This window comes from Micromys minutus (genome assembly GCF_963924665.1).
Source record: "Micromys minutus genome assembly, chromosome: 18".
NCBI classification, from domain to species: Eukaryota; Metazoa; Chordata; class Mammalia; order Rodentia; family Muridae; genus Micromys; species Micromys minutus.
In genome coordinates, this window is record NC_137953.1 from 26,292,412 (window position 1) to 26,364,500 (window position 72,089).

General features: G+C 43.6%; 1 protein-coding gene across 1 annotated transcript; it reads right to left on the minus strand.

Annotated features, from left to right (window-relative positions):
• Positions 1-6,387: 6,387 nt before the first annotated feature.
• GARS1 (glycyl-tRNA synthetase 1) lies at positions 6,388-45,736 on the minus strand. Its single transcript, XM_080932047.1, has 17 exons — positions 45,480-45,736; positions 37,230-37,331; positions 35,723-35,825; positions 33,356-33,497; positions 31,465-31,553; positions 30,957-31,033; positions 29,275-29,420; positions 24,147-24,296; positions 22,112-22,274; positions 19,449-19,613; positions 16,804-16,912; positions 15,503-15,647; positions 12,074-12,159; positions 10,007-10,116; positions 8,545-8,638; positions 7,828-8,018; positions 6,388-6,649 (listed from the first exon to the last, which is right to left on the minus strand). Exons 1-17 carry the CDS (start codon positions 45,669-45,671, stop codon positions 6,524-6,526), a joined length of 2,190 nt encoding a protein of 729 aa, XP_080788173.1. The 5' UTR covers positions 45,672-45,736; the 3' UTR covers positions 6,388-6,523.
• Between the last annotated feature and the right edge of the window lie 26,353 nt (positions 45,737-72,089).

Sequence of the window (72,089 nt, forward strand, 5' to 3'; positions counted from 1 at the left end):
TGAGGCTCTTGGGGGTATTTCTGTCACATCCTATAGAGTCTTCAGCGGAGGACTCAGGGTGCAGTTCTTTGGTAGAATGTTTTGTCCAATACCAAAGGCTTGACCCTCAGCACCACTAAATAAATGGTGTAAACCCCTTCCTGAGGACGCAGTGGCTGGCAACAGCAATCTCAGCATTCGGGAGGAAGAGGTGGGCAGATAAGTTTTTGAGGCCAGCTTAGCTACATCTAAGTTCAAAGCCACGGTTATCTGGTACGATCCAGTCTGTATCATAGCTGTCCTCTCATTGGAGGACTCCAAAGCTCGAATGGATGCAATCTGCATTCAACAGCTCCTAGGGGATGCAGCCGGACAGATTCACACCTGTGCCCTGGCCCTCTCACGAGTGTCCTGGTTTGAACAATAAATTACACATTCTCCCTACTCAACACCAAATTGCCTCACTCTACAAGAAAGGTCCACGGATGCAGCTGAAATAAGTGAGAGGTGACCCCTAATGTTAGCTCCTGCAGTTTGGGAAGAGGGCTGAGGTATAAGGGACTTCCCAGAGTCCTGAGTCCCAGGAAGGTGGCAAAATAAGAAACTGCTCTTCACTAGCTTTTCAGGGCTCTAAGTAAGGCTTCCTCTGGTTCTCCAAGGCCCAGCCTCCCATCAGCACCTAGGCATCATTGACTACATCCAAGAGGGAAGAACAATTCAGACTCATCACTGTTGCCCAGTAACCTCAAGTTGCAACCTCTGAGTTTTCTGGGGAAGGCCAAATGGGGGGAGGCATGAGCATCCCAGCAGTGACCTTTCCATATGTGTCCTGACCACCCAAGTACCTTGTACTTAGAAAAAATTCACATTGCCACTTGTCCCTCTGGAATGTTCCTTATGGAGACCATGCTGTGTGTCTAAGCAAATGGACACCCAGCCCTGGTGTCTTCAAATACATCTCACTTGAAGATAGATTTGCTTGAGACAGACTCTAAGAAACCCTCAAGCTCCCTTTAGACTTCCATGTCAAGGTCTTTATATCTGAGTGCAACAAGAAAGATTCACACAAGGGAGACATGTCTGGTGAGAGGCTCTCCTGGGACTGGCAAAGTGCAGATCTCTAAACTTCCTTTGGGCTGTGAACACTAGGGAAACGTGACACCCTTTGCAACAGAAAAGTTGAGATAAAATTACAATGCCCTCTCTCACTGAGGAAGACTTAGGCCAGTGATGATCAGGCCTGATTAGTGGGAGCAGCAGAACTTTAGTAGCAGGTAGAACCGTGGGAGTTCTGAGTTCCCCTCAGACTGAAGTCCACTCAGGACATGTGAACTGCATATGAGCATGCAGTGGAATACATTTCAAAGCCCTTTTGCCTGTTTCCCATTTGCCTTCTCCCCGCTCCCCCACTGTAAGGCAGAGAGTGAAGACTGAGGTCCAAAGGGTTTACACAAAGGCTGTAAACTTATCACAGAGAAAAGACATATCCCCAGAGGGCCACTGAGACTTGCTGGAACCATTGATGCAGGCACAGGGACACTCCAGAGTCTGGAGGTGACCTGTGACTCAGAAACATATAACAGAGCACTGTAAGGAAGCCCAGACTATCCAAAAGACCACCAGTGCCTATGATGCTGAATGCCAAAGCCTCAAACCTGCCTGGCCAGTTAAGCTTCTCAACTTTCTCTGTCCTTCCCCTTTGGAAATGAATCTTTTTCTATCTCTGCTTTTACTACTGCTTACCAACTGCCTGTTTTAAATGCACGCTACATTTATTATTATTATTATTATTATTATTATTATTATTATTATTATTACTATTACTATTACTATTATTATTAAACCTCAAAACAAATGCTACAGTTTATTCTGACATCAAATATGTGACCACGGTGCAGGGACACAGATAATTGATGCTACTTCAACAGAAAAACAACAGAAAAGTAAATAAACAACAACAAAACATGTTCCAACATGGTAGCAGAGCAAAGGGAACTCGTCTATGAAGGTTTTAAAAAGAATACCTTGGTGGAAATACCAGGTAAGCAGATTACAGCAAATCAGGGAAGCCTCTTTTATAGGCCACAGATGCTGTCTGATGACACTCTCAGCTTTTGGTGGAGACTAGGGATTTATTTGTACATTCTACAAAGAATTTTACTCAGTAGTCACAAGGAAGGACGTTAGGCCAAACTCAGGGGTGGGCGGTAAATGGTTATGTAGGGAACTAGACAGTTCATGACAATTTGGTTCCACTTCTCCAAAATCCATCAAACAGCCCTGTGGACTCTTTAACACAGTGGCATTTTGGCTTGTGTGCATGTGTGTTGGGGGAGTGGTGGGTGGAGTTTGAATCAACAAGAACCTGAACATCTCTGCAGGCACCCTTGAAAGCCAAGTATCTACCAACATCAACGGCACCAGGTGGTCCTGCTTTTCCAGGTCAGAGATAGCATACATACCTCAAGAGCCACACTCATGTAGAACTGTAGCCATTTGCCCAACCTGGCAAGGGTTTGCAGGCAGGCTCTGAGAAGCCAGTTCAGCTCTGAGAAGCCAGTCCTATTAACAAATAATCCACTTCTTCTGGGATCCTCAGGCTCAGAGGCTTCTACTGTACACAGAACCTGTTCTCAGCACACACATTTCAGAGGTTCTTACATTTACTGCCTACGTTTTGTGGTAAATTTAAAAATAGCTTGCTAGTCCCACCATTTGCTTGATGTTAACTGAAAAGATGGTTTACAGTTCATAATATGAGCTGAAGTTTCTCTAGCTAGGGATTTGAGGGGTTGCGGTTTCATCCCCTCCCCCTGTCCCCAAAGCAGTCTCTGCTGAATTTGATCATCTGTCTAGTGGCTTCCGGCCTTCTGCTGGCTGGAGGTTTGAGTTCTAGCCAAGGTTGAGGTGTATGATGTGCAAGGGGTAGTCATTTTAAAGTAAGCCAACTTTAGCATCAAACTTATTGTACACTGCTTCTCCTTTTGAATGCTTGGCCCTTTGGGTGAGTTCAAGTGTAAAACCCCAGCAGCAGTGGTGACATAAAAGAGGAATGGGGTGCTACAGTGCCAGGGAAGGGCCCGTGGGGGAGTGGTCATGGGTTAGAGAGAGATGAATACAGTGTTCCCTTCCAGAGGGAAATGAAAAGTCACTGAGGACAGAGTCAGACCACTTAAGCTACTGTGTGTGGTAGACTGTAAGTGACAAGTTTAGACAAGTTTTTCCAATAAAGCAGGCGGTGATGATGGTGACAAGACACAGCAGTGGCTGAGAAGGCAGCAAGAAGGTGCCCGGTTTATATCTGGGGTACAGGTGCGTTAATGGTCTTGAGTCAAGAGAGTCAGTACTGCACCACAATGTTCATAGCAGCTCTATTTATAATAGCCAGAAGCTGGAAAGAACGCAGATGTCCTTCAGTAGATGAATGGATACAAAAATTGTGGTACATTTACACAATGGAGTACTACTCAGCCACCAGAAACAATGACTTAACCAAATTCTTAAGAAAATGGCTGCATCTAGAGAATATCATCCTGAGTGAGATAACCCAGTCACAAAAGAACAGACATAATATGCAGTCACTGATAATGGGATGCTAACCCCAGAGGCTCACACTGCCCCAGAAACAACTCACAGACAGTGTGAAGTCCAAGAAAAAAAGAAAACAAAACAAAAAATCTTTACACAAAAAAACTTTGACTATTTCCATGTTACATTTTGTTTTACATGTACTTTATGTTCATTGTAACTATTAAGTTTTCAATGCATACCATCAAACCTTTAAAAAAATCAAGTACTGACTAAAAAATATATTCATAGTTTTATGTAAAAATTATTTTAAAATCTGAAAAAAAGTACTGACAAAAATGTATTGTATAATTTTATGCAAAAAATGCTTAATATCTGTACATTTATCTTTGTTCTGTAAAATAAAGTTTAAAAAAAACATACTTACATTTAAAAAAAAGAGAGAGAGAATCAGTACTGAGGATGGATGGGTCAGTGGAGCACATAAATTTGCAAGCTTGGTCCAGAATTACAGTCCCTTAAATGTTAAGTTTAGGTTGGATTTTGTCAGTGGAATCCTCCCCACCCCAACACACACACAATTTCATTTTACTTAATCTGTCACTTAATGCACTTGGATGCAAAGCAGTGAGCTTTGATGAGCCCAAAACTGTTTTAATTAGCCTAAATTGTTGTAGTTAGCATAAGCGCTTTACAGCTCATTGTTGGTGATTGAGTTGTAAGCTCTGACAAATGCAGAGGGGGATCTATACTGGCTCCCTTGTGCTGAGTCCAGGGGCCGGGAGCTGGGCTCCTCTTCCTGCCGAGATGGAGGCTGCCTTGAGGGATGGGATGCTGAGAGAGAGAACTGGAAAGTAGATGCTTTGGGCACAGATCTCCCTCTTCCTCTGTGCTCTCTGCTCCTTTCCAACCCAGCAAAGGTGAAGCTCCAGAAAGGCTCTAAGGGAACCTGACCCCTGTGCTCATCCCATTCACTAGAGGAAAGGTCCCCATGAAGTTCAGTCTTAAAGACCCTTGTCAGGAGCTCCGACATCCCAAAGCAAGAAAGTTCCCTAGGGCAACAGTAATAAGTAGCAGCTCTCCTAAGAACTTCCTCAAACACTGACACTCAAAACCCACCCTAGGGAAACTTCCTAATGGGGAAAGGTGGGGCTCAGAACAGAGTATTCTTCAAGTTTGAGGTGTTTCAACACCCAGTCAGGTTGAAGAACCACAACTGGGGGCAATGGAGTTCAGAAAGATGCATTTAGTATGTCCACCTGGGGACAGGAGACAGGAGGCAGGTGAGGCTACAAGGTGCTCCTCTCAGACAAACCCTGCTACGGCTCAGAAACCAGCATCCTGATTTCCAGAGAAGGTATTAATTCCATCCGCATGGCTTAGCACAATTACTGCTCACAGGCAGCCTGATATCCAGGACGTATTGGATAGGCAACAGGAGGTGAATTTTGAGGCAGAACACAATTATTCATTTACTCACTGAATCTTCAATTTTATGTGCATGTTGGCCAAATGTCCCAAACACCTGCTTGAAACAGACTTCCGACAAGGGTGTAGTAATGGTTTTGAAACCTCCCCACCCATTATACCCATGACCATGAAAGCCTGGTCACAACAGGTTTATCCCTCCTGGGGCAGCTTACCAATCACTGAGATTATAGTGGCAATGCCACCCTAAGAAAAGGTATAGGATGAAGGCCTGGTGACCCTGCTCTCATCACCTAGAATTGGAAGCACCACCTCATGCCATCAGCAAGAATCTAATGACCAAGCTGTTTTTCCAACTTGTTAGCAAGTCCCTTTCTGGAATGCCTGTCTATACTTGGTGCTTTGCTACTATGGCTCTCAGGAAACGTTAAGGTGCCAGACATACATTGTACACATAACTCTGTTACACCAGGCCAAGTGTCCTAACCTAAGCCATAAAGAACCCTGCTACTGGGTTGTGATTCATGGAACTAATGAGTCTGAGTCACCTCGGAGGAATAACTTCTGGGCCAGGCTAATCTAACTGTTCAGCTTGCCTATTTGATGCACAGGTTTAAAACAAAAAATGCTTTTAACTCTAAAAAGCCTTAGAGAACATCAAGGTGGGCTTTAAACCAACGTGTATGAGCAGAAACAGTTGAATAGGGTGAAAAATCAATGGCCAGAGCTGTTGTCCATGGTTCTCTCTGGAGAAATCCATCTCGGAGAAGGCATGGTTCTCTGGGGAGGATTGCACACTTGTACCCAGAGGCAGAGCAGAGGAAGAGTGGCCTTGCAGATCACACACCAAATGTAGCTTGTCATGAACTGGTCAAACAGAAGAGAGCTTTAGCTTTGGCTGGATTTCCTTTATGGTGCAAGGTAGGTAAATCCCACAACAGGTTTAACTATCTTCCCTTCCTAGTGAGTTCATCAGTCTGAGCTGATTGTTTTGCTCTGGTGAAACATGCTGTATAGGGAAGTAGGTGGGGAGAAGGGAGGGAGGCTAGTGTATAATGTGAGGTGAGAGATCCCTGAACAATGAGTTCATCTAAAGTAGACTTCATTCTAATTTAGTGACAAATGCTCGCAGAAGTACCAGACACATCACTTGCTCACTACAGATAGCAGACCCGTGCCTGCTGGGAGCTGAGGTGACAACAGAAGCTTACAACCAAAGGGCAGAAGAATTCTTTGGGATGTAAGTGTTCTTAAGTTGGACTGTGGATGTGTAACTCTAAATACACTAAATTGTACACTTAAGATAATCTGTAACATAAAACGACACTCCAACAAAACTGAATTTTAAAAGATGTACCTTGTTAAACACAAGCACATTTAAACAAATGTCTGAGAGAAACATCTTTGCTAAAAAAAATAGAAACACAACAGATGGATTATAAATTTGTTCAGAATTCAATTTTAATTGTAGGGGTAAAATCAAGCAGCCACTGAGGAAAAAAAGGACCCTGGAAGCGGTCACAATGTTATGTGTAGTGGACATGGTGAGTTATTATTAGCACAGGTGCTCACACGTTGCCAACTGCTCTCATTCCTCTGCTGTCTCTTTCTTGCCAGTCTCTTGCCCTTCAAAGAGGGGGTACCTGGCTTCCACATCAGCCCAGGTGATGTTGCCATTGGCCAGATCACGGACCACACTGGGCAATTCAGAGACCTGAGAAAAGACGTCCAAGCATTAGCCAACTTCACATTTGTGAGAAGTACTTGCCCTGAATTCAGGAACCCTTATACACAGTACAGAGAGAAACACCAGCCATGATACACCATACACCATGTATATGATGGCATTCTTTACACTGTGTTTTCTTAATTATGCTCATCCCTCCCAGGCTGAGCCTTTGCTCTCATGTCCACTAAGCCTGCCAGCTCTCCGAAGCTCAGCACTGCCATAAAGCTCCTCATCCAATTCTGTATCAAGTTATTTCACGGCTGTTACATTTAACTCCTGTACTTAATTAAGTCTATGCGGTGTAGCAGAGCCAGCTGACAGTGGCCTCCAGCAGTGGTTTACATAGTCGTAGAAAGCCAGCCTACATAGAGCCTGCTACACCGATCTGCTACCCTTCCCTGCCCCCAGGCTAATGGACAGGAAGGCCTGGGGTAGATTTTGAAGCTCTAGCAAGTTCACAGCAAAGGCTGGTGTTGGCTGACCTGGGACTCACACTGAGATTGCAGCCAATGGGAATGTAGGTACAGAGTGGCCAGGACTGGTGTACAAAGACAGTCAGAAATCCATGATTTATGAAGTAAACTGTCAACCCTTTTAGATAAAAGAAATTTTAATTCTATTTTTCCTTTTATAATTGTACCAAGGTAAATACTAGTAAGTACTCTAAATAAATACCTATTAAAAGTTAACAGCCAGACTCTTCCAGTTCCCCTCCAGCCCCCCACCCCGAACCACGCAGCGACCCTTCTGTGCTTGTCCTGCCCCAGTGTTCTCCGATGGGCTGACACCAAGTTTACACACACATTTTTACGTTTCTATAGAAATATAATGATAAAGATGGCCAAGTCCCCAAAGCTTGCCAATAAAACTATGGCAACAGCCTCACGGGATGACATTTCTCTTGCCTAATAAACAACCAAGTGTAAAAACAAACTGCGGGAAAAGGAGCGAGAGCAATCCAAACAACTATATAATATTAGAGAAATGTTAATGGGTATTTTCAAATTAAACCAAACAGTTCTGGGAATCTGGGCTTTGTCTGATACAAACCGATCATTAATATTACAAAGAAAAAGAACACGAATAAAATATATCAAAGCTGAATTGAAGCCTGGAAGCTGTGAACATGTCTAAGACTAAATGTGTCAGAGAAGGCCAGTCACCTCTGCCCGGATCTGTCTCATAGAGTCTCGGTCCCTCAGAGTTGCAGTGTGGGGGGTCTTGTTCACTGTATCAAAGTCAATGGTGATGCCAAAAGCCACGCCAATCTCATCAGTTCTTGCATAGCGCCTTCCGATAGACCCCGAGGAATCATCTACTTTATGAGACACGCCATTCCTGGTCAGAGCTTCCGCTATTCAAAACAAAGAGAGAGAAGAGTGAAAAACTGCAGTGGCTCTCAGTGCCATCTGAAGGAGACTTCGAAGCTCATAAACACAGAGGACCCCTAGACAAGACAGCAGCGAGTCCTAGTTACACGGATGTTCACTATGTCTCCTGCAGGAGCGGCACAGCTGCACAGGAAGGAGCCCTTATGAGACGCTGATGTGCATCTCTGCCTGCACGGCCCTGAGGGGCTCCTGCAGGGGGCTAGCACTCCTAGGATCCCTCTCAGTGCTATAGATCCTAGGGTACTGCATTCCACTAGGGTTTTGGGAAGAGAATACCAAGGTCAAGAAGAGCAGCAAGGAATCCTTAAGTCTAGCTCCTGACTCACCAATGCTAAGACATCTGAGCAGGGCTGCTGTTATAAATATGAGCACAGGCTAAACCCATTTATTCACAGCCAATCTATGCAATAACTTAAATAAATGACACATTCCGTAAAACTGAGTCTGCACGACTATTTCCACAGAGATTACCCAACTGGATATGCTTACATAATTCCTTGACAAATGGCATAAACTCTTGGTTTTGGCTCAGTGGAAGGACCGAACATTTGAATGGAGCAACCACAGCAGGGAAACTGAAGAACTAGATGATTTTAAAAGAAAGAAATTCAAATGTTAGTTTATAAGCAATTGTTATTGTCCTGAAGCACAAAGTAGTTATCCTCAGTCGGTAACGTAGACCACTTTACTATCAAAATACCAGATCCTCTACCAGCATACAGGGAGTAAATGTTCCAACCTTCCCACGCTGTGCATGAACTCAAAATCAAAGACAGCAGATGTTCTGCAGCAGGCAAGCCAGCTTTCCGCGGGCCATTTTGGGGTGGAAATGAGAGCTGAAGGCAGTTCTTAAATAGTACTTGTACAAAGTTTCACTGGAAGGCAAGAACACACAGCTTGGAAGTGAGTGCATATGTTCCAACGAATCAAGATCGACAAAGTCGATCACAGCATGTTTGAGCAATGCAGAGGCCTACATCACAGGATGTTTGAAACCCAACTTCCTCCTTCAGCCTGTGATAATTCTATTTTACAAAATCAAGCAGAAACTTGCCTTTACAGATTGTTTTTAAAATTTCACTAGAAATGTTTTCATACCAAATTTGTAGGCAAATGGATTAAGTAAGTGGGTGCTAATAATTCAGAAACATTTTTGGCTTCCCACAGCCTAATCAAATTTCTCTTCATGGAGGGACTATGCAATTCATAATAGTGTGACTAATTTATTCTTGTTTAGCCTTTATGAAATGTCTATTAAAGCCCTAGTTATATCAATATTGTTCAATTCAAAGAAACAGCCAAAAGATTTTTTTCTCAAAAATTAAAAATCTTTCTATTAGAAAAGTAACAGGGAAACATGAAGCAAAACTGACTTCTAAGTAACCCCATTAGTTAGGCACACAGTCAGTTCTTGACATGGCTGTGTCTTCATGGTGTGCTGTCTAGGCCAGGTTGGCACTATTTGCCAAATGAAGGACAGCTACTCCCCTATGTCAGGATGAAGATGCAACTTCAGCACAGAGATTAAAAGGGCAATTGTATTAGCTACGTAGTATAATAGTGTGCCAAACTTTCTAGAAGTCGGGCACCAAAAATTCACCAGGTGATTCTTCAACGCTTGATGTTACAAAGAACCGTGGGTTGATATCCATCGTTACATCTGTGTTCAGCTTTGGACTACATGAGACTGTTTCTTTAACCAATAAGATACAGACAAAGCTCTCTTTTCTAGCTAGCCTTTTTGACTACCTTCCTGGAAATCTGCTAGCAGCTACAGGAGTGCTCCTTCCATAGGCAGAGTGAGCTGGCAAAGATAAGGCTCACAAGGTGGAGGAGAGAGTGGAAGTCACAGAGCCACGACACAGGATCATCAAACCTGAGGAAACTAGAGGGGTTTAAAAGCTTTGTATAAACTCCTATGCCTCAACACCTGAATGCCAGGAAAGCTCACCGTTCTCTGTTCATCTCCCTCTCGGACATGGAATGTATGCTCCAATATGGTATACATGATCCTGCCCAGGCCAAAGGAGGGCTCAATTACACTCGGAACAACTTCTTCCACTGCAAACAAGGAGACAATTTAGTAATGCTCTGTCAAGAACCCATGATACAAACTAGAGTCTTCAATTATTCTTGGCACTACAACTGCCCTAAAACTAGATGGGTTGTGATCTCTGTACAGCAGGAAGAATATACTCAGAAGAACTATGTGTTCATAAGAAACACGATACCTTCAAAGGGAAAGTCAAAGAATTTTTAACCTGACTGTTTACATATCATAAACATGAAGCTTGTGTCCTAGAGTGGTCCCCCTAATCAATACCCTACCGCCTGCTCTGCCTTTCTAGAAAGCTAATAGACCTGGAGCTTTCATTAAAGAATTTGTAAAATCAACCACTGGGGACTGGAGAGATAGCTCAGCAGTGAAGGGCAACAGCTGCTTTTTCAGAGGACCCAAGTTTGATTTCCAGCACCCACATGAGGGCTCACAACTGTTCACGACTCCAGTTCCAGGGAATCTGCAGCCCTCTTCTGGTCTCCAGGCACACATGCGGTACATAGACATACATGCAGGCAAACACCCAGACATAAAAACAAACCAAGAAAACAAACAAGCAAACTCAAGTACCTTAAGGCCCAGTGACTCAAGCTTATAATCAGGAGGCTGAGGCAGTTGCTAGAGCAACTTAAAGGTCAGCCCTGGACAACTCAGTAAGACCTAGTGACTACCACTCTGGAGTCAGGACACATCAAAGGTAGAGTCTGCTCAGGGCCCAATACCCTATCAAACACATTCCACAGGGCCCTACAACTCTCCCTATAGGCCACACTCAGGAAATGTACTGGTAACTTACTACAGGGAAAAGAAGCACTATCCTAGGCCTTGGGGAGTTCCTTCTCTATAGGTAATGAGATAACCAGGGCCAACAGTTCAGTTCTAAAGAGGCCATTTCTTTTGTTTGACTGGTTGTTTATAAGACAGGGTTTTTTCTCTATGTAGCCGTGGCTGTCATAGAACTAGCTCTACAGACAAGGCTGGCCTTGAACTCAAGAGATTCACCTGCCTCTGCCTCCCTCTTGAGTGCTGCGATTAAAGTCGAGCATCACCACAGCCAACGAGGCTGCTTCTTTTGTCTATGATAGAGAAGTCATGGTTATCACATGCTTGCAGTCAAAGTGTTTTCCCTTAATGTAAAATGTGCTTGTGTTACAGTCTCTCACTCATCATCCTAAGATTTATCACGCCGGCTGAGCAACCTCTTGTCAGAGACCATAAACACTGCCAGTATAATAAACTGTATCAGTATAAACAAAAAAAAAAAAAAAGAAAGAAAAAGAAAACAGAGACAAAGAAGAGGAGGAGGAGTAAAATTGTGGCTTAGGACACTTGCCTACTTAGCATGAACATGGCCTACCTCAATCCTTAGTACCATAGTGGGAAAATGATACGTTTTAGAAAGATAGGGTGCTTTTTCTCTCCAACCTTTCTAGTATCACCTAAGCAATGGTAAGCAGAGGCTCGGGAGCAGCTGCTGATACACAAGTGCTGCCCAGTGCTGCCCTGCTCCGCCCTGCTCTGCTCCGCCCTGCTCTGCCCTGCTCTGCCCATGCTGGCTCCAGATGACCTGTTCTTAGCCAATAGCTTTTTGGCAGTTTCCAGGAGCCTCTATTCAAAGCCAAGCAACCTTCATGTGTGTTCCAAAATGTACACTGCCTAATTTAAAACCTACCTGACCAAAAAACCCCAACAATGTACAGTAGGGGCACAAAATGCCTCAGTACAAATACTTTTCCTGAAAGTAGCAATGTTTTCAGCGATTTCATCCTATGTGCCTCAGGTTGTAGGAAAGAGACTCGTACTGTTTAGTATGAGCACATCTTTAAAGATGCCAACACTTCCCATGTCCATCAACTGCTTCTCTTCAAATTATAGGTAAAATTAATGCCACAAAACTTTTATTTTTAAAGTTCAGAAATAATGGCTTGTCTTTGTTTCTTTATTATTCTAATAAATTACCATGTAGTGTTTTCTGGAATCTCTTCACGCTGACCATGTCTTTTGTTAACTGAAATGTTTTTCCTTCAGTTTCAATAGTGAATTCCCTATAAACAGAGGGGAGAAAAAGACAAAACACATTAGCAGTAGTTAGAACACATGGCCCTTCACCAGGATGCTGAACCATTCTTCATTTTAAGTGCTAACACAATTCGGTCTTCTCTCCACACGGCAACTCATGAAATGACCACCAAATTAAGTATTTCCCATACATTAGCACCAAACTGTATATCCCAGAGAGGATCTCAAAAAATGTGGCTCATTTTATACAACTCTTTAAGTGACTTGACAGCCAAGTCCTCCGATCTTGAAGATTAAATATAACAACTAAAAGCAAATCAAGAGACAAAAGCAACTATCTTAATCACCTTTGTCCAGAACAGCTCTGCAATAAAATGATGTTTACACACTATCCCAGCAAATATAAACCCTAAGTAAAGTAAGTGAAGATCAATAAACAAGCTCTCTATCGTGTGAATTTAAACATCCTCACCATGGCTGCCACGCACTCATTCCTGAGGCCAGGTAAGGTAAGGTTACCAAGGGCACTCGACAGGGCCTACATTCAGTTCTACTTTCTCCAGTTCGAAAGGCTGCTGTGCATTTCTCTGGCCTGACGGCAGCTCAGGACTAGGAGACAGAGCCCCCTCATGTGGTTGTCTCGAAGACAGTAAGGGCTACTTGTGACCATTACAGTCTGTAGGTGTCTTCCAATCATAATCTCCTGCCTCACCTGGACGGTTTCCACTGGGCTCCTGAGTAACTACTGGTTTGAAGTTTGTGTTTGTGCACAGTTAGCATTAGCAAGAAGATAGCTCTGCTTGAGACTAAACCTGGCACTAGGTCTTGCAGACTCATGACAATCATTAGCAAATGGTATACACACATGTACATGTACGTACACACACACAAACACAAACACACAGCCATCATGGCCTCAAAGTTTCCAGGTCCTTCTCTATGTCCCTGCTCTCAATTACAATTAAGAATTTGCTTTCTATTGCCATAAAGTGTCCCATGCACCCACAGTCTATGATAGGCTTGGGAGGCAACCTTTCAGTGAAAGAGAAGTCCCAAAGTATTTCAGGATCTGCTGGCCCTATGTGGTCTCTTGTATACTGTTTGTTGTTGTTTGGTTGGTTTTGGCTTTGTTTCAGAGGGAGTGACAGTGCTCTTGTTCATCTAACCCATTGCTCTCCACATGGCAGGATTCAGAATTAACAGTATGTGTCTTGTAATTCCTACAGTGTTTGCTGCTCAGTCTGGTGGTTTACTGACTAGAAATCCACAGGAACTGAAGTCACCTAGTTGTCTTTGGCTTTGTGTTTGTGTATCTTACGTTATGTTTTCAGTTGTGTACTATTCAGGAATGACATGGCCTCCTGGGTAACTAAGTACCTTCATCATTATGTCCTTTGTTCACCTAATTTCCATTTCCTGGAGTTTACTTTGATACTAAAATAGGTATGCCAACTTTTGGCATATATACATAATATATGTTAATATGTGATAGATATATAAATATGTTATACATAGGAAATATTCTCTTTTACTTCTAAACCTATTTCTGTATGTTGCAAGTTGCATTTAATGAGGCCTGGAACCTGTGAAGCACTCGAACTGACGGTCGGCGGCTGCTACCCCAGCACGTACATCACTATTTCCGCTAACCACTGACACGGAGGACAGATCTCCCACCTCACTGCTATTTCCTATCCGTTCTTTGCTTGTTTTCCTCTTTTCCAGTCTTCTAGGGGTGTTGCTCTAGCTGTTTTTCCCCAACCGCATTGTGTGCTCTGTGCTTCACTGCGTACTACCACTCCATCTCCTTATCACGGACTCTTACCATTTTACTTCCAAGCATAAATTCCACAACAACGCTTTTGTTCTGACATGCAGAACTGCCCATGCAGGCGTTTATTAAGGTCGGTGGTTGTGTGGAGTACCCTCTTGAGCCCCTGAAATTGGTAGTGCTGGGGTTACAGATGCACTGCACCATGCCCGGCTTGCACACTGGAGTCAGGGGTGGAAACTCACATCCTCATGCTCCACGGAGCCGTCTGCCCAGTGCTCAGCCCGCTGTCTCTCTAAAGACCTTACAACACGATCCATACTCAGCATGCATTTCTTGTGTCCAAAGCTCTGTTCCCCACACTTCATGGAGCTTTGGCTTTGCTTGACACTACTGCTAAGTCTCTCGTGTTTAAACTTTGGTTCTAGACAACTAAAGGCCCTAACCCAATGTTCTGGCTTCTATCATTTTGACAAGAACTCTAAATTACTATATCTTTCTTGTCTGTAATATAATAATTCTTTCTTCCCTCATTGGCTGCTTTAAAGATTTTTCTCTTTATACATGGTTTTTTAGCAATTTGAGTTTTATGTACCATTTCATGATTTGACTTCAGCTTGCCTGGGTTCAGCTTAAATCTGAGTTTCTTCCCGCCACATCATCAGATGACTGTTCTATACACTGTGACTACCACATATGTGTGTGACAATCACACATTTGCTTATCTGTGTGGCACTGTCCCATGGCATCCCAAGCCCCGTACTTTTGATAGTCCATGAATAGCTTCCGAGGCTGCATCCTTAACTTTTATCATCCCTCTGCACTTTTTAATCCACTGTTGCAGTGAGGTACCAGTTGGGATTTGTGTTTATGCTTGCACTTCGGATGACAGTTCATTTCCCTTTATATCCTGCATTACAGACTCATGTGTGTGAATGTCTGCCATATGTGGACAGAGGGGGCCCTGGAGCCAGCAACTCTTTTTGCTGAGCCATCTCTCCAGCCCTTTTACATTCCTGAGCACATGAAACGCTTACAACCAACTGTCTTACTACATGTATGCATTTATTTGTCATGTTTGTTGTTTCTGGGTCTTCCTTTAACTAATTTCCCCCATCAGGACTCACATGGTACTGCTTTTACAGATGAACAAGGAATTTCTATTTCTATAACTTCTACACAAGGATTTTCTATTTCTATAGCTTCTACACTATTTGGTGCTGAATTTTTGTTGTATTTCTTTAAAATGACTCTGTTATTTTTATTTTTATGATTACAGAGTATTCCACACCTCTTATTTAAAAAGTTAGATTAGAAGCTAATCTAACTCAGACAAGTAGTCTCTGGCATGAAAATCACTAGAAAAAAACCTGTTCCTGCTTGTTCTTCTGAGATGCTGGGACTAAACCCAGCAGACTGTCCATAAAGACAATAAAAGATCCTATTTGTTTAAATATATTTCTAGGATAGAATGTCAAATGTCAAAGAAATTCTAAGTTATTTTATACAACTAAGACACAGATAGCACTTACCTGTCAAAAGCCTTCTAGAAACAACTCATCTTGCCCTTGCTCTCAGAGCCTGCAGGAGAAGCTTACCCTTTCTCATTCAGCAGCAGCTCCATCTCTGTAATGTAGCATTCATCACAGGCGCTGAGGTACTCCAGCACTAGCTTTGCATCTTTCTTGTATGCCTTGCCCACAGCTCCCTTGTTTGGCTCAAACTGTACAACGTTAACTGTTTTGTATGAAACAGTCAAGGAATCATGACACATCACAGCTTTAGGATTTTGGAAAATTATCTTGAAACACTCAATCACACCAACTTTAAAGCCACCGCTCAGGCCTGCCAGCATTAGCACCCCAGACTATTTACTCACAAGATGAACTAGGTACACACAAATTCATTCTAACCATCGTTACTAAGGAAAGCAGGAGCTGGGGGTGGTTCTGTCAGTAAGGTGGTTCCCCACAAGCCTGAGGACCCGAGAGCAAAGGCTCAGCATCCACACGAAAACCAAGTGTGGCCGCCCTTGCCTACGATCCCAGCACTGGAAGAGGCAGCAGGCACTCCTCAAGGCTGCTGCTTAACCATTCTTGCTGAGATCGGCGATCTCCATTTTTAGTGAAGGACTATCTCAAAAATACGGTACAGAGTAACCAAGGACGACATTTTATGTGGACATCTGGTTTCACAAACAGATCTACATCCCCCCCTGCCCCCCACATAAATATGTACACATACCACACAGGAAGAAATAATGAATAAATGACTATCATTAACAAAGACTTACAAGGTTACAGTGAAATAAAGGATTTTATCTAATTTGAAATATGTCTCAACCTGTAGCATAAAATCTTCTGGTAATGTCTTGGCCAGTGAAGTGGCTCAGTGTGAAAGGCATTTCCTTCCAAGATGATAAACTGAATGAAATTCCTGAGACCCACATGATGAAACAAGAAAGTTGTTCTCTGACCTCCACACAGGTGTTGCACCAAAGGTACAAACAATCTCAGTACAGGATAGAGAAGCAAACTCCTAATTTAGAGAGATAGTGAGCTATACTACCTTATAATGGCTGTAGGCTTTTATGTGAATAGCACTTACCAGATATCCTGTATCTAGGGGTACGTAGGTACATGTGCGGGAAAAGGCATGTTGGAAACATCTGAAAAAAAAGTAGTACCCAGAAGACATCCTGGGATTCTTCTAAATATGTCTTTTAAGGTCTAATGAATGCTGTGTTCACTATTCCTTAAATAGAGACCAGGAAGGAAGCATGAGGGACACCAACCAACAAGTTTAAACAACCCCAAAGCTCGGCACTCATCCAAAGAACAAGGGACAAACTGGGACTCACACACCTTTAGCCTTAATTTTGAAGTGGCCAGAAAGGATATGGGTTCTTTCAGGGGTTTCTCAGCTACTAGTGGAACTTTGGTGGCTCGAGCATGACAGGAGAGGTCGTAGCAGGAACGGTCGGCACATCCAACAATCTCAATCCAGCCCTAGGGAGACAGAAGCAGCAAACTCACTTACCGCTCACACTGGCTTTGATCATGAAAGCATGTAGATAATAATCCTTCCAAATATTCTAGGATAATAGAATAGTAAAATCTCCAATTGGATTTTGTAAATTATTAAAAAGTGAATAGCTTCATACATAAGTCAGTTAACAGATCTATAAAGTACATAGAGAATTCACACATGAAGTAGTTATATTTTCCAGACTGGCTTACAATGTCATATTACTATCTGATAAATGAATAATCTTCAAGTTGATTATGAAAATTAAACTGGTACCTAACCAAAACCTATAGATTTGGGTCAAATTTGTAGCCAAGACCTAAATGTGGCAGAAATTCCTCCTCCCTTTGGATGACCTGCCATTAAATGGCTAAGTGAACATGGCTGGGCACGGCTGTAAGTCCTGGTGCTCAGTTCACCTGACTGAACAGAATCAAACACAGTAAATGTGGATAAAGGTTCATGACAGAGGAACCAGAGGCGTCAGACTCCATTTCTTTTTAATACTTATGGTATCTAATTAAAATAAATTGTTTCCAATTAACTGACTGCCAGTATCACCCTTCACTCCTACAATGACATCCTAATTTCCGATGTGACAGCATTCGGAGGTGTTTTCAGGAAGTCACTAGATCATGGAGTAAGTGCTCCTCATTAGAGAGCTCAGTGAAGAGCTACCTTGCTCTCTTTCTGTCAGGGGAGAAGAAAAGATGGCAGCTCTTAACCAAACCAGAGCATACCAGATTCTGTTCCTGGACTGCTACCTTCTAGAACTTTGTTGTAATATGTTATAAGAGCATAAATCAAGACACAGCCTTTCAGGTGTACTATGTAAGAAGAAAGTCTGTAAAGCATGAAGTTCAAGGACACAGGCTTGGAGTCAGACAGTTTGGACTCCAACTGGCCTGGGAGAATCTTACCTCTCAGCCCTTGAGCATGCTCGGAAAGAGAGGAGATTGCAGAGGATTGATAAGAAAATAGACAGCACTTAGAGAAGCATGGCTTGTGACAGCTGTGAATGAACAAGGACGTGGATGAAGAGCAGGGCAGGCCAGGGTCGGAATCTCAACTGACACCCTGTGTGCTCTAATGCTACTTTAAAGTTAAACACAATGGGGTGAAAACGAGAAAGGCAATAATTACTCACTACATAAAAAAAATCAAGAAACATTTTTATTGGCTTAATATAAAAATAAGAAAATTTTTAAAAAATCAGGAGAAAGAATGTAATAATGACACCTGAACTCTTAAACTAATTACCATCCATCTGGCGCCTGTGTGGCTGTGTCCTCCTCCAGGTCAAGCAGTCCCTCCTGGAGGGAGCAAGGAGCTCCAGAGGCTCATGAACGCACCGGAACTTAGGATAACCAGGAAGGTGTAACTGCCTGAAGGTGCACACGGAACACCAGTGACCCCGCTTTCCTCAGCTGCTACACTAGTCAGTGGGGCTTTTTGGGACTAAGCTGTCTGAAGGTAACTCATGGACTAGAAAGTAGGTAACCCCAATAAACTCAGTGACCCAACAAGATGAATTTGAAAGAAACTATCTCTTCAGTTTGTCTTTACCCTCTTGGTGGTAAATAAGCATTTCTGTATGATTTCCCAGGAAAGATATACTAAACGAGCTTGCTAAGAACAGATTTTAGTATTTCTAAGTCCACAAAGACAAAAAGAAAACATTCAAGGCAGCATCAGTAACAGCTACTGCAAACCTGTAAGCCCAGCAACTGCTAGAGACATGAGGAAGGTTTAAGGCTAGCCTTGGCTACATAAGTAATTTGAGAATAATGTGGGCTACATGAGATCCTGATTTAAACAAACAAAATCCAAACACTAGAATTATGCATTCTCACACATTTATGCATGCATGTTATCCACAGAAAAATTATCTAGAAACCAGGAATGTTGGAGACCTGCTTAGAATCCTAGTCTCATGGCTTATGCCAGCCTGTGCTAACACAGATGACTGAATTAAAAAACGAGTCCTTTTATAAAAGTAAAACCCAAAGCCTTATGTAACTCAGCTTCTCTCTGTACATAAAGATGCCTCTCCAACATGCAGAGGGAAGAGCCAGGCCCTCAGGCCCCTGGCTCAGGTGCCTCCAGAGACCCTATCTACATATACAAAGAATCAGCTATGTCCTGCTGCTTTTCATTCCTAAACGCTAGGAACTGAGCTTATTTAGAGGAATGAAAGAACATGATGAGGTGACCTAGAGACCTCTGAATTTTATCAAATACAAAGAGAAAGAGACCAGAATCTATCTCCTAAATCAACCAAATAGTTCTCTAAGCTGAAATGTTTTTAGCCCTAGCACTAGTGAAAAGAGGCCAGCCCACCTCTGCTCCACCGAGAAATGCTACAGTACAGATCTGCTCAGGAACAGACACGACTGTGCCACCCCACCATCACCCTTCCCTCCCTACCTAAAGCAGTTCTCTGTCTCCCAGGGGTTTTCCAACACACAGAGACACAGCCAACTGTTACGGTGTGAAGCATCACTGCAGGCTACTCACATAGGAGGTTTTGGACTCAGCATCCCAGCAGTCGCAGGCATAATGAGCCATCTCATTCTCCATATGCTGCCGGAAGCGGAGCTTCTCAGGAGATATTCCAACCTTCGTGAGGTAGAGGTAGATGCGGCCAATAAAATAGCCTAATACTGAGTTGTTAATCACACCCTGAACAAATAAAAGAGCAGCAAGACAAAATGGTACACGTGAATACTTTGGAAGGCTAGAGTACTTTCTGTCTACCTGCGTATTTACCTACTTTATAGTCTACTGAAAACAGGGTACACAGAGTAAACTTCCTTAACATACCCGCAAGGTGATCTTTTTTTTTTTTTTTTTTTTTTAATATTTTTAAATTGTCAAGGTAACAAGCTAATAATGAAGTTATTCACAATATATCTAAAACATTGGGTTCCAACAATTGGGAGGCAGAACCAGGGAGATCTCTGTGTGTTCCAGGCTAGACTGGTCACAGAGTTCCAGGATAGCAGGGACTAAACAGTGAGACTTTCCCTTGAAAAACAACAAAAACAAAAAAAATGTCTAACATACTTGTCCAATGGGCTTAGCCCTATACCATATACTTCCTAAATCTGTCATAAGTAAGCCTAATTTAAATCAACAAACTAAAGAGAGATATATTGAGGTTGTTTTGTTTTTTTTTAATGTATTCTTGCACGTTGAAATTCATCTGCTCCATATAGTACATATCAATTTATAACTTTAGGATTGAACCTTAGAAATTATCTAGCCCTATCTCCCATCACTGCAAGGATCTTGACTAGTTAGTTTTATCAACCTGACACAAACCTAGGTATCCCTGAGAAGGAATCTCAACTGAGCAACTGCTTCCACCATACTGGCCAGGGGAAACTGCTCTAGAAAGCATGGAAGCCCTTGTGCTCACAGATAAGAAAGCTCTAAGGAAGCCAGGACCACTGAACACAGAGGTAGGTTGTCTTTCCAAAGGGAGAGATGTAGAACCTGCTTTCTACCCAGAAGACTGAACAGACAAAAAGTTGGGAACAGACTTGGTTAATAGCCGGGTGACCTTGAGCTATCTGTGTGGCCAGGCCAAACCTGATCCTCCCCCAGACTCTTATCTTGGGCTTCTTTGTCTCAATCCTGTCCCAGACCTTTTTCTTGAGTACATTTTCTCAGTTAATCTTTTTTTTTTTTTTTTTTTTTAGATTTATTTATTTTGAGTACACTGTAGCTGTCTTCATACAAACCAGAAGAGGTCATCAGATCCTATTACAGACGGTTGTGAGCCATGTGTGTGGTTGCTGGAACTTGAACTCAGAACCTCTGGAAGAACAGTCATTGCTCTTAACTGCTGAGCCATCTCTTTAGCCCTTCTCAGTTAATCTTTATGGAAGATGTTACTTGAACATTACAAAGAGTTCCATGTAGTCATATCTTAAGCCTTGTTGTGCATATAGGGCTGGGTTAATTATCACTAGAAAAAAATATTTTTTTTCAAATTGTGGTGTGCTTAAATATGCCTTGTGGTCAACCTCTCAAAGTCTGAACCAATACTGGCTACTGAATCACACCGAGCTAGCTTCTTATCTCCTGAGCAGTTACTCTGCTGGCCATGGTGGACAGAGACCCCTGTAGACTGCTAATTCATATTGGAGGGCCAGTCCCCCACAGGCAATGCCACCCCCGGGAGGTAATCCTAAAGTGTATAGGAATGGTAGCTTAGCAAGCTAAGAGAGACAAGATAGTAAGTAGCAATTCTCTATGGCTTCTGCTTCAAGCTTCTACCCTGGCCTCCCTCGGTGATGGACTATGGCCTATAAGTAAACGTCTAAAATAAACCCCTCCCAAGTTGCTTTGGTTATGACATTTAGCACAATAGATTATTTCTGCAAAGTGGGCGATGCCTCTTATTGTGTACTCTAAAGTTAGAAGGCTAAGTGTTGCTCCATGGAAGTCACTCACTACTGCAAAGCAGATAATGAGGTAAGTATTCACTCATTTCTCCAGGCAGATATTTAAAGAAGCTTAGAAAAAGACAAGATCTATAAACCCATGCTGTGGGCAAACAAATAGAAAGGGCTTGGATCCAGAGTGTTTGCTTTTCCTGGGTAAAATTCTGTCTCTTCCAAAGTTGTGCGAATTGTAAAGTAGGATCAGCTTAATACAGTGCACTTCAAACTAAGACCAATTTTTAAGTGTTCTGCTCAACAATGATTTTTATTTTAAATGTATGTGTGTGGGCAGAGGACAACTTGCAGGAGTTGGTCCTCTCCTTCCACCATGCACGTTCCGGAATCGAACTCAAGTCATGAGACTTCACAGCTGAGCCACATCCCAGGCCTATTTGCTAAGCTTATATTTTTAATGTTAGCATCCTGGCCCAGAATTGGTGGTTCATATAATTTTCTCTATTGATACTAATACCATAAATAAATTCTATATAAAGCAAACACCATGTGGGGACTGGAACTGTAGCTCAGAGCTAGGTTACTTGTTCAGCAAGGACCTATGTTTGCTCATCAGCACCACAAGACAAAAACTGTCAGGGCTGAGAACGTAGTTCATGCACTTGCTTGACCTACAATGCTGCAAAATAAATACACAAAAATGTTGCCAAAGTCAAATATTTCAAATATGACAAGTCCTGCCACTGCTGATTGGTCATCATCTCAATCCGTTACCTGTTCAACAGCATCTCCCAGACGCATCTTCCGAGCAGACTGTCCAGTGACCTGGGCTTTGGCTGAATACAAATAAAGGCAGAGGTCAGCCACGCTCTGGAACTTGGGATGGTCTTTCTCAGTGGGATCTACAAAGTGCTCAATCTCTGCCATTGTGAATTCCCTGAAAGAAAAAAACAAGATAAAAATCTGCATGCTTAACTATACAACTTCGTCAACAAGGCTCCCACTTCCAACTGCTCACTCCTCCAGATAAGTGGCCCAAACCACAGGTTTTTCTTATGACTGGCTTCCTAAGGAAATTATCCAAAGATTTATGGATTAGGTTTTTAAAAAAAAAAAAAAAAATCAGTAACTGGCCAAGGATGCAACTTGTGGTAAAAAGCAAGCTTGGCATGCTCAAGGCCTTGGGTGTGATCCCTAATAACAAAATAACCACAACAATAGAAATAGTAACTCCTCTCAAATATTAATCCTGTCTATACAGCTATACCCAAGTACTGGTTATAAGTAAAAATAACTTTTAAAAGCAGATTAATACGTCCTTTAAAATAGGTCACGTACAAGAGAAACAAGATCCTGAACAGTGACATCCACATAAGATGATTCTGCTTAAAGCAATGGGTCTCTGCATAAATATATACCAAGGCAAGGCACAGACATTTACTTTTCCGAGAATACGAAATTAGAAGTGAACTGAAGTGATTCTCCAGGTTTTAAAGCAGGTTGATTGATGGCGTTTTATAGCTCCAAACAAGTAAATGGCTGATAATGGCACCAAACAGATGGTCTCGTTAGAGTGAGAGGTTCTAAATAAAGCGTTATGCCACGCAAAGGACGCTGGGCACGAACTGAACAAGCCACTATCAAGCTCAGCACATAATGACGGAATAAATATGCACACGGTAATGCTTTCCAAAGACATTTCTCTGAATTGCAATTTAGTAGCTATTACAGGGGAAGGGAGAGTGTTTTAAGTTAATTTTATGAGTCAAAAATCTTTTTAAAAAATGGACACAATCTCACTGGTGTACTCTCACCATTATCAACACAAAATTGCATAGATTGGCCCTAAACACATGAATGTTCTGCCAAAAGCTCTGGGTTTTTAATTTTACTCATTAATGGCACTTTTCCCCTTGGTCCCAGAGCACTAAGTCTTAATTATCTTTCAACAACTATAAAATTCGTCTGTGCACATGAAGATGCAGGTGATGTGTCCTCAGAGAACTTTCACTGGGGTTGACAGGAATCAACTTTTACTGTGCAGAGATGGATTAAGGGTCCTACCCAGAATCCCTGAAATGGCGCTGCCAAAGCCTTCCCATGCATTCTATAGAAAACTTCGTATCAACTGCAGTTAATAAGGTAATAATAATACTATCATTTCAGTACCTACTGAAAGGGTTAAGATTGGGACCTCCAGAGTAACAATTAAAATGCAATGATCTAAAAGGACAGATTGGTTACGAGCTTGCCTTTGGTAATCAGTCCAGGATGGATGTATGGCTACACACCTATTTTTATATGCAATATGCCAGGATACCTCTCACACATGCCTGGACACACCAGGCAGGGCAGGATGTCACACAGGCAGGTGATGAGCTCAGCAGTGTTGACTTGACAATTGCCCTGTGGTGAGCCCCTACGAATGCACAGGCTGCATCTAGGACACACCCTCCAGCAATGCTGCCTGCACAGGACACTCCCCCACTTTGTGACACACACACACACACACACACACACACACACGGGGTGGGGGGGACTGTAACTCCACAGCACTGACAGAAATGCACTGGTTTTTAACATTATGATCAATGTCAAGATCTCTCTACATCCTCAAGAGGTGAGAGCAAAGAAGAAGAATTGGACCAAGCGGGAGCCAGAAGCTATCATCTATGTTATTTCCTTTATAAATCACTAGTCAATCAAAACTGCCACCTTCACCAGAGGTTACACATGGAACAAACTGTGATCAAGGCTAATGCACAAGTGTGTCGGTTTTCATCTCTCACCCAATGCCAACAGTTAATACCTGACTCGGATCAGTCCAGACCGAGGCGAGATCTCATTTCTAAAAGAGTTTCCAATTTGGGCAGCAGCAAAAGGCAATTTCCCTTGGTTAAATTCCAAAAGTCGTTTGAAATTCAGGAAAATTCCCTGTGCAGTTTCTGGTCTCAGATATCTATAAAATAAAATAAACCAGTCTGTTATAATAAGAAAATGTGCTTTCCAATAAAAAAGTCTGTTCTCAAGTAAAGTAACATCTATCTTTTTCATAGCTACGTTATGCTTAAGGCCTAAAATAAAAGATTTTAAAAGGAAGAGATCCTAAGTCATAAACACTCCTATAGAACCATGGGGACAGACTAAGAACTTGGGATGTCCAATGTGCCATCCAAACGGTCCTTATTGCTTCTGAGTGTCACTACGGTAGTTTGAATGAGACTGTCCCCCACTGACTCCCAAGTCTGAATAATGGTACCCAGCTGATAGGACTGTTTGGGGAAGTATTAGAAAGCACTTGCTGGAGGAGCTGTGTCACTGGGTTACACAGACTTGGAGGTTTCAAAAGATCCATGTCATTCCCAGAGTGCTCTCTGCCTCTTGCTTGTGGTTGGAGATGTGAGCTGGAAGCTGTTCCTACCAGCATGCCTTCATTTCACCATCAGGAACCTCATGCAGCTGTATACTTGCTCAGAAGCTGCCTTGGCTGGCTGTCTCTCCCATCTCCCACCCCACTTAACCCTTCCATTCTAGTTTCCCCTTTACCTCTCCAAAGCACTACATTCTACTCCCCCACCCCTGTGACTGCCTAGATTACAGTGTATAATTATCAAAACAAAATACTAACATCCACATATAAGAAAAAACATGTAATATTTGTCCTTTTAATTCTGGGTTTTCACTCAAGATTTTTTTTTTCTGATTCCATCCATTATCCATTTACCTACAGATTTTTTTCTTTTTGGGGGGTGGGGGTGGAGGTGGGGCAGAAGTTAAGAGTTGAAACAGGGTCTCTTTATATAATCCTAGTTGTCCTGGAACTCAGAGATCCACCTGCCTCTGCCTCCCAAGGACTGGGATTAAAGGCCTGTACCTTAATGCCCAGTGAGCTCATTTTTTATAGCAGCTGATTAACATTCCACTGTGTAAATGTAGCAGGTGGAAGATCTACTTGGAGCTGTTTTGTGCAGGGTGATAAATACGAACCTACTTGCATTCTTCTTTTATGGGGGGGAGGAGTGTTGGTAGGTTTTTTTTTTTTTTTAAGATTTATTTATTATATATAAGTACACTGTAGCTATCTTTGAATATACCAGAAGAGGGCATCAAATCTCATTACAGATGGTTGTGAGCCACCATGTGGTTGCTGGGACTTGAACTCAGGACCTATGTAAGAGCAGTCAGTGCTCTTAACAGATGAACCATCTCTCCAGCCCTACTTGCATTCTTCTACATGCAGCCATTCAGTTTGAGCAGCACTGATTTCTGATTATCTTTCGTCCAGTGTGTGTTTTTGGTTTCTTTGTCAAAAATCAGGGTGTCCATAGGTGTGTGGACTTGTGCCTAGGTCTTCAATTGGATTCCATTGATCAATTTCCTTTTCTGATAGGGGTTGCATTGAATTTGTATAGTGTTTCTGGTAGGATGGTAACTTTTACAGTATTAATCATACTAATCCTTCAACATGTGAGATCTTTCCATCTTCTAGTATCTTCTTCAATGTCTTTCTTCAGTGTCTTAAAGTTTTTAGTATACAAGTCTTTCACCTGGTTGGTTAGTTATCCCAAGACTGGTTTTTTGAGGCTACTGTAAAAGGCACTGCTTCCTTGGTGGTTTCTCAGCATGTTTGTTATTTGTATAAAAAGGCTGTTGACTTTTGTGTACTAACTGTATCCTACTATTTTGTAAAAAGTGTAGAGATTTTCTGGTGAAAGATCCTATGATCTTTTAGGGGCACCAACAATAAAGGCCTTTTGAAAAGGCATATGGAAACTTATTACTGTAGAATCTTCCTTTTAAAAAAGAGTCAACATATAACGGAAGAGACAATAACACCCCAAGTAGACATCTTATGCTACCAGTGTCTGGAATGGGTTATATTTGGTCATTGGCCAAAGGGCCTCATAGAACTCCCCAAATATCACGTTATTGGTTGCTCTCAACCTGACAATAAGGTCATATGCTGAAGACACAACTTACTATGTCATCAAACATGGAGAAATTCCAACTTCCTTCTGACTAACTAGCATTCATGGTACTGGAGGTACCTGCCTGCAAGATACAGCAGTGCATAGTAGTACAAATGTTATGGATAACTAACCACCTTTTAAAAAACCAAACTTAAGGCCCATTTCATGAAATGGAACAATACTTGCTACTACTGAAGTAGCCAAGAGCCGAGACTACACAGGTAATAGGCTTAGGGGAAACTTAATACTATTATTATGCTGAAGAAAGATCAAATTAAATTACTCCTAATGACACACTATCCCTGAACATCAGAGCATTCAACCCACACTAGAGAAGCTTCTTTCAGAGGATGATAATTAACGGGGAGACGCAGGGTTTGGAGCACTCAGTCCTAATTGGTATGGTCTCATTACACCCCTCCGCTTCACAGCTCAGAGATCAGTGTGGGAAAGGAGGTGGGACTCCCAGGAAACAGGATCTCACACAGACAACAGGGCTGATGCACACCTGAACTCAGAGGCCATGGAGCATGCACAGGGTAAGTACAGGTTCAGACCACACGGGGTCCCAGCACTGAGAAGGGGAAGTGGGCAGAGCTCCATCCCTAATCAAGAAGCTATCTGCAACTGATACCCACTAGGAAAAAGACAACTAGTTAGGGAAGTGGGGTGTGTGGGGAGGGTGCGCTTGAGTCTATGTGTTTTTTGTTATTTGTTATATGTGTTATCTCATGATATATTGCTTCGGTTTTCAGAGTACGCTGCTGTCAGGACAATCTGGGAGGGAGGTGTTTAGGGGAGGAAAGAAACATGATCCTAATATATTGTATTTAAAAAGTTTTCTTACTTAACAAAATGTTGCCCTTCTCATGGTCTCCTTCTGCAGCAATAGAAAAGTAACTGAGATAGCCAGTAAAGCCCCTGAACAACCACCACATGGAGGCAAACGCCAAATTGAGTTTCTTTTGAAAATAAGACCTATACCTAAGCATAGCTGGCATACAAGATAATGGTCTGCATTGCGGCCTCACCATACTGCGTTAGTCTCCTCCACCGCTCGCCTCTACCCCTCCTCACCCCACTCTTGTTGGTCCCCTCCCGAGACACACCTCTCACGAACTCTTTTTTACTCTCCCTGCCTATTTCCCTAGATGTTTTCCTCCACCATGGCTTGGTTACTGCTCTAGTGCTGTGAGGAGACACTATGACCAAGATAGTTCATAGAAGAGCATGGGGGCTCGCTTACAGTTTCAGAAGGTACACCCTGACCACCATGGTAGGGAGTGTAGCGTCAGGAGGGCGTGGTGCTGGAGCACTAGCTGAGAATCCTACATCCTCATCTACATGAAACCTCAAATCCCACAGAGAACATGCTTCCTCCAACAGGGACACACCTACACCAAAGGGATCCTTTCAGTTCATCAGCTGGGGACTAAGTATGCAAATCTGTAAGAGTAAAGGGGCGAACTCACCACAACACCACTACAGCCAGTGCCGTCTCTCTAACTTCACAGAAAAGACAGGCTCTGCGCAAAACAGCCACTTAAAAAGTGTTCCCAGAGGCTCACTTCAAAATAGTAAAACAGTTTAAAACCAAGAAAGAGAAACCCTAAGGTTTACTGTCTTTCATTCCAACAAAGCAAAATTCATTTTTATGGCCCTTTCTGGGTTTCATTAAAATACACGTGCAGCTACAGGTTATATTCTAAGTAATGTGTGTAAAACCATGCCATTTCCTGTATGGTTTTATCCTTTCCTATTTCTAAATAGGTAATGCTCTCAGGTTAACTGACTGAATGTCAGACTGAAATGATCTACTTTACTACAATCAGTTTAACCTCTCAAGTCAATGGACAAATAAGTTACTCTTACTTTTAGGTTATTTCCTGAAATGGCCTGTGGGTCTCCGCTGGGGTTTAAAGCAGTGATGAAGCACAATGGACAGAGCTGGGAAGGAAAGGGTTTATTCGGCTCACTCTTCCTTCACACTGTTCCTCACTAAGTCAGGAGCTGATGCAGGAGTGCTGCTCAGTGGTTAGCTCCTCCCACTTTCTTAAGGAACCCAGACAGCACTCCCCATCACTACTTAAGAAAATGCCTTGCAGCTGACCTTACAGAGGCGCTCTCTCAGCCGAGGCTCCCTCTCTTCAGCTAACTCTAGCTTGTGTCAAGCTGGCACAAAACCAGACAGAAAAAACAAGCTGAATGTGGCTAGTTAGGAATACGCTCCATGCCACAACTATGAACCTGAGCTCGGTCACTGGCACCCACTTGGTGGGGAGAATTAACCTAAGAAAGTACCTTTCACTGTTTGAAAATTCCATCATGATACTCATTACTTTGTATGTCAGGCTGAAATATTTAAACTGGGGGGGGGGTCAAGACCCACCTACATGCCATCTATAGACTCACATTGCATTAAGGAGAGAAAAGGAACCACATGTGATGCTATGCCATTAAGTGTCAAGGGAAGTGGATGCAGAGCCACGGAACACTCAGCTCTGCTGACTGCATAAAAGCTTTTAAGAGGGTGGGCTAGACCACACTCTCCTGCATCGTGGCCACCAGTCATGTCTACTTAAGAGAAAATGAAATGATGAAGTTCAATCCTCAGAAACACTGGCTTCTTTTTAAGTGCTAAAAAGCCACACATGACTAGTAATTCTTAGGGACAACATGGCACAGAATACAAACTGCAATGGATGAATTCAATCATTCTAAATATAATTTATATACAATGACATTTAAAAACAAAAAGCAAAAAAAGAAAAAAAAAAAGAAGCTATGAAGCTAACTGGAAGGTGTGATGACCATGGACTTTTGCAAACACAAAACCCTCACCCTCTTTAGCTTATGAATGTGCAGCCTTCCTCCTTGGCCCTGAGTTTTACCTCTTGTCACAGGCAATTTTAATAAGTGTGCTAGATAGACAAAAAAAAAAAAAAAAAAAAGAAAAGCAATACGTACCCAGGCATATTTCCTCCAGGCCCAATGAAGGTCTGGAACATTAAGTTAAAAGGTACTGGAGGGGACAGGTCATTGCCAGTGGTGGGAGATTTTACATTATAGTTCACAAAAAGATCCCCAAGTTCTTGTTGTCCGTAGTTATCAAGCTAAAGGACACATAACGTGGATAATTAGTGCAAACATGACAGAACAAGGCACAAGATCAAGCACTGCCCGCAGCCAAATCCCACCCCTGCTCCTGCCACACTAGTGCAGTCACCAGCCAAACAGAAGTCTCCACTAACAAGGACAAGGTCTGCTTTAGAAAAAAAAGCTTCAGGTCTGAGGCAGGAAGCAAACAAATGAGCCTGCAAGGAAGTTACCAAAGAGTGCTAAGGTGCATCAAGAGACTCGGCAGACATTTCTACAGCTCAAACTCAACCACCAGAAAGTGACAGCTACCACTAACAGAAAGGTGTCACTCCTCTTTAACTTCTAAATCAGAACCAGAATGACACAAAACCACTCAGACAGCTGGGAACTCACTGTGTTCATTTGGGCTTTATGAAAATAATGGCTCATACACTTTTGGATGGATAGTAAGGATCCAACAAATTGGCTAAAACGAGATAGAGGCATGCATCAAAGACGAATTCTCAATTTTCTTTATAGCTGATAAGGGAAGTTTCCCAATTTTCTTTAGTCAAAAGCAACAGCAGAGAACAAAATCATTTTGAAATGCTCATCATCCAATGGGCCGGGGCCATGGTCACAGTGACTGTCCCATGCAGATGACCATAGGTTCAGAAAAGCATTTACCAAATGTCCAAACTCAGGCAAGGGACAAATTACACATCACACACGGCTAGATGGGTAAGCAAGCAAATTAACAAAGTTTTTAATTTAAATGAAGAAGAAAATTCACATGTGATGTTGGAAGGCAAAGCTAATTATCACAGAGAAGAATGTGCATGCTTAAAAGAAAAACAGGCTAAATGTAGCAAAGAGTCTAGCAATTTCCATGAAAGAGAAGCAAAATGCTAAAAGTAAGCATGGTGACAAAGGCTGATGAGGAATTTCAATTCAAAGATTAAAAAGAAAAACAAAACAAACAAAAAACCCAAAGGGGGCTAGGTTCAGTGGGAAAGAGGATTTGCCACCAAGCCTCATCAAACCCAGGGATCTATGTAATGGAAGGAGAGATCCAACCTGACTCCCTATAGCTGTCCTCCGGCCTCCACACTTAGACCACTTGCAGGACCTACCCCTTCCCTCACAGGGTGAGTTAATAAACGTGACAAAGGCAAAACAAACCAGCAAATGTTACAAAGCTCTCTAAGCAGTTTTTAAAAGAGCAATGGAAAGAAATGGGTTTTAGAGCTAGGCATGACAGCTCAATGCTTGTAATCCCAACTACTGAAAGGCTGAGGCAGGAGGCCTCAACTTCAAGTTGGAGGCCAGCTTGGGCTACATCGTGAGGTCTAGACTACTTTGGGCTAGAGAGAGACTTTGACTAAAAAATACAGGAAGAGAAGAAGTTAAGAATACAACTGTTTGACTTCAGCCACAGAAAAAAACTTAAGGTATGCTTCGTGGGACCTAATGACTGACCCTGTGTAAGAGACACTGTAAGTAAATGTGTTCTGCTTAGGCAGAACTGCTGACAGACACAGGTTGTTCTGATGTGTCTCCCAACCTCTCACCTGGGCCAAGACACTCTCCATCTCAGATTTCTTCTCAGCAGAGCACTTCTTATCCGACATCAGTTTCTGTAAGTGAGCTGGAAGAACAGTGCTGGTAAGCAACAGTTTCCAGCAGGGAAAAGGAGGGCACACTCTGAGTCCAGTGCTGGGCAATTACAAAAGATGAAGCTCGTGTTCTAGTGTTTGTTCGCTGACAGTTTTGGAGGGTGGTCTTGATGTTACCTAGGTTTTCTCTTTTGCTGATGATGGAACTCAGGACCCTAAACATGCTAAGCGGTCTACCACTGAGTTACAGTCCCAGCCCATAATAATGTCTTGATCACTTGCTGATTAAAAAAATTATTCTCTGATTATAACTAATCTGTAGGTGACTCTATAACATAATCTTAAAATGTATGTTTAATCTGAATTGTTAAAACTACAAGCCAATTTTTAAAAAGCAATGGAAAACTTGAGAAATAAGTTCCACCTTGTTTTGATTGAGCACCAGAAAGATGCAGATGAATACCTTTCAACAGGTGATCTGCTCGGAAGCACTCTCCGTTCTTCACGTCCTTCACCATGAAGTCAGCAAACTTGTCTACATGGCCAGAGGTCCTAAGTGAACAGGTGAACCCACAAGTGAACACAGGATACCATTTTAGAAGGGACCCCCTATGGAAACTTCTAGTTTCTTTGAAAGTTAGTTACATCAAATGATGTTTTGCCGGAGCACACATGTGAAAGGACAGTTGATGAAGGAGTGTAAATATGACCCCAAGACAGTGGGGGGTGAGCACTGAGCCTTGGATCGGTTTGCTCTGCCTCAATATTCTCTGCTAATGACAGGCAAGGATTGGTTTGCCTTACATAGAGTTGTCGATCAACTTGTGATAACTCCAACATCCAGAGAGCCCAAGACCTGTTCTGAGGTTCCTGCAGCAGCTTTCAGCTTCTGCAGCCTTATTTCAGGCCGGTTGGCGAGCCCGGCGGTTTCTTCGGGATTGAACTATACCACCTGCTGAAAGGACTGGACCAAAGCTGTTGGTTCGTGCCTGTTGTCTGCCTGCCGAGAGGGCTGGTCTGCAGCAGCTTGTTACAGGACTGAACTGCTGCCAAAGACCAAGCTCACCCCCACAGAACTACTTCTGAACAGATCTACTTCCCCCACCTCTGTGGACTGGTGGGCTAGAGGAGAGGTTGAACCCTTATTAAAAGTAGGCTGCAAAAAAAGTATGCCTACAAGTATGTTTACCAGGAGTTTAGATCCATGCATACCAAGCTGAAAACTACAGCTAGAGTGACAAAATATGGCAAACAGAGACACATGCCCTGAGAAAACTCCTCTCTCATCCCCTCTTAAGTACTTCTCTCCAATGGGAAGAGATTGGCTAGATTATATACATTTACAAACTGTCCTAAGGTTATATGACATTTCAGGATAATTCAAGTTTAGCAAAGGCCAAAGTCAACAGGAACTTGATGAGCTAAGAATCATAGCTAATTAGATCCTCACCTATACTGACATTAGTCTTTAGTTACTTACTGTAAGTGGGACAGATAGCTCAATTAATTTATCCAGACCTTACAGACTCATCAATAGCGACACCTCTCATCTTAATTGGCTGTGATTATTAAGAGCATCTCAAAGAAACTAATAATAAAAACTGCCCCCTTCCCAGACAGCTTAAATAGTAATAAGGATAAGACACAAAGGGGTAAGAATTATTCTTGCATGGTTCCAGAAACCCTACCCTACTTGCAATAATCTTGAATGTACACCTCTGCACTGAAACTTTGATACATGCATGGGTGAGATGCCTATTACACTAGCAATTTACACCATGGGATAACCAACGGTGTAGCCACATGTGTAGCTATCCAAACAGATTCAGAAATACTTTAAATCCCTATGATATTGCACTAAACGATGTCACATTCATAAAACAGAACACTATGCTGTCACCAAGAAGATGCTTTTTAAAATTAAAATTATCCATCCACTGTAAGTCTGTATGTGGGTGTGTGTGAAGGTCAGAGGGCAAGCTGCAGGTGTCTGTTCACATTCTATACCATGTGGTGCCAATGAATTAAACTGAGGTTATCAGCTTTAGCACAAATAGTTTAACTGCACAACCATCCCAATGGCTCCAAAAATGCTGATGACAGATTTAACTCCCTAAGTAATGCTCACTTACATTACATGAAAAAAGATGCATGTGTTGGTCATGTTCAGATATACCAGAACATACAGAAGAACGAGAAGACAAACAGCAACTTTAACATGGCCTGTGAGCAGCAGGTATACGTTGCTTTTGTTTGTTTTTCACTAATTTTCTAAATGAGCACAGATAGTTTTTGTAATCAAAAAGTTGACTATTAACTTTTAAAGGACCTCTCCCATCAAAGCAGAACCTCACTTTAAAACTGGCTCAGGTGTGAGCATGGTGCAGTCGATTTCCAGGATCTGCTCTTCTTGGATAAAGTGCTGCCTCCAGGTCTGGATAATATTGTTCTTCAAAGCACATCCCACCGGCCCAAAGTCATACAAACCACTGACACCTGTGAGGAAGAGAAGCAAACATGGGCTTTCCCTGTTACTATGACACACATTTGTTGTCCACAGTGCAAGCCCTCTCCACCAAAGAATACTACTTAGAGCTGGCTGTCCAAGGGAAACCTACAAGCTCCCTCCACTCATGAACTGTGTTGTAATTTCATGGCGGGGTGGCCCCACTTACACTAAGTGAAGCCACTGATGCAGGCAGGATGAAAGGCAGACTGCAATGTATGTGGAGAAGCAGCCCCACAGCAGGGAACAATGACAGAGGGTCAGCACTGCACTTTGATTTACTCTGGGAACTTAGGCTGTGATTGAAACCTCCCGAGGTAAAACATTCAAAGATGTGCTTAGCAAATCCAGGCAAGACACAGTGACAATGTATTATAGGCTGGTTACTTTGAGGATCTGTTTACCAGTAGGCCCTTCCTATAGCACTCAGGAAAAACGTGTGTCATCTTCCTGTGGAAAGAACACCTTCCCTGACCACTGTCCACAGAGAATAAGCCAAGGCCCAGGTATGACAGTGGTCTGTGAGGATGGGCAGCCATGTATCACAACTACAATAGTGCTCTACACACCAAAGGCACTAGCAGGCCTTAAGAAGAATGTACCAATATATACACAGCCACATCGAATGCTAATGTCTGAGCCTGTAATCACTAGCCCTTTAGAGAAAAGAGGCTCCAAGAATTCACAGATGGAGTGAGAGACCCTGACACACTCAGCCTTTTCCCTCCCCTCAGGGCTCAGGGGACCCTGAAAAGAGGCAGAAAGAGTGTCAGACCAGAGGAGAGGGAAAAGGACCAAGAAATCCAGGCCTTTTAAACACAGCAGAAGCAACATCTATATGGACTCAGAGACTGAGGCGCATGCACAGGGCCTGCAAGGGTCTGTACCAGAAAGAAGCAGACACATGTCCCCATTCCAGAAATTCAGTTCTTTCCAAGGGAGTCTCCCTGGGAAAACAAACTACTCCAAAGAGCGAGACACATGCCCAGTAGTAGATGCCAACAGAAAAAGAGCTCAAAGGTCTCTTTGGAGGTTCCTTGTCCCACAATGTCATCCCACGGCTTTGTCTTTAATTCGGTTTTCCTTCTTTCTTTCCACCCTACGGGCCTTCTGTACACGTATTATGGCTTCCAGTTTTGTGTTCTTATGGGATTCCTGAGTGTGAGTATATCTGTGTCTATATCCATTTCTTGGGCTCTTTTCCTTGTTTGTTTCATTCCATTCCAATCTGTTTGTTTTCCTCTCTTATTACATTTTACTTTATTAACCTCTAGATGTCTGTTAGTTTTCCAGGGAAAGACAGAAAGGGGGTGGATGTGGGTGGAAGGGAAAGTAAGGAAGGACTGGGAGAAGCAGAGGGTGGAGACTGTAGTCAGGATGTATTGTATGGGAAACAACCCATTAAAAAAAAAAAAAAAAAAAAAAAAAAAAAAAAAAAAAAAAAAAAAAAAGGCTGATAGTGATGTATACCTTTAATCCCACCTTTAATCCCAGCACTCAGGAGGCAGAAGCAAGCAGACCTCTGAGTTTGAGGCCAGCCTGGTCTACAGAGTTCCAGGACAGGACAACCATGGCTACACAGAGAAACTGTGTCTCAGAATTAAAAAAAAAAAAAAAAAAAAAAAAAACATACACACACACACACACAAAGAAATAAATTTAAAAAGAAGGGGGGTAATCAGCAGACCGGGGAGTACTAAGAGTGGGCATTATGCCAAATATCAACTCTTGAATAACAAAAATGCAAACTACACGACTTCTCTCCTTTATGGGATCTGATACAACTGAATAAACATCAGCTAGCAAGGGAAGCTCTTGACTAAGCATAGTGTGGTTTGGATAAGTTTGGCCCCCATAGATGCACATTTGAATGCTTGGCTCAGAGTGGCAATATTAAGAGGTATGGGCCTTTATTGAAAGTGTGGAGGTGGGCTTGAGGTTTCCTATGCTTAGACTCTGCTCAGCGTAGAGAGACCTTCCTCCTAGCTGCCTGAAGAAGACAGTCTCCTGACTGCCTTCAGATCATGATGTAGAACTCATCTTTTCTAGTACCACGTCTACCTGGATGCTGCCATGCTTCCCACCATGATGATAATGGACTGAAATTCTGAAACTGTAAGCCAGCCCCAGGGAAAAGAGTTGTCTCTTCACAACAATGAAACCCTAACTCAGACACATGGTAAGACACATCACTGTGGCTTCACTCATCCCCTACCTCCATAAATAGCAAAAGCCTGATCGTAGAAAAATCTCCTCTTCAAAGTATCCTCCATTTTGGCTCTATCTACGATGTCATCTTTGGGCTGCAATGCCAGCTCCTAGAAGAGGAAGCAAGAAGAGAGTGAGTGGACAGCTAAGTGGAGCTCCAACACATCTGAGTTTGGTAGGATCTAGTATAAAATGCCGAGAGATAAGATGCTGAGGAGCTGAAGTGGAGGCTTCAGGCTCCACAAACACTTCGGGCAACAGAAAAGAAGCTGTTATAGTTTGGATCTTAAAGTACCTAGTAGCTCACTGTTGAAGGCTCACTTGCTCTCCGTTGACAGTGTGGCTGGAAGTGGTGGAAACAGAGATGCTCTCACTCTCTCGAGGCAACAGTGCTCCTTCCCATGCCATTTGCACCACAGGGCTGAGCAAACAGGCTGAATACAGACAATAACCCAACACCCTAGCCAAATAAGCCTTGGATTCCTCTCAGGTGTGCCACTCACAGCAATGGGAAGCTGAATACCGCAGACACTTCTACTTGTATAGCAAAGACTATGATTACTAAGGATTGGAGAAACTGCATGGTGGCCCACATCTACAATCCCAGAATTGAGTTATTGAACCAGAAGGAGTTTAAGCTACAGTAAGTCTTGATGTCAAGAAAACAAAAGACAGACAGGCCTACTATACTTCCTCAAATGCAAATGTTGTGGAACAATTTAAGCAAGATCTCAGTTTTTAACGTTAGTGACATATATATAACTCAGATTCAAGGCTCAGAAGACAGGTAAGTGCTTGTTGACTAATACAGAGGCCTGAATTCAGCAGTACCCCAACACCCATGTAAAAGCAGTGTGGTGCTATGATAGATAGAGTCAGAGGATCCCAGAAGCTCACTGGCTAGCTAGTCTTGCCAAACTGATGAACTCCAGAGTCAGAGAGACACTTGTCTCAAAAAATAAAAGGGATAGCAAGAAGGAAACCGACAGGGACCTCTGGCACACATGCACTGACACAAACAGCCCTCCCCCAATCCAAAACAAAACAAACTGACCTCTCAGATTATTTAAATTTAATGATAGTTGGTTTACAACTTGAAAAAGTCTGGGATTAGATATAAGACAGATTATAATAAAACTATTAAATCTAAACCCAGGCGAATTCTTAAAGAGGAGCAAGCACAGTGTCTTCTGGGAAATTCACATATTTCATTATGACTAGGATTTGGGGGACAGTGAAATGTGGGTTCAAGTAGTGGGGAAGCTTCAGAAGAAAAGTGTCATTGCAAGCTCCACTTCGTTCTTGAAGTACTAGGAGTCAAACCCAGGACCTAATGTGTTAGGCCAATGCTCCACCACTAAGCTACACAGCCTTGAGCTGCTCTGGAAAGAGCAAAAAACAGTGACCACATGGCACTTGTTCAGAAAGCTTTCAAGATCTTTCCTACCTGCAGAGATCAAAGAGGAACAAGCCTACACCTACTGATGTTTCTGTCTTAGAATCCTGGGACTTACCTTTGCTTCCAGAACCCTCTTTCGGGCCTTGAGCTCAGCTACTGCTCTGTCCACATCCACTTGTGGGGCCTTATCTTCTTTTAACTTCCGTACAAAGTCTCCCTGGACAACAAACAAGCTACAATCAGGATTGGTTTCAGAAATCAGGAAACACTAGAACTCTATTTTCAAACATGTATTTAAAACGTATCTGTACACAAATAACAACTTTACATGTTTATTCTGTAAAAGTCTACAAGAAGTATGAATGACTAAAGGCTTTGTCCACAGCAAGCACAGTCCAGAAGAATAGAAATAAGTGTGTTCATATGGTGAGTTTCTGGGGCGAGAACAGAGCTCACCTAGAAATAGACTTTTTAAGAGGCAAAATTTGGGAAGATGGTTGACTATAAAATGTCACCAGTTAACAAATCAGCACAAGAAAATCCCAACATACGTACATAAGATGCCACACCCAGACAAACCACAGTAAAAGAGTCTGGGGTTAAAGACTCTGCTTTCATTTCTACCAGCTAAACTGTGAAACCTGGAACAAACTGAAAGTGTCTCTGGACTCCTGAGTATAGTAAAGCTCTGCATACTGGGCTGTTACAGAACACCAAGTATTGCAACAGCACCCCACAGTGTCTGTGCAGAATGGCTGGCAGCGATGTTCTGGCTGTGGCCACAGTGCTTCAAAGCAAATCTGTCTCACACTGAACGGTTTTCTCCACCTCTCAGGAAACATCATGCTATGCTTCTTTAGCTCCAACACCTGGCCGATTTCCCTTCCCTATCCAACCTCTCCCCTCACACTAGATGTCAGCTTGTCCCATCTCAAACCATCTAACACTAACATGAAACTGCTCTCAAATAACCTGAACTTATGCTATTCTCATGTTTAATCTTTACTTTCTGAACACAAGCCATCCTTAGCTTAGTAATTGTCTCGACTTTGTGCTCAGTATCCATCTTCCTACCACTGTGTTTCTCTGAGCTTAGCCACTGCCTACCATATTTCCAAGCACTCCAACCGGGCTGCCACCAAAGCTCTCTCGGGTAGAAGCTTGTCCACAGGGATGAGATGGCAGCCATATTTTCTTAACTTTCTTCCCTCCTGAGATGCTAGGCCCTGGAGGGATCCTGAGCACATTCTCCTCTGGCTGTCATCTCTTTCCAAGTCCCCAGTCCTCCTTTCATTCAGGACAGTCTCTTCCAGAACCAATGTTCTCTAAAACATCCCAGTCAGGAAGTATAAACAAAATAAGAACCAACAACACACACCAGAACTGAACACCAGCTGTCTGTCCCTCAGAACCTCCTAGCACATTTTCCAAGAGTGAGCACAGTAAAATGTGACATTAAGACTATACCTTATGTTGTGGGTAATTTTTATAAAGTATTCGTTGGCTGAGAAAGTTGTTCAACATTTAGAAAATACAAAGCATTACCAATGGCAAAGCTGCTGGTATCTAAGCGACCAACACATTATGCCTTTACCAATGCACATGTACAGCAACTGCAGCAGGGTAAATCTGGGCATTGGCTTAATCATCTACTTCATTACAGCTCCCAGGAGCAGACACAGAATTTACACGCTGAAATACACAGTACTTGTATTAATTAATTCCTTTTCTATTTCTTCATATAGTTCTATTTGTACACACACTTTTTATTTAGTTGAGCTGGGCATGGTGGTTGTCTTAGTCAGGGTTTCTATTCCTACATAAACATCATGACCAAAAAGCAAGTTGTGGAGGGAAGGGTTTACTCAGCTTATACTTCCATATTGCTGCTGTTCATCACCAGAGGAAGTCAGGACTGGAACTGAAGCAGGTCAGGATACAGGAGCTGATGCAGAGGTCATGGGGGGGATGGTACTGGTTTGTTTCTCCTGGCTTGCTCAGCTTGTTTTCTTATAGAACCCAGGACCACCAGCCCAGGGATGGCTCCACCCACAATGGGCTGGGCCCTCCCCCTTGATCACTAATAGAGAAAATACCTTACAGATGGATCTCATGGAGGCATTTCCTCAAGGGAGGATCCTTTCTCTGTGCTAACTCCAGCTTGTGTCAAGTTGACACAAAACCAGCCAGTACAGTGGTGCTCAGCAGCGCTTCAAGTTCTACGATCTACACAGAAACCCTACCTTAAGCAGATTACATAACTAATGACATTCTGTCTAAGTTTCCCTAGAACAATAAGGAATTTTGGCATACTTGATGTAAAAAGGAGGCATCGTTTGACATTGTGGAGAGCCATGCTATCAGCCTCTCCCCCCTCTGTCACACTCAGCTTCTATTCTGTCTCCAGCTACACCAATGTTCCAGGGACCCTCTAACTTCATCTCATCTGCCTCAGAATACCTGTGATCTAAAAGTGGATGTTCTGGCTTGTTTAACTTACTTAGACGCATGTCCAGAAAGGCCTTCAGACACGGCCATTATAACACTCAGGTGTCTACTGGCTGATACCATGAGCCTAGCACGCCAAGCCCCCAGCACTCAGTACTAGCTACTGATCCACTCTCTACTCTTTGGAGGACTCTACCTCCAGTTAGAACACCCATCTCATGTGCTTTCTGATGAGGAAATGAAGCCTGTTTAAGCCTTTGTTCAGAAGAGGTGGCAAGAGGAAGCAACTAGGTGAGTCCTCTTTAAAATCTCCCCGGTGTGCTAAGTATGGGATCCCATACATTTCCTCCTGGAATTTCTCACCAGGCACTGGCAAGCCATACCATAGGTAAATGAGTAGGAAGAACTTAAAGTGCACCATCCCAAGTCACTTTTGGTCTTTTAAGGCATGGGTATTCAATGGCTGGCCTTCACATAAGAGTTCTGTGAGGGTGAGGTTTCCTACTGTTGAGGTCACCGTCTTTCCAGGCCAGCAAAGAAAAGTCACATTTATTCTGAGTAATATAGAGTAATTAAATTCTCAATTTATAGTGATCTGTTTTTAAACCAAAAGAATCATAGAGATGCCTTAGACTCAAGGATTCCTACTAGCTAACTATTTTTCTTCAGCACCCAACCTCATCTGGGGGCTTCTGTGTGTACAGCGGATGAAACTGGCCTGACTTAATAATCAAGAGCTAAACCAGAAGCCCTGTCCCCAGGTGGAAGCTTACAACACACACACACACACACACACACACACACACGAATGCTCAGTGTGGCATGGGTGAAACGGCTAACTTCATTCTTACTGACGTTTTTTTGGGAGACACTCAAGTCCTATCAGCAGCCCAAGGAAACCATTTCCCCACTGCTAGAGAGGACCTGGCTTCACATGTGTGGCTAGCAGGTTCTTGCTAAGGTTAATGAGTCCATCTTAGATTCCCAAATGTTTTGTAACTACTAAAAGAACTTCATAAACTTTTCATTTGCCCTTTGTAGGTTAAGCAAGAAGTTTAAGTCACTCTTGATTCAGAAAATCAAAGCCAAGAAACACCCAAGGCTCCTCATGCTGTTTCCCCACAACTAAGAAGCAGGTTTCAGGGTCCCCCACCCATTAGTGACAGAGCCAAGAAGAAAAATTTTATAAGGTCTTTCTGTCACCTTCTCAAATTTATAAGACATTAATTTTCATGCAAGGGTTCACAATGCTATCAGACTAAGAATCTAAGAAAACACATAAGCTCCAGGCCTGCAGTAGCTTAGGAACCTGTGTTCCACTGGTGGGCTGTCCACACGGATGCACTTAGAGTGTACTGTGTGCTAGGGGCAGGAAGTGCAACACTCAACATGAACTCATTGTCAGGTTTAAAACAATATTGTTTCTGTACAATAGATAAAAATGTTCGGCTACTGAAGGCTAGATAATCACTTGCCTAAAGTCACCAGCAATGAAAGCAAAGTCACAATCTCAACTTTGGAAATGTAGCTTCCAAGACTGCATTCTGAATGACAAGGCTATACTGCTACCAGTTTAATCCTTAAAACACACATACACACATAGGGGAGGGCAGGGGTATTTAAAAAAAAAAAAAAAAAAGGCCTACTTAGCAACTCTTAGACTAACAATTACTTAAGTTCTTTCTACCTTAGCCTTTAAAAAAAAATTCCACTTCAACTACTCTGTTGGAGCTTCAAGCCACACCCACACCCTTAAGTCCAGAGAGTGACACCAAAACCTCATTAAACTGTTCCACCAGCACCTATAACCTCTAGAACAGGTCAGTCACCTCCAAAGATCCTGCCTGTACCAACAAGTATGAAGATCTACATGACGGCAACCATATAACCCTGAATCACTGTTTAGACAGAATCCTTCCTTTCTTTTTTGTTTTGGGTTTGTTTGTTTGTTTGTTGTCTGCCCCCGCCCCCCACACACACACCTAATAAAGGGTCCACGTGTAGCCTCGGCTGTCCTGGAACTTGTTCTGTGGACCAGAGATCCACCTGCCCCGGTGCTGGCATTAAAGGTGTGGCCCGCCATGCCTAGTTTTTGTTTCTGATTGTGCACCCTTGGGTTACCAAGCAAGGGTGGCGGTGAATGTCAGACAGAGTACAGTGGACAGAGTGGGGGAAGGGGGATGTGAAGACAGCACTGCAAACCTAAGACACAACTTCTTGTGGACTCAGGGCCCCCCTGGGTATCCTCAGGAGCAGGGTTCCTGGAACCATCTGTGCACCTTTCTAGCTCTGTAATTATACAGACGTGGATGCCGAAGGTCGAACTCAGATTCTCGTGACTGCATAGCAAGCTCACTACTGACTGAGCCATCGCTCCATCCTTAGGCTCCTCTTTAACCATCAAGTCACCGAGAATAAGAGCTTTTCTGTGAGCTATTGCTCAACAGCCAGGTCCTGACTTAAGCTTTAACTTACACATTTTCAGCTCCGTGAAACCGTGCTTTAAATTTTGAGCTTCTACTGTTTCCGAGACCTCAGATGTACAGAATACTCCTGTGAGGCCGGCAGCTGGAGCGCCCAGTCGGAATGGTCAGAAGGGTAAACAGACACTCCACAACCATCGGCTGTTCTTAGGTAAGTTAGGTGTTGTTATCAGGCAGTTTCAACTTACACTATCTACAATACACAAAGAGTTTACCAAGCTGCATTGTGGGTAGAGGAATATCTGTATTGCAAAACAAGATGGAAAAACCCACTATAACATGATCATTCTGTAAATAGTTATTCTCTAAAGTAAAATAAAGCTTTATGACGATTTGCTAATCTCTTAACTTCTAATTTATCAGACAGATTACCATATATGTTATATATTATCATGTATGGTATATATACCATAAGTATTTCAAAATACTTTTGGGGTCAAGCCTTAAAGAAATCATACACATTGGAGTTCTAAGTTTTTTCAGGCAAGTGTGCAAATTCTTTGATCAAAGAATTTCTGGCAGCGGTAGTTTCTTACAAGCGATTTCAAAAGGCCCAGTGAGATGGCTCAGCCAGTAAGACACAGGCTGACAAGCTTGACAGCTTAAGTTTGATTCCCTGAGACACCACGGTGGAAGGAGAGAACATATTCCTGCAAAACTTCCACATACAGTAGCATTAAAAAAAAGAAAAATGATATCCTTAAGATTGTCTTTTGAACTCCAAATGAGTGTGTGGTATGCATGTGTACACACAAAAAATAAATAAAGTATATAAAAATATTAGTCAAGTAATTTCAAAGGACTGGAGACAGCGCCATGGTGTATGCTTGCCTAGCATGCAAAGAGCTCAGAGTTCAATCTCAGCCCCTCTGGAGGTGCAAGTTCACGGTCATCCTCCACTACATGCTTCGTTTGAGGACAGCTTGGGATGCAAAAAGCCCTGTCTCTGAGGAAAGGATCTCAAGTTTGAGGCCACAAAGTAGGACCTATCTCAAATCAAAACAGAAGTTATTTCTAACTCAGAAACCACAGCACTGAACTTTTTTATACTGGGTTATAAAAACCCAGGAATATGTTTTAGGACTCTGAAAAATTTTTTTACTAATGCCTGTTTTCATCACACTGTGTCTTGGTCATTTGGAGTCTCATTTATCAAATATACTTATTTAAAAAAAAAACTTGTGATGTTTAGTCTTATGAACTCTTAAGTCTTATGAACGTCAGGAAAGTACCACTGGTTGTTTGCAGTCTCATTGTGTAATCAGCCTACCACAGGCTTCCATGTATAATAAAGTAATTAATATTGTGCAAGTGTAAAACACATCTGTTATAAAAGCAGTGTTTGGAAAATAAGAAATTATTAAAAATGGTTACAAATCCTAGTTAATTCCCTTTTCCCATGTCCCACCCTTTAGCTTTAGTTAGCTAAAGGGTACTACCTTGTCATTGAAAGATTTTTTAGAAAATGTGTTTAATTCTTTTAATACACTCAGTACTAAAATGTCTGTATGTCTTATTAAGTGCAGTAAGTTCTATTGGGTACAGAGACAAGTGTGATCAAAGATGGAGAGGACCTCTACCCTGTATCTCTTAAGCTGGATGATTTCTCTCTCTCTTCTCTTATGCTTTATACAGGTGTTGAATTTCTTTAACTTTTATTGTGTGTACTGAAAACTACATATGTATTATTCTGATTAGTTGCTCTAGTTTACTACCAATAAAAGTCCTGTTAATCACAAAAAAAATTAAAAAAAAATTCTTTGCTAATATCACTACTCATCTCATAAAAAAAAAAAAACAAAAAACAAAACAAAAAAAAACAAAAAAAAAAAAAAAAAAAACCTCTTGAAGCACTGTGAACCTGTCAAGCTCAGACTTAACAGAAACTAGTTTTCCAAAGTTTTAGTTTTGTGAAAGCTTGAATTTTATTTGGGGTAACAACTACTGGTAACACCATCCAAAATACATGCCACTGTTAAGAACAATCCTTTAATAACTTCCAAATGAAACTCAAGTCTTCAGCTGCACAAGCTTCACAACGAAAATTTGTGAATTGGACAGACTGTACTCCATTTTCCTATACATGTCCAAGAAGAAAAAAATTAACTAGATGATCTTTAAACTCCAGTGACACTGGACTCAGTATGACTCAAAATCTCCAGGCAATTAATCAATGTATATGTACTTCTGGAATATTAGAAAAATACAAACTAACTTATATAAATTAATTCAATTATTCATAAAATATCCCAAAATTAAAAAAAACTATCAAACAAACACACAAAAACAAAAGAACAAGCCAAAACAAACAACTTATCAAAGGACACAAATGTCACACAAGTAGTACAAGAAAGCTCTTCACAATCCATGCGTCCTGGAGTTAACTAGATCCAGTCTTACTACAGATGGATACTATGTACTGCAGTTCCAAGCTAACGTGGCAGAGGGAGGGGTTTGCAGTGTGTGCTTTTCTCCCCCAAAATTAGATGTATTGTACTAAATAAAGGAGATTTTAAGTTACAACACAAAACCAAAATTATCATACTTAATTTTACGTGGGGACTGGAAGGTGGATGGAAGACTGAATGTACAGAACATACAATTTAAAAAAAAAAAATGAAGCCCACGGTGAAATTCAAAATGAAAGCCTATTAACTGAATCGGGCTCAAACTAGAGCAAAGTGGCAGAATTCCTCGAAGCTGCAGCAGCTTAGCGCCATTGAATTATCCCTAAAACAGGATTCCACCGTCCTTAGCTAGACAAACGATTGCATCAGGCGCCAGAGCAGGAACAACCCGACTGGTGTTTACGTATAGTAGGTCACGGATGCCGGGCCCTACTGAAAGCTCTGGCTCTTTCATCCGAAATACTTTTCTCCTTTCCCTCTCTTAAGTCTGATCACCACCACTCAGGGCTACAGTAAAAAGGAGGTCTGTATTATATCCCTAGATTCTCCAGCTAAGAAATCTCCCTTCCCTTCCTCAAAATGACATTTTCAGGTGTTCCACCCTAAGAATGGATGACTTCACTGGGTGGCTTAGTCAGTCCATCTACAATTTTAGTTCCAGACACCCTCTTCAGAAGGCAGAAAGATGACAAGAAGGGGATCATAAATTCGCATCAGGATTGGCGAGTAGGGGGTTCGACACCTTTCGACCACATCTTTTAAGCCAATGCTGAGGCTTAATACAGAATCAAGATGAAGAGAAGGGGACGCTTCTCAAAGCATCCCCAAGACTAAAGAAAAGAAGCGCGCGGCATCAGCTTGCTGCAGAACCACCGGGCTGCTCAAAGAGGAAGGCGAAGCCTACGGCTGGATTCCGGGTATGCAGGGAGGGCACGAGGCCCAAGTATCACGGGTGCCGACGCAGCGCGTGGACAGGGAAAGCTCGGGTGGGGGGAGCCGCGCGCGGATGCGGGCGAGGCTCGGTACCTGCTGGCGCACGGCTAGCCGCAGTGGGGCCAGCAGCTCCTCGGTGCTGTCCATGCTGCTCCGGGAGGCGGCGGGCTGCGCGGGAGCGCTGAGGAGCCGCTGAGACGCGGGCGCTGCGACCACTCGGGGCGGCGACAGTAGCGGCAGCGCGGCGCGGGTGGCTCTGAGCAGCGTGGGGAGCAGACAGGGCATGAGCACGCCGCCTAGGCGGTGCGCAGGGCGGCTACGGAAGCGGCGCGCGGCCCGCCCGGTGCATGATGAAATAGCGCAGCCAGGCCGCAGGCGCGCGCAGCCGCACTTCCCGCAGGCGCGCGCAGCCGCCGCGTCCGCAACCGCAGATTCGGCACAGAACCCGGAAGGGCATCTGCTTGCTCCAGAACGTGTGAGGACACTCAAGACAAATGCACAGAGGGACATGGCTTCTGAGCGTGAAGACCTAACGAAGGTGCCACAGCACCTTCAGATCATAGACTTCTCCATTGTCCCAGACGCTCGAATCGCCCCACTGGAACACACACACTTCTGTTTCTTCCTTAGCCCACTGCTTAGAAGAGTACGTATAAAGTCATGAAATAGGGATCTAGAGTTTGTATAAAGCGGGGCATGGTGATGCGCATCTGTAATCCCAGCGCTTGGGAAGGAAAGGCAGGAGAATCGTGAGTTCAAGACCAGCCTAAGATACACAGTGAGCCCCCGTCTTTAAGAAACAAACAAAAAAAAAAAAAAAAAAAAATTCCTCAAGCTCCAATGTTCCTCAGACTGTTAATAGGAATCTGGGTTGCGGTTCTTCTCAGGGTGTGACAGTTAATTTGAAAGACAAGGTATGGAGGCAAGGGAAGGTGACTTTACTTGGGAAACCAGCTCGTGAAGAAGCCAAAGGAACTCTTCCCTCAAAGTTCTTGCAGAAAAGCTGATTTAGGAGATATTGTATAGGTCGGATGCTCCCAAATTTGTGGACACTTCATAGCCAGTCAGCCGGATGGTGGGCCAAATGAAGTACATCTTCCTATTGTCCTTGTGCTATTGTTATTGGTTAGCTCTTTTTTTACACAATGGACAGCCTAGAAGGCAATGAAGCTAGCCCAAGGCCCTCTTTCAGAAAGCCAAACTCCAGTGAGAGAGCACAAGTTCTCAACTCCCAAAAATCTTCAGTGCTGGTTTTTAGGATTAAGAACCAGGCACAATGTGCTTACTAGTTGTATTGGCTGGTTCTGTGTCAACTTAACACAAGCTGGAGCTAACAAAGAGAAAGGAGCCTCCCTTGAGGAAATGCCATCATGAGATCCATCTGTAAAGGCATTTTCTCAACTAGTGATCAAGAGGGGAAGGCCCAGCCCATTGTGGGTGGTGCCATCTGTTGAGGTTCTGTAAACCCCACCCATCAGTTACCAGGCTGTTGCCAGGTATACCCCACCCCTCGGTTTCCTGACAATAGCTAGGTATGATCCGCCCCAGTGACCTGACACTATAAAAGAGGCTGCTTAGTCCCTCCTCTTGTTCTCTTCTCTCTCTTGCTTCCTTGTCCCCCCCCCATTACCCCTTCTCTTCCCCTTCCCTTCCCCCCTCTCCCTCCACGTGCTCATGGCTGGCCACTACTCTTCTACTTCTTTATTCCTCTTTTCTCTGTCTCTCTCTCTCTGCCTTTACTATTCTCTTAACTCCCCCATGACCTAAATAAGCTATCCTATATTATACTGTCGTGTGGCTGGTTCCTCAGGGGGAAGGGATTCCCAACATAGATCCCCTAGAGGCATCTCCCTTGCCTCCAGGCCTCGCTGCCATATCCCCTCCCCCACTCTCTTCATCCTTTTCCTAACTTTGGTGCCGAAACCTGGATATCATCTTTTTCCTGACATTCTATAAAAACAACAGTGAGTCTATAGGTGCCATGCCTATTCAAACCATAAGTACCTTAACCCATTTGCCAGCTTCAGTCATGATAGGAGAAAACTGAGCCGCTCACAAGCTTCAGTGATGCTAGGAACATCTTAACCTGCTCACTAGCTTCAATGGTAAAGGATCAGTTTAATCAAGTCATTGGTTTCACCTCTATCATCTAAAATTAGTTGATCATCTAAACCCTTGAATGAATCCCTGCCAACTCCTGAATAGTCTTTGAGTACTAGGCAGATCATTTAATTCCAATAACAGAGACCTGGAGGTTGGAAGATAGTGGGAGCTGATATGGAGTAGAAAAACCAAGAGCTCCATAAAATTGGGTTTATCCAGGACAGAGGAGTAGCTTTCTGGAGCAGTCCTAGGGGGAAGAAGTACCCAGAGAAACATGAGCTGCTTCTGAGGGAGGGGATTGAAGGGCAACAGGCTTCTTGGGCAGTGTCAGCATTTGGTTGAAGCCAGAGTAGTTAAAATACTTCCTATTCTGAACCAGAGAGAGTGTCAGAGTTCAGACCAGCAACTTGTGTCTCAGCTACCTCCACTGGGCACGTGCAATGGCCTCAAAGTGGAGATGCTGAACTCCACTCTCCTTTGCCTCTAGTTTAAAGGGTCTGGAATTCATGGGGCACTGACAATGATCACAATATGGCCTCCATATCCACCAAATTAAAAGCAAGTCAGTCCTCAGCTGTTTTGTGGCTAAAGTATGACTCAAGTACCTGTACTTACAGGAGAATAGATACTATCAGAAGTCATTATGTTAAGTGAAGTGAGCCAGACTCAGACAACTGTCCAGTGTTTTCTGATGTGTGAAGTCTCAATTTGTGTGTGTGTGTGTGTGTGTGTGTGTGTGTGTGTTTATATGTCTGTAGGTCATGAAACTAGAAAAGGGCTCATGATAGCAAAGGAGGAGATCTTAAGGGAAGTGGATCTCATCCTGTGCGGCTTGGTCCCAGAAACCTGAGTGGGGTGGTAAGGGAATGACTACAGACTTGGACCAGGCATGTTGTGCACAGTCTGGTAGAGTGGCACCAACTATGCAGCAATCTGGAACCCCAGCATGTTTATTATGTTCAGCAGAGAGGGAAGAGTTAGCTCATTTTGGGAGGAGGTCTCTGTAGGTGAATGGTCTCAGGCCATAAGTATCTGGGAGGAGGAAGCTGTAATTAGGAGTTTTGGCACACACTGATCACTCCTTCATAAACACCCATATTCCTCCACACTGCCAACATTCACACTGCACCAGAAGAAGGCTTGGCCATCCCTCTGAGCCCGACTCTAGGAGCTTTGCTAGTTTCCCGAGGGTCTGGGGCCTCAGTCCTTGACATGGCCAGCTCATGTGAAACAATACACATTTGCTTAGAATTTCACTAGCTCAGGACTTCATCTGTTTCCTATAGAGAGGACAGTGGAATGCAAATACTTGGAAAACGAAAAGGGCTCTGACTGGGAAAAGGAAGAAAACAAGCTAAAGACAAGAAGGGGACATGGAAAGACAACAGTGAAAAAACAAAAAACAAAATAGAAAGCTGTCATGACTCAGATGCCATGGCAAAAGCCATTAAAAAATCGGAAACCTCTCAGTGAGGTTGTCACAGGAAAAAACCCAGTGACACCAGAAGGAGTGATCACTGGTGATCATCAGCCACCTGAAACATCTCTCAGGCCAGGTTCCACCCTGAGATTAACTTAGATGTAGTCCATTTGACTCTAAAAATAACATTGTGAACACACACACACACACACACACACACACACACACACACACACACACACACACTGTCTCTTTTATTAAAGAGCTGCACTTAAAACTTCCATTGTTACCAAAGAATAACGTCCCTCTTTCAGGCTCTCTTCAGTCTTGAAATGAAAGGATTTAGGAAAGGAACCAGGAAGAAACTCAAGGGCAGTTTTACTGCAGCATGAAGAGAAAAACAACAGGACAGTCAGCTGCCAGGAGGAAAGAGATGGGAAAAGAAAAGAAGTTTTACTTTCAGAGTTAGAGGTCAAAAGCGGGAGCTCAGCAATGGAGGACTTCTAGCAGCTACATGGGCAGGCTTCCTTTATGAGAAAGGCAAACAGGGTGAAGATCTGGGTTAGTGTTCAGAAAAGGGAAAGGGAAAGAAAACGAAGTTCTGAGTTCTAACTCAGAAAGCAGCTGGCTTAGCAGTGACGATCTGTAAGCAACTTCATGGAGTGGGGGTATTTATGTGGGATCTAGTTGGGGAAGGGTAGCTTCTCCTCCCATTTTCTTGTCATGTCTTCAGGTATATCATATTTCTTTCCTCTGGCTTCAGACTTGTTGTAAAACAGGATTTTTTCCTATGGCAGAAAGTACCCAGCATTGTCTGGGGCTGGGAGGCTTTTATTGTCTATCTCAAAAAAGGATCACCAGCTATTGACCAAGTCAACTGCAAAGGGGACTGCTGACCATCAGTCACCCTATACACCTCCAAGGTAGCTGGCATACTGATATTCATATCTCAGATGGTACCTGGGAAGCAGATGGCAACAGTGGGTGGTCAGTCCCTCCCATCTTGCTGACATTCTCCCTCTGTCATACCATGGTGGTGGGAGAAGCCCTGGTGTTCCAGTCTCATTCAAAGGCTTTGTCACTGTGGCAAACATCGAGGAAAGATTGTATGAAGGAAGGAGGGTTCCTTTTATCTCATGGCTTCTGAGGTGTCGATCCACGATTACCTGGGTCTGAAGTAAGGTTGAGCATCCTGGTGTCACGAGTCTGTGAAGCAGAAGGCTGTTCATCCTCATTCCAGTCAGGAACCAAAGACTTAGAGAAGAGGAGAAAGGAAAAGATAGCATCCTTCAAAGACATGCCCTGGTTAGCTACATCCTCCAGCCAGTGCCTACCCACTGATATCACCAAATGTAGACGGGTTAACTCATTGGTGAGTGTCGCGCGCCCCACGTCCCGCCGGCAGGAATAGGCGTGCAACAACAGGATTCTTCTGCGAACAACCTTTATTGTACAATACTCTGAGCAGGGGATCTCCTCTTGAGCAGGGGACTACTCCTGAGCAGGGGACTTCTCCACGTGGGACTTCTCTGTGCAGGGCATCTCCTGTACAGGAGACTTCTCCACGTGGGGCTTCTCTGGTGGGATCTTTCCTTAGCAGGGGTCTTCTCTGAACAGGCGATCTCCCCCGTGGGAGAGAAATGCACTGCTTATATATGCCTAAGAGACTTGTGTTGCTACCTGTGTTGCTCCAGTAGCTCATTAGTGTGCCCCGAGAGTGGGCTATGACGTATGTGGTTTCAAAGCAACATGAGGGGAAAGGTTTTTGAAGGCTGAATAATAGGCAGGAAGCTGGCGCCATCTATTGGCACCAACCGCTTCCTACAGGTGAGGTTGGGACACTCCAGTACCAAAAGCATTCCTCAACACTGCTTTTATAAGGCACTAGGCTTTCACCACATGGGCCTTTTTAGGGGTACACATCATGTCCAAACCACAGAGTGTCCTTCACTTTCTTCATTGACATCTGCTCTTTAGGCCCTGGTTCTCCAGAATCCCGGTGCTGCCTTGAGAATGGATTTGTCTGAAAGGAAGTCCTTTCCAGTACTTACCGCACACCTCTCCCAGGCACCTAAGCTCTCGGGTGCTTATGTTTTGATGGCACACACCTGTAATCCCAACACCCGTGAGGCCGAGACAGCAAGATGACAAGTTTAACCAATCAGTACCACACTACAGTTGCAGGATATTTGATTACAGTGTGAATCCCAGAATTGTGTTATTTACTGGGAAAATAAAACTGTTTCTAGTTGTGGTATGGCTCAGCTCTGCACATATCTTTAATCCAAGAGCTATCTGTTTATTGTAAATGGGCTTAAATCAAGTCAACCATAGACCAAGGCTCAGAGCAAGCAACTGGTTGACAGGGAGTGAACACAGGAAAAAAAAAATAGAGTAAGAGGAAGTCAGGAGAACGGATAGAGAGATGCACAGGAAGTGGAAGGGAGGGACATCCAATTTGAAAGGTTTTGTGAGACAGTGTGGAGAAGGAGAATTCCTTTTTTCTTTTGGGACATTGTCAGCTGAGGCCTTTTCTGCTTCTCTTATCGGACTTTAACCCCCGGCATTTGTCTCCTGAGTCTTTATTGGTAAAATTTAGTGTTGAAGCCTGCTCTCCTGGCATAGCTGTGGTCATTTTCCTTCATGCCCACCAGATGTTTCATATTGTTGCTGTAACATGCCTGCCAGTCATTGATGCAGAAAAATAATGTGACTCAGAGAAGGGTCATACTGATCACATATCCTGTTCTATTCTGTATGTTATGCAGTTTGTTTATCTTAACAAATTCTACAACTATAAGCTTCACATAGGACCCATCAAATTAAGGGTCAATATGAACTATTCTGTCTAAAATGGCTTGAGTCAGGGCTGACCACCAGGCAGCACTTCCTGCACCTGCATATGAGCTCGTGGGTTTTGCAGTTTTAGTCTTTATAAGATGGCCCTGAGAAATGTCCGCCCTGCAGCTTTCAGCTATTGCCCCCCCCCCCCGTCAAACAGTCTGTATATGTGTGTTCAACAAACCCATCCCTGTCTGACTGAGATTGGTGTTCTTGTTAGCGATGTGTTCAGCAACTCCTGGACCCTGAAATCTAATGTTTGAGATTTTGTTAAAAACAACATTTGGTGTTCCAACTCATGGCATGACCACATGGTCAGAAAAATCAGGCTAGCCTCGGACAAACTGAGGAAACCATCTGGTTTGGTAAGGCTTCTGGGAAATCCTCAGGAAGAGAGTTAAGGATGGGAAATTCTGAAATAGAAGGTGCTAGGATCTCGTATAGTGCTACTTTAGATGGCTTGAGAAATAGAAGCAGAAAATTAAAGGCTAAATGACTTATGAAGTTGGCTTACTACTGATTATGATTATTATCAATTTTGGTATTTTGTGATTTATCCTTACTAGCCATAGTGGCTTTCTGTACTTGATTACAGGGTGGGGGAAGCTTTAGAGATAATGAAAAGAGAAAAATATGAAAAGTGAATCAATAAGATACAAACCCTAGAAAGACTTATAAATGAAAATAAGAAAAATACTCAGACAGAGGAATTTAGATAAGAACCTGCTGTACCCCACTTGAGGAATGTGAAGGACCAAAAGTAGCCTTTGCTAATTTTTTTTTTTTGCAAAGATTGACTTCAACTGCAAATAGAATATTATCAGATTCAGAAGTCAGAAAAATACTCATAGAACTGTTGGCTTATGAAAATACTAATTCAGAATGCAAAAGGGTGATTAGACCTTTAAAGGCAAGATCAGCACCAATAGATGAATGGATTAGAAATATAGCTTATATTGAATCTCAGTTTATGATGCTACTCTGGTAGGAGAAGCAATTTCTAAAAGTATTAAGAAAATTCAAAATGGCAGATGTTTTAGTTGTGGTAAACCAGAATTTTGAAAAGGGATTGTAGGCAAAGCATTCCTAGAAAGAATTTTTTCCCTAGAGATAATCCAAAAAGAAGGCCACAGTCTTCTCAAGTATGCAGAAGCTGTGACAAAGGCCAGAATTGACCTAATGAATGAATATCAACAAGGAATGCACAAAGTAACTATTTGCCATTGGGAAACACCCTAAGGGGCCTCCTGCATGCCCCAATATCAAATTAAACTCAATTTTTCCCTGTCGGTGTAAGAAAAACTCATCTGCATAGCAATTAAAAGATTTAATGCCTGTCATTAAAAACAGTAGTGCTCTGGATATAAGCAAGGATAGAATGGCTTCAATAGATAAAGAATTCACAAGAGACCAGAATAAAAGTATTTTGGCTAACTACTAAAATGATCAGACCAAAGCTAAATATACAAATAAATAACATTAAAATGAAGCCTTAGTAGACACAAGAGCAAATGTAACAGTTATTTCACCAAAATCAGATTGGTCTCTCCAAGTGGAAATACTCAGCTTCTAAGGATTGGAACTTTATCTCAGGTACAAAGTACTAGATAGGTCGAATGTGTAGGGCAGAAGGACAAAGAAGAAAATTAAAGCCATATGTAGATAATGTTGTCATGAATTTATGGTGATGTGATTTGTTACAGCAAAGGAAAACACAAGTTAACCTTCCTCCAATCTGAGGAATAAACCATCAAGTAAAGACTGCTTCTAAGAAAAATGTTATTTTTGAGTAAGACTTTGCCAAAGGCACACTTGCTTACTGGAATGAAGTTAAAAATGGGTTTTCTAAAACTAGTGTTTTAATTCATTCTTAGAATGTTAGAGGTGTTGAGGTCACTCCTTTTAACATAACTTTGGCCATTTTGTATTCTGTTTTCATTCTGCTCATAAAGTGAAATTAAGTTCAGGTTCTCAGACTCTACTTCCCAGAAATAATTACCCATAGCTGATACTAGAGAATGTTACCAATTAGCCAAAAAAACTATGGTTGAATCACCTGTACCCTGTTATCTCAATGGTATGAAATTCCCCTGTTCACCATCTGTCTACCACTCTTACCTCACACAGGACCAATCCTGAGCTAAAGTTTCGCTCATGATACTTTGTCTAGTTAGCCAAAAACATTGTACCACTTCACTGCTTGCCTTTGAACTTTTGAACCTGGTTTTTCCTATTTAAAAACCTGCCTGAGGACAGACTGGTGCCATAATTAGGTTTTTCCTTCTTGTAGTCCTGGACATTCAGTATTATGGTGTGTATTTAATAAACTATTCTTGCTTAACTGAGATTAGTGTACATACGGGTTGTGTGGCAATTCCTAGACCCCAACAGCATATAGATTGCCACATGGCCCACACCATCTTGGACATCATCTTTTGAGTTTTTTTTTTTAATAAAAAAGAGTATTTTTATTGTTTGGCATTAAAAACCCATGGTTTTAAATGTTTTAAGTAGATTGGTGGTCGCTGTGGACACCTGGAAGGGTTCCTCCTCTCGAACCCTGGGGTTCTCCTTTGTAGCTGTGCATCCTGACTAGGCCATGATCTGGTACCAGCGGATGTCTATTGTCTACGTAATGGGCGCTTGGTAGGTGCTGGGCTCAGCGTTTTTCCTTACAGAATTTATCAGACTTTGGAGAAGAAGAGGAAGGCTCAGGGATGAAACATCTCTTTTTACAAGTGAAAACTCTGATTTAGCAATGGAAAAGGCCGAGCTTGGTAAAGGGTTTTATGTGAAAACGTTTGTGAAGTATTCAGAAAGTCCTGTTTCAGCTACTCAAAGGATCATGAACTATCTGAGCACGTAGGCTGGTGGGACTGGCCTTCAAGCATGAACAGTTGCTGAATTCTGAAAACTAGGATTTGGCTCGGTATTTGATAGAAGCATTGATTTCCATTTCGTGTTTGTGGAAGGAATGTATTTAATTCGATTTTATAAAATATAAACATTAATAATGTGCAGAAAATAAATGTTTTGAGTAAATTCAAAGGGTTACCACAGTTCAAACTTGCTTTCTAAATCTTTAAAAGTTGAAGTGACTTGGACCTAAGATAAAATACTTGAGCAGGGTGATGGTAGCCCATCCCTTTAATCCAAGAAGAGACCGGTAGATCTCTATAAATTAGGCGTTTTCTGAATACTAGAGTTATAGTGAAGAAGATGGAGGTGGTGCATGCTTTTAATCCCACTACCCTGGGATAAACTCAGATTCAGCTTCTAACTGGGAGAAATCACACACCATATTATAAATTATTATAAAAACTCTGCAGGGTTACTAGAAAGGCACCTGATTTCTAGTGGGGACAGGAACAAAGAACAGCTTTTGACACTGCAAGTAAATTCATCTTCATGAATGCAATCCCGACCAATATTGAACCAGATAATACCATAACTATGAGTATTAAAGTTTTTGGTGAATTGGCAACTGGGGACTCTCAATATAGCAAAAAGGAGTCCAACAGCATTTGCCTGTTGGCTTCTATTGCAAATGCTTTCCATATAGGGAGAATAAATATTTTCTCTTTGAGAAACAAATCTGGACATTTTACAAGACATGGTATTGTGGTCTGAATATGCTTGGCCTAGGGAGTGGCACTATTAGGAGGTGTGGCCTTGTTGGAGGAAGTGTGTCACTGAGGGGGTGGGCTTTGAGACCCTCCTCCTAGTCAAGTAGGAAACAAGATTTAGAACTCTCAGTTCCCCCAGCACCATTCCTGCCTGCATGCTGCGATGCTTCCTACCTTAATGATAATGGATTAAATCTCTGAAACTATAAACCAGCCGCAATTAAATGCTGTCCTTTTAAAGAGTTGCCTTGGCCTTGTGTCTGTTCACAGCAGTAAAACCCTAACTCAGACACAAGGAGAAGTTTATACTCAGTCATTGGCAACCAGTCTATGGTCATAAGCACACAATATCCCTTACAATGGTGGACTGGACCTGTTCAAAGGCAGGGTCCTCTGCAGGCTTAGCCATGGAAGGAAAGGTATTATCGTGGAACTAGAACCTATCTGAATTCCTTCATGACCAGATATGGTAGCAAGGGGATCTGTGCTTTCCTTCACTGCAGAAATAGTTCAGTTGCCTCCCCCTCAAAGAGGCACCTATTGAACTGTGGGGACTGACGGAAAGGTCATGACTTTTGGCTGACACAAGGTTTACTGATGGAACCCAAACTAATGGAAAGTGGCAGCCTATAGACCAGGGCACGGAGTGGCCAGTGCTGAGGAAGGAGCCATCAAATCAGTGCAAGACCATGTGTTACAGATGCCAGAGCATGGGTTACTGGAACGATGTGGAACCAAGCATGCTTCTCTCCTATTTGCAATGAGCTCTGTGAACTGTTGGCATGAGCGGATAGCCTTGACTGGGTCAGGGGCTATCACTGGAGCAGTCTGGTGACTCTCTACAGTACACCCCGTAGCCACGTGTGGTGAGGATGGTAAGAGCTACAAAAACTGTATGTGGGACACAGGGGAAGGAAGGATGTGTAGAGATAACTTGGCTCCCTGGGAGTTTGGGGTAGGCAGGGAGGAATGTCTCATATAGTTAGTCTTGGGGATAGTTTTACTCTGAGGATGAACTGATTGATGGTCCTGATTCAAATATTCACCTGGACCAGAAGGTCTCCACTTGGAGTTGGGTGGCCAGAACCTTTGTGCCTTTTCCTTCCCCAGTCTGTCCTGCAGGCTTACATAGGTGCTGCCTTCTTGGGCACCCAGGTCTGGGCTCCTAAGCCTGCCACACTGAAAAATCCTAAGGGATCACACTGAAAAATCCTAAGGGATGCTACCAGGACCTTGGTGTTGAGGCACCAGTGTTACATTTCTAGTCTAGCCCCAGATTCTTACAAATCTCAATCTCTCTCTCTCTCTCTCTCTCTCTCTCTCTCTCTCTCTCTCTCTCTGTGTGTGTGTGTATGTGTGTGTGTGTGTGTGTGTGTGTGTGTGTGTCTGTCTCTTTCTCTGTCTCTCTCTCTTCCTTTCTTTTTTAAAAAAAATTTTATCTATTCATTTTATGTATATGAGTACCCCGTCACTGTCTTCAGACACACCAGAAGAGGTCATCAGATCCCCATTAAAGATGGTTATGAGCCACTATGTAGTTACAGGAATCGAACTTGGGACTTCTAGAAGTGCTCTTAACCTCTGAGTCATCTCTCCAGCCCTCCTCCAACTTCCCTGAAACCTTAAATAATGTCTCTGTCCTCAATAGTCTCAGCCCTAGTATGAACAACGAAGAGACCAGACCCTACCTGCCTTCTGGACTCTTCCTACTTTAACTGAAGATTTGTTCACTTGTGTAAAGTAGATCTCACTTTGTCCAGTAGAGGGGAGCAGTTCCCTGTGAACCAGCACCTTTGCAGAGTCAGGGCTGGGAAAGCTGGGCAGAGGCTCCACAAGGGGCCACACAGGGGCACTAGCTGATGCACAGTCTCTGGAGAGAGGGCCAGACCCTTTCTCCACTCTTAAGGCAGCCTAGACACAACATTCCTCTTTCGTAGGAGAATGGTGAACCAGCCATCAGACAGTCACGATGCCCTCTCTGGCCTTGGCAGTTCAGTGGGGGAGAGGTAACTTACTTACCAAGCAGGTAAATAAGAAGTGAGCAGAGGTGTGATGTGTGCAGAGGTGATTGGTTTCTCCCCATTCCTCCTCCAGTCTATTTCCTCTAAAGTGTGTAATCCTGGCTTTCCTTGGAGTGTCCTTCATTATCTGTTTGTCTGATACACACTCCACACAAACACATTCTAGGTTATGGTCCTGGACCAAGACTGGGCATGAAATGCCGGGTAGATAAGAAGGCAGAGCCATGGCTTCCTGATAGAGCTCACAGATACATCATAAGGTACTTTACTGCCTCAAGAAGAGGTTACCCAGTAAGGAACGTCCTCAGTGGACAGTTCAGGAGAGGAACAAGGTAGTGGATTATTTAGCCACCATAAACAGAGATATGGAGACTATATGTAGTGAGGGTAAGTGACCTGCTTTCGGAAATTGGTAGTCTCCACTTAGAATATCCCACGTTTTAATTTGATCGTATGATGTCTCCATAGCCACAAAGCCCCTTTCCCATCTTCAGATCCAAATCCATCCTCACAGGGGTCTATCATCAGCCGCTTATCTAGCTGGTCCCCCAGCACACTCACTGACGAAGCCCCTCTCACACCCTCTACACCTCACCTGTACCTCATGGCGGTGATGCTTCTGGGCAAACTAAGGAGATCTGGGCAGCTCAGAAGGCAGAACATGGAATCAGAGCTGCTTGAATTCTGGCAGAAAGCTTCTAGAAGAACTGAACCAAGACAGCCAAGCAGTGTACTGTTACGTTTCAAGAAATTCCCTTTTCCCAGAGTCTGGCATTGAGACAAAAGCCAGAATTCCCTCAGGGACTTAAGATAGTTTCTACACTAAAAGTCATTCTTCCTATCTCTGACGAAAGGGACCTATGGTTCCTCCATTAGCCTATGCCTGTGGTGCCTATTGCCTTTTAGCAAATCAAGTTCTATGCCTCTATTGGCTCCCTCAGTCCTGACTTTCACAGGTACCAGTTCCAGTCACCCTGGATGGTATAACCCACCCCCACCATAAACCTCTCCAGTCCCTGAGCTCCTCTTCCCTTCCTTTTCCCCTAGGTCTCTTTTCTCCTCTATAGCCCAGCCATTTTGGCTATGCACTCACTTGGTCCTTGGTCCCCATGCTCTGTCTTGGTACTTCTGGTGACCAAGCCCTTAGTCAACAGGGCCTGGAGGTGGGGAGTGAGGATTAAAGAAAGAAAAGACAGATAAATGTCATAATAACATGACTCCAGCCGGAGCTGAGCTGAAGTCCCTTCATTTTTTTCCCCCAGTCTGCTTTTATACCATTGTAGATACATGCAAAGAATAAGCTCAGGTCTTAGATCAGAGACAGAGTTAAGGAACAAACAAGGCGATAAACAAAGACCCCAGTGGTCACTGTGTCTGGGAGATTTTAAGGATGACCAAGATAAAAGGAAATGCCACACATTCCACAGCTGTTACCTTGAGCTTTGTATTAGCCCAGATGGAAATATTCTTATCTGAGCCTCTCTTGTCCTCCTAGCCCAGTGCATCCTGGGCCACTGCTGCTGTGTCTGTTGTCTTGTGAATATGTGTTGTTCCTGGCTGTTCTGAGTTAGTGTCTGGTCATCCTTTTGTGTTTTGTTTTTCCTTGTGTCCTTAGGGTGATAAGACTGACAGTGTAAAGGATGGGACTCATCCTTTTAAGTCATTTTCCAAGAAGAAAGGAATATTGTGTCCAACATTGCTGTTTTAAAATGACACAGAAAAGTTCTGCATTGCCCATCATGAGAATAATTCTTTTTTTTTTTTTAACTTTCTGTACTTTTTTTTTTTTTTTTTTTTTTTTACTGTTTATGAGCTGTGCTCTGCCCATTCTAGAGGTTTCTGTTCCAGCTAGTCCAAACAAACCAAGCCAGAAAGGTTCGGCATTGACTGCAGCTGCTTAAGAAGGGCATCATTGAACTATATAAATCATTGTGGTCATTATTGTAGTCCTGCAGGATGAGGGCGGGGCAGATGTAGATGAGGGCGGGGTAGAAGCTGAGGAGGGCCGATTCAGGATTCAGAAAAGCTCAAAGACAGGCGTTGTTTGTGGACTGCTGGCTGAGTACTAGTTGCTGGGTGATGTGCAGGCTTCACCCCAGCTTGGCTTTAGCTTCCTTGGAAGGGTCTTGTAGGTTTTCAGAGATAGTCTGTCACTATGTATTCCAGTGCAGGACCAGGACTTAGATGAACCCCTGGAGCCAGATGGGAAGGGAGAAGCCACGACAGACAATAGAAATGGCAAATTTGTGGCTTCTTTCTCATCCCCCTGACAGACACACAGGTATAAATGCTCTTTCTCAAAGGCTGGATCAGGACATGTTTACCCCAAAGTAGTAGACTTGCCTGCCTCACAGTATTTGTTTAACGGACCAACCCTGAACGAGAATAGAAAGACCTTTAAAAATCTCTAACAGGAGCCTGATAGAGCTGTCTCCAGAGAGGCTCTGCCAGAGCCTGACAAATACAGAGGCAGATGATCACAGCCAACCATTGGACTGAGAATGGGGTCCCCAGCAGAGGAGTTAGAGAAAGGACTGAAGGAGTTGAAGGGGTTTGCAATCCTATAAGAACAGCAATACCAACCAACCAGAGCTCCCACGGACTAAACCACCATCCAAAGAGTACACATGGATGGACCCATGGCTCCGGCTGCATATGTAGCAGAGGATGGCCTTGTTGGGCACCAATGGGAGAAGCCCTGCCAAGGCTCAATGCCCCAGTGTAGGGGAATGCCAGGGTGGGGAGGTGTGAGGGGGCGGGTGGGTGAGCATTCTCATAGAAGCAGGGGGACTGGGGTGGGATAAGGGGTTTCTGGAGGGAATAGCACTTGAAATGTAAATAAAAAATATCCAGAAAATATGTCAGCCCTCAAGACTTATGTCTCTGCTCTGTGGAGGGCCTTTCCCTCTGAGCATTTCCTTGTCCCTAGTCAAACCTTTCTTTTCTGGCCATCCTGTGTGCTGTGTCTAAGATTCTCATACACTGCCTGTCACACTTGAGATTCTCCTCTCCTTTAATCCTTTTAGTGACAGAGAAGACTCACCTGATCAGGACCCACAGATGATAACTCTAGGTTGGCCTTGAACTCACCCCGTCAGCTAATCCGACCCCCTGCTTCTGTCTCCCAAGTGCTGGGATGATGGGCACACACCTTCCATCTAATTTGGGAAATATATCATTTAGTAATGGACAGTAAGCAAATTTGGTAGTTATCCGGGGTGGGGGAGGTGGTGTCATTAAAACTCCTCACTTGGAAGACTTGCAAGCACAACCTGGGAAATGGCCCATGCAGGGAGCAGTTGAGGCCTTGCAATCTTGCCGTCCCCTGCATCCAGGAATAGTCAGGGCCAGAGGTGGATTGCCTCTCACAAAACCCTGCCACCAGGCCTGACAGAGTTCGGCCAGATTGAACTTCCCCTCTGACTCACCTGATAAGTACAGGCTGGAATCAAACCCACTCCCTGTGATTCCAGTAGCATTTAAAACTGATGTCTTGGGTGCGATGCTCTGGCTCCTGTATATCCGTAGGCCTAAATGTGGCGCCCTGGTTTGCAGCCCAACCCAAGAGCTGACTGGCATCCCTCTTTACTCTGAGGAGAGGATGCCATCCTGCTTAGAGCCACACCTACGGACCCACACTTGCTGTTCTCAACCAGCTGGAGAGTCACCTCAGGGCCTAACCACAGTCCACTTCCCTATGGGGTCCGGGTCCTCGCCTCTCAGGGTACCCTATATGGCCATAACTGTGGTACGTGAGGCACTGACTGTCCTTTGGGAGGTGTTTGCATAAGGGAACCAGACCCTGTCACTTAGTGGAGGTCCGGTGAAGTCTGTCACAAATGCCTAGTGTGTGTGCCTGGGGGGAGTTGTCCCACCAGGAGAGAGTGAAGATCTCAATAGAGAGCTGTCTGTTGCTGAGGGGACATCTAAATGAGGGACATCCACAGCTCCTCAGTGAAAATGCTTTTGTCATCTCTGATGATCTGTGATCAGGTGGCATCAGAGGGCAGGGATGGACCAGTTTAGCTGAGTGGTTGAGCCACCTGGAACAGACCAGCAGAAATGGATTACATAAACAAACAAACAAAACCCCCTCCTTTATGTCACCGATTAGTCTTAGTGTTAGTCCTTTTTTGTGGGTTACTCACCTCTTTCCCATCCCCACCCCCAAAGCAGCACCCTAGCTATCTTCTACATTTGAAAACAAGGAAACAGACTCCGAGGGCCTGGGTCTTCCTAGGAGCTCAGAGCTGAAACGCAGTTCAGACGGCTCTGAAGGCCTTTCTGTAATTCCACTGCTGCCTTACATATCAGGGTCCTTGTCTCTGAATGAGCAAACTTGCCAGGAGAATTAGATGCATTAATGTAAAATGCAGTCGGTCCCAAGGGTACCACCTCTCACTTTGGATGGCTGGTTTTAGTGCTTGCTGAGCTTTATCTTCTAAAACCTCCGAGTAAAGGGTTCTCTTGCGCTCTCAGTATTTCCAACCTTCCCACACCCTCTCCAGCTACTGCTGCCCACCGACGCTATCTACTCGGTCTATAGCTCTGTTTTGGAAATCGTCTTGTTTTGAAATAAGGTAATCATTTTCTAAAGAATCTAATTGTATTGATTTTGAAACCTTCTGAGAATATAAGCATCATGTTAGCACATAGACATGAAAATATTTATATAATTGTAGAAATAAATAACTTTTTAGATGTTCAAAACAACAAACTAACAAACAAAAACGGAGGCCAGGCTGTAGCTCAGTGGTAAAGCAGAAACCATGCATGCATAGGGTTTAGGTGTGAGTCCAGCCAGCCTTAGCTCCTTAGCTGAAGCACTTGGTAGTCGGCTAGGGCCTCATAGGTACTGGGTAGCTTAGTCCATTTGTTTGCTCCTATAAAAAAAATCACCCGAGATTGGGAATTAAGGGATAGAGACACTTCTTACTGTTCTGGACTCTGCAGTGCCTAAAGGAGAGGGCCCGCACCAAGACGGGGACTTCTGACTCCATTACCCGGATGACATCACATGGGAAGAAGTGTGCATATGTATGAGGCCGTTCTCTTCTTCAGGTAAGCCATTCCCAAAATAATTAAACCAAGCCCACAGCAACGGCAGCCATTCATCCATCCATCCACAAGTTCGCGCCCTTCTGGATGACGTCACGGCGGGTGACCACGCCCCCTGCTCCTTCCACGCCCCTGGCTTCTCTATCCCATTTTGCTCCTCTCAGGCTTTATTTTTGCCACTAATGTTTCTCTTCCTCGTAGTTCGCTTCTGCAGTTGACCTCGCATTCCAGGAATGATAGGCTTGAGCGACAAACATCTTTGTGACAAAGTACCTCGGAGAGCCAGGGAGTCTCACAGGACGGGTTATCCCACCTGCAAATGAGGATACTTTCCCTCAATTGTGAGGCTGCTTTTGAACAAGAGCAGTCCCCTCATGGGACCCAGACTACTTCCTTCGAGTGATAACAGGATAGTGACTCCTCAGAAACCCTTGACGGACAAAACAGATCAACAGGCCAGCTCCTAGCCTGGTAATAATACCAGCCACATTTGTCTGCCTTTACTAGGGTTTCTATTGCTGTGTTAAAACATCTCGGCCCACAGCAAATTAGGGAAGGAAGGTCGGTCATCCAGAGAACACAGGGCAGGACTTCAGGGTAAGAACTGGAAGCAGGTGCCAAGGAAACATGGAGGAGGTCAGATTACTGCCTTGCTCTCTATGGCTGGTTCGGCCTGCTTTCTTGTAAAACCCAGGACCACCAGCCCAAGGGTAGCACTACCCACAGTGCTGGGCCCTCCCACATCAATCACTATTAAGGAATTTTCCCCACAGATTTTCCCACAGTCAGATCTTATGGAGGCATTTTCTCAGTTGAGGTTCCCTCCTCTGAGACGACTCTAGCTTGTGTCAAGTTGACATAAACCTAGCCAGGACAAGACCTAAGCACCTTCTTTTTCTTGCTAACCCTTGGATGATGGTCTAGAGCCCCTTTTTCTGTTCTTCCCAATACTCCTCCATTCTCTGCTTTTCATTACTGCTTTCCATTGGAGCCTCAGCCCCGGACTCTTGCATACCAGTGACGTCAATGGCAATTTCACTATGAGTCTTGAGCATTATCTTAGGGTTTTACTGAGAACAGATACCATGACCAAGGCAACTCTTATAAGGATGGCATTTAATTGATGAGAAGGAACAGAAGCACTGTCACTTTCTAGAAAGACAAATACATGATCTGCAAGGTCCCAGAGCTCAGACTTCATTTTCAGGAGACTGAAATGGGATACTGTGGACCGATAAGGGCTGTAAAAACTGTGTCCTCAAAAACAAAACAAGCTAAAACAAGCAACAACAACAACCAGTGTGAACCTGGTCTCTGCCAATTCTTTAATGGGGGCTTTAAAAGCTGAGAAGGGAAAAGCTGTGGGAGGAGAGAACGCCTGTGAATGCTAGTGTAGTGCTGCCCTCTAGTGGACATAATGGTGTCTATCATGGTTCAGTAGGACCGGCTCCCAGAGATGCTCCTAGACTAGGGAAGAAATACAAGGAAAGGGAAGTGGAAAGGCTTGGAGAAACTCCCATAGTGTGTATTTCCCGGTACGGTTTATCCGGGAAGCACTGGGAATTGAATCCAGGGTCTCTGGCATGCCAGGAACTCTCTCTACCACACTCCATGTGTCGCATATACTCCCCTTTGGTTGCTGCCACCATTGCTTGTGTCTTACTATGTAGCTCAGGCTGACCTGGAGCTCTGGATCCTAACCCAAATCTTCCCGAGGTCTTTTGGCACATTTCCTTGAATGTTTCGTTACAATGAGCTTACCCCTGACTTCCCATCCTACAGCGCTCCAGATGATGACTAAAGATCAGGACAGTATCTAAAAATGTACTCGTTTACAGTGATAGAAGGCAGTATAGAAGGTAGAGAGAAGGTGGGGGAGGTGAGAGAAAGCAGGGCAGAAAGGGCCTTGAAGGGGCTTGGTGAGGTTTTAACAATTTCTGGGTATTTTGGGGGGCTTTGGTGGTTACACAGGGACACACGCACATATAAATGAACTCACTGCAAACTTAAGTTTTGTGCCCTGTATATGTTACTCATGACATAAAAACAAAAGTAACATGGAGTCTACCAGGCTAACGTGGAGCAGCTGCCTCATTCTGCAAATGTCAGGCAGCGTTTGACTGGTGTTTTCTTTTAGCAGCTACTGCGCTGCCCCAACTCCTCTGGATGGTTCCCTCCTGCCTGAGAACACGGGGGAGGGGTGGGGGGTGGGAGGGTGGGAGGAGCGTGGGTGGGAGGAGCGTGGGTGGGAGGAGCGTGGGTGGGAGTGGCTTGCTGCCTACCCAGCTTTGCTTGGATCTTGTGCAATGTAACCTGCCCACCTTAATCTGAGGTTGTGCCTAACACCACTCCCTACTTTACAGAAGAAGCTCTAGTCATAAGCCAGCAGGTGGCAGCATCCAAGTGTGCCTTTCCAGCTACGAACAGCACATATGCACAAGTGGATTATTATTCAGACGTGAAGAGGAAGTGAATACTGTTACACAAACACACAGAAAGAGCCGTGAGGACATATGCCAAGTGAGATAAATCACATACAAAAAGACAGTCATCACACAACTTCATGGTATGCAGGCTAGTTTTACAGCAATGTGATACAAGCTAGAGCCATCTGAGAGGAGGGAGCCTCCACCGAGAAGATGCCTCCATAAGATCAGGCTGTGGACAAGCCTGTGGGGCAATTTCTTAGTGATTGAAGTGAGAGGGCCCAGACACCGTGGGTGGCACTACCCCTGAGCTGGTGGTCTTGGGTTCAATAGGATAGCCGGCTGAACAAAACACGAGGAGGAGCAAGCCTGTAAGCAGAACTCCTCCAAGGCCTGTACAGCTCTGCCCCCGGCTTTCTGCCCAGCCTGGGTTCCTGTCTTGGCTTCCCTCTGTGATGGGGCATGACTTGGAAGTGTGAGCACAATAAACTCTTTCCTCCCGAAGTTGATTTCAGTCCTTTTCATTAAAGCAATAGAAACCCTAACTAAGACATATGCGGTAAAGTGGACAAGTTCATAGAAGCAGAAGATAAAATGCAGGCAAGCAAGAGTTAGGGAAGGTTCTGAACACCCCTGGCTGTGTGGTCTGCTGCCTCCTAGCTTCTGTGGCTTCAGATGAGGTGACAGCTGAATATAGAAGGAAGTCAAAGTAATGGAATCGATGTTCCGAGGGATATTTTTTCTTAGGAGACATTAAATCACACATGTAGAATTAGTTAAGAATTTTGTATCGAGCTGCCCTTGAGTTCACAGGTTCGCTGCCTCCAGACTGCTGCTATTAAAGGCATTTGAAATCACGGTGGGTCCCGCTTGTTTCTCTGAACTGAACTATAGCCCACAACCATGTTAGTCCTAAAAGTTACAGAAGCCTCAAAAGAATTATGGGAATGCCAGAGGAAAAAAAAAGAGACATTAGACTCTTCCTCCAGCTAGGTAGAGGCTAATTAGGGGGGTGAGTGCAAAGTGGGTCCAAATGGCTTTTAAAATTGTATTTATGATGCAGCCCAGTGTGAAACTCCTCAGCGGTCTGATGTCCTGCTACTTTAATGTTGCTAAGTGCTTTATCTCAAGCCAGCATCCGGCGGATTATAACTGCATCAAAAGCACCAAGCCAAGTTGTGCATGCCCGGATCGGAGCTATCATCAGAATAAGGGGATCTGAGCAGGTCCTTACATCAGCTGGGCCTTCCCACCTGAGCCAATTTCCCAGGCCCCAAACAGACACTGTATTGCTCACTACTGGGTCTTTTCTTTTGTAACTGCTTTGCTTCTTTGGTGACTGGGTGGTTTCGATGAGAATGGCTCCCACAGGTTCTTATATTTGAACATTTGGCCTTCAGTTGTGGAAACTGTTTTAGGAATGATTGGGGTGTGTGGTTTTGTTGGAGAAGGTGTGTCCATGGGGCAGGTGGTGAGCTTTGGGGTTTCAAAAGCCCATACCAGGCCCGGTCTTGCTGTCTCTCCTGCATCCAAATTGCCAATAAGATGCCAATAAGTGCTCAACTACTGCTTCAGCACCATGCCTGCCCACCTGCTGCCATGTCCCCTGCCATGATCATGGACTCACCCTCTGAAACTGTAAGCATGACCCCAATTAAATACTTCCTTTTATGAGTTGCTTTGGTCATGGTATCTCTTAGAACAGTGGCAATCTGTATATGATGAATGTCCTTCATATGTGAGTGCCGATGGTGCTTTAAACTAAACTCTTTGAAACATTCTTTGCAAAGTTGATGCCAATGTGAAAGATAGGGGAAATGGGGAGACTAATTTAGAAAGGGGTTAAGGTTTGGACCATACAGAATTGGGGTACCTGCAGGATACAGAGGAGAGATGTGACAAAGAGGAAAGACGAAGGCAGAAAAGAGGATTGTGGAAGGTGTATTCCCCAGGGGCACACAAGACAAATTGCTGGGTCATCATGATGCTGTGCAGACTGCCTTCTCAGGGTGGCTGAGAAGGAGGCGGAAGGGAGAGGTCTAAGCGGAGTTGCTAGAACTTTCCATAGGGGTTGTCTTAGTCAAGTTCATGTTGACTGTGATGAAACATCAGGACCAGAAGTAAGTTGGGGAAGAAAGGGCTTATTTGCCTTACACTTCTATGCCGTAGTCCATCAATAAAGAAAAGCAAAATGGGAACTCAAACAGCAGGGACCTGAAAAAGGAGTTGATGCAGAGATCATGGAGGAGTGCTGCTTACTAGCTTGCTCTCCATGGCTTGCTCAGCTTATCTTCTTCCAGGACCCAAGACCACCAGCCCAGGGATGGCACCACTCATAATGGGCTGAGCTGTCCCCTATTAATCAATAATGAAGAAAATGCCCTACAGCTGGATCTGATGGAAGCATTTTCTCAAGGGAGGCTCTGATGACTCTAGTCTGTCGAGTTGACAAAACTCTCCAGCACAGGGATGCTACTGTGTGAGACTAGAAAGCTCTATGAAAAGTAACTGGGCCAAGATGAAATGCAGTAAGGAACAAAGTTTATTTTTATCACATTTAAGTATGTGGCTGAATTTGAAAGCATCCTCATTTCAGAAATCTTAAGAACAGAGTCAACTTGAATCTGATGGCAATCAGCAGAATGTGGTCTGGGAAGGAGGTGGTAACTTAGGAGTCAGGCAGTTACAGGGCCTCAAAGAAGGGCCTTACCTCATCTTGGGAGGTAAGCGCATTCAGGACTCAGGGCTGTGTGTTACCACAGTGAGAGATGCCGAAGGAGACACGATGTGTTTGTTGATGACTTTGGCAAGAAATGAGAAAAGAAAACATGATGAAGCTTGTGATGAGGCTAAGAAGAAGATGGAGAGGTTTGTGGGAGAAACTGATGTGTGGGTTAGAGGCAGAAGTGTGTACAAAGCAGTACGGGATAAATCAATTGGGGGTGGGACATGGCTACTGTGTAGGGCTGCTGGGTTTGCTACTTATTTAGGGTTATTTACGGTTTCATTTTTGTTTGGTTTGTTTTTGTTTGTCTCACTACGGAGCCCAGGCGGAACTAAAGCTCACTGTGTTACTCATGCTGCCCTTGACTGGCACAGCCAAACCTAACGGGAACAGCTAAAGTCATAACGCCAGCACATCTGCTTGACAAAGGTCCTCCAAAGCCGAGCCGCGTGGCACAGTCCCCATGCAGTCTTCTTCTGGGCTTGATCTCCATATGTTGCACGCTTGGGGAAGCTCTTAGTCTTTGTACAATGTGGGATATTGGATTGATGGAAATTTTCTTATGAATCATTTATACCCTCTCCCAGGAGTACAGCTTCTAAGCTTCCCCAAGAAAGGCCTGCGCATACCACCCCTCCTGATTTTAGGGAGATATTTTTATATGGCCCTTCTTGAAGGCCTTCCTTGTGCCCTGGAGGTTGTCACTCAAATAAAAGATGCCAGAGATGAGGCTCCAGCTCCAAGATACTCTTGGAGCATCTGCCCTTGTATTTATTCAGGAACAAGATAATTGGAACACAGTAAAAAGCTCAGCAAGATTCGGTGGGCTAGAGGGGTTGGCAGCAGATGAAATTAATTAAAGGTCTCTCTCTACTATACGTTCAGATGATTACATGGCATATAAGATTGGAGTCGAATATGGTGTGCTCCTTGAGGAAAGGATATAGCAACAAAGTTAGATTGGCTGGAGTTATCTCTGCCCTACACAGGGGTTTATATTGATAGACAAAGAATGGTTTGGATAAATGATTTTAAAAAATGAAGTATTAAGACCTCCCTTTCTTAGAAAAGTTAGCTCATGCAGGGCCACTGTGGTGTTGTATGAACAAAAGAATAGCAAAATTAGACATATAACTAAATTCCACAAAGATGTAATCATTGTATAATAATGTAGAGCTTTAGCCTGAGTTTTTTTTTTTTTTTTTTTTGGACAATTAACACTCTGCCCATTATGATTAATAATGCTCTTTTTGTGACCAGAGAGTCTGCCCAGGCTGATTGGATGAACGGGACCTACTATTGAGAGACTAAGGGAGCAAATGAACCAAGTCCTGGAAGGAAGGATGGGTGCAGGCTCATAGGTGAGAAGTTAGCCCTGAAAAGGAAGGGCAGTCTCTCTGTGGTGGATCTAAAAGATGGCCACAAACTCTTCGGTACACTTTTCTTCCAGAGAGTCTAATTGCCCTTCTTCTAAAGGCAGATGGCCTTCAGTCATTTCCGCCAATTAATAGAATTTGGAGGATTTTTTTATATGCAGCTTCCAAGTGAATTACAGAAGACATTGCAGCTTATACCAACACACACACACACACACACACACACACACACACACACAAAAGAACATCCAAGCAAATGACTTGCAGAGGTCCAGTTAATGAGCCTTTGCCAACAGCCCTGTTAGTGTGCCACCTTGGAAATGGTCTCTACGCGCTAATTGTCCAGTCATACCTTGACTGTGGTCTTAAGAAAGGCTCAGACTCAGAGCTGCCCGGGAAATGACTTCCCAATCGCCATCTTGGTGTTTTGAGGTCATGAATGCTTGGTCTTTAAAAAAAAATATTTAGCGTGTGTATGCGTGTGTATATATATGTGTGTGTGTATGTGTGTATGTGTGTGTATGTATGTGTATATGTGTGTATGTGTGTATGTGTGTGTATGTGTGTATGTGTGTATATATGTGTGTGTATGTGTGTGTATGTGTGTATGTGTGTGTATGTGTGTGTGCCTGTGTGTGTATGTGTGTGTGTATGTGCATGTATATGAGTATGTGTATGTATGTGTGTATATATATGTGTGTATGTGTGTGTGTATGTGTGTGTATGTACATGTATATGAGTGTGTGTGTATGTGTGCATGTCTGTGTATCTGTGTATGTGTGTGTATGTGTGTATGTGTGTGTATGTGTGTATGTGTATATATGTGTATGTATGTGTGTGTATGTGTGTATATGTGTGTATATATGTGTGTGTATATGTGTGTGTATGTGTGTGTATGTGTGTATATGTGCGTGTATATGAGTGTGTGTGTCTGTGTGTGTCTGTGTATGTGTGTGTATGTGTGTATGTGTGTGTATGTGTGTATGTGTGTATGTGTGTGTGTCTGTGTGTGTATGTGTGTGTATGTGTGTGTATGTGCGTGTGTATGAGTGTGTGTATGTGTGTATGTCTGTGTGTGTCTGTGTATGTGTGTATGTGTGTGTATGTGTGTTTGTGTGTGTATCTGTGTGTGTATGTGTATGTATGTGTGTGTATGTGTGTGTATGAGTGTGTGTATATATGTGTGTATGTGTGTGTGTGTGTGTGTGAATGTGAGTGGGTACCTGTGAAAGCCATTAAGAGGATACTGTGCCTTCTGGAGTTAGATATACAGGGTGGGTATGTACGCATAAGCTAGGTGCTGGGACCTGAACTCCAGTCCTTTGGAAGAGCAGGACACTCTTACTCACTGCGCCATCTCTCCAGCCACACCCCCTTCAAGCTGTTAGATTGGGAACCAATTTGTTATACAGCAATAGATAACGAATCCACTTTCATTTTCGGAAGTGTAGGGACATCAGAGAACAAGAAAAGGCAGGCGTAATCTGGGAAGGAAAGAAGGAAAAAGTGTCTGCTATCTCTGTGAAATTAAGTGTGATGTTAGTCACCTGACAGTGAGGTGATGTGGCCAGGCAGGCAAGGGACCGGAATAGCTGCACAGGATGGGAAAGTATCTTGGTAGGGAACATAGTCAGGACTGATGGTTTCTTTACGCCAAACCCAATCACGGGTATCACAGCTGCTAAGCAAGCCAGGTCAGAGACCGTAATGAGATTAGGTCCCATGTGTGAGATCCTAAGACAGAACTGTCCAAGGCAACACGGGACCCCTTTGGGAACAAGCTGCAGAGAACAAGTTCAGGCTGATGATGGCCTGGGAAAAGTACTCCCCACTGTCAAAAGTGATCCGTGCAGCTGCAGTCTGACATTACTCACGCAGTGGGATCGACTACCACAAGAGAGAAAGGCTATGCTGCCTGACTTCTTCAGCAAACATTTCTGCAGTAAGGGGAGACAATGGCCGGCATCCGCAGGCTGTCAGCAGCAGAGCCCCCGGAGCTCACACCTAGAAAGAACCAGTGTTCGGGTCTGCCGTCTCCCACGGTTCCTTTAAAGATGCCGTACAGCCCTGTTCCTCTGTTCGCTGCTGGCTTTCTAGAAACTGCACGGCTGTGTGGCCCCGCAGAATGCCAACTCCCCACTTCTTCCCAACGTGACTTTTCTGTGCTGACTGTTCTGTTTGTAAATCGGGGAACCGAGACTGCCCTGTGAAATGGTGCCTTTTCTACCTCACACAATAGTCTATTCATCCACTGAGCTTTCCACACACTCCGCTTTTTGATTACTTGGCAACCAGTTACCGAATGCCCGCTCAGTAATCGCACTGCATGTTTCCAAGGCCAGAGATAGAAGGTGAGCACTGAGCGTTCTGGGAGCAGCGTATAAGAAGAGCTCAGTTTTAGGAGTAGCGAGTAGGAAGCACCCGGTACGCGTGGACTGAATTGTGTGCACTGAGTGGATGATAATTTTATTCTCTTGGGCATTCTGATGAAATAGGAGAACGTGCAAATGAAAACTTCAAATTCTTTCATGGCAAAGGGATGGATTAGGACAATACAGCAAACAATTCAGAGGATCCAATCTACTAGAAGGACGGTTTGAGACAGGAGGTAATATTTGCTCTCAAACAGTAAACACACTTTCTCTAGATAAGAAAGGTTCTTTGTAGATGTTCCAAAATTATTGCCCCTCACCTCTCACATCTCTTACCTCCCCCTCTCCCCCCTTTCCCTCTCTCCCTCCTTCCCTCCCTCCCTCTCTCTCTTTTCATTTTCCATACAGGATCTTGCTATGAATTACATATAGCTCAGGCTAGCCTGGGCTCCTGATCTTCCGGCCTCTGCAACCCTGGAGTTGGAAGTGGGAATTCCCAAGCCCAGATTTCTAGGCCTTTTGTTACTTTGTTTCAGGCATTGTTCTGGTTGGAGCCTGGACTCTGGCGAGCCTAACAAGCTAGATTTAGCTACCTGGTCTTGAGTAGAGGGAGGTTGGTTCAGTGTGGCGAGAGACTTTCAGTGAATACTTACTGTAGGTTTGACGGACTCTGGGAATTACATAGGTCAGCCTCGGAGCATGCCTGCAAGATGCTCTGGAGATTACACTAGTCTT

Excerpts from the sequence above, each read along its gene's own strand:
- GARS1 (XM_080932047.1), bottom strand. The coding sequence starts at position 45,671 with ATGCCCTGTCTGCTCCCCACGCTGCTCAGAGCCACCCGCGCCGCGCTG. Across the intron at positions 22,275-24,146 it reads TCTGGACTGATCCGAGTCAG|GGAATTCACAATGGCAGAGA; the intron begins GTATTAACTGTT and ends TTTTTCTTTCAG. Across the intron at positions 8,639-10,006 it reads AGGGAGATGAACAGAGAACG|TTCTTCAGTTTCCCTGCTGT; the intron begins GTGAGCTTTCCT and ends AAAATCATCTAG.